The sequence below is a fragment of the Pistacia vera genome, unplaced genomic scaffold (genome assembly GCF_008641045.1).
Source record: "Pistacia vera cultivar Batoury unplaced genomic scaffold, PisVer_v2 Contig243, whole genome shotgun sequence".
Classification (NCBI taxonomy): domain Eukaryota; kingdom Viridiplantae; phylum Streptophyta; class Magnoliopsida; order Sapindales; family Anacardiaceae; genus Pistacia; species Pistacia vera.
The window spans coordinates 286,909-358,997 of NW_022196050.1; the positions used below are offsets into that span (position 1 = coordinate 286,909).

At 35.0% G+C, this 72,089-nt stretch overlaps 4 protein-coding genes, 1 long non-coding RNA gene and 1 pseudogene across 7 annotated transcripts; 1 reads left to right on the top strand and 5 right to left on the bottom strand.

Annotated features, from left to right (window-relative positions):
* Positions 1 to 1,468: 1,468 nt before the first annotated feature.
* On the bottom strand, positions 1,469 to 3,127 carry LOC116131821. The gene is made up of 3 exons (XR_004128306.1): positions 3,076 to 3,127; positions 1,616 to 1,725; positions 1,469 to 1,546 (listed from the first exon to the last, which is right to left on the bottom strand). It is a non-coding gene; the product is annotated as an uncharacterized LOC116131821 (long non-coding RNA).
* A 15,521-nt stretch (positions 3,128 to 18,648) lies between these two features.
* On the bottom strand, positions 18,649 to 21,412 carry LOC116131813. 3 transcript variants are annotated; one of them, XR_004128304.1, is made up of 5 exons: positions 21,330 to 21,402; positions 20,607 to 21,002; positions 19,368 to 20,503; positions 18,775 to 18,937; positions 18,649 to 18,670 (listed from the first exon to the last, which is right to left on the bottom strand). XR_004128304.1 is itself a non-coding variant. In XM_031417487.1 (4 exons), exons 2-4 carry the CDS (start codon positions 20,947 to 20,949, stop codon positions 18,854 to 18,856), a joined length of 1,563 nt encoding a protein of 520 aa, XP_031273347.1. In that variant the 5' UTR covers positions 20,950 to 20,964; positions 21,330 to 21,412; the 3' UTR covers positions 18,677 to 18,853. The 3 variants fall into 3 exon arrangements, 2 of the variants coding, with proteins under 2 accessions (XP_031273347.1, XP_031273346.1); XM_031417487.1 differs by lacking the exon at positions 18,649 to 18,670 and having other exon boundaries at positions 18,677 to 18,937; positions 20,607 to 20,964; positions 21,330 to 21,412; XM_031417486.1 differs by lacking the exon at positions 18,649 to 18,670 and having other exon boundaries at positions 18,677 to 18,937.
* A 4,250-nt stretch (positions 21,413 to 25,662) lies between these two features.
* LOC116131785 lies at positions 25,663 to 27,702 on the bottom strand (annotated as a pseudogene).
* Positions 27,703 to 32,712: 5,010 nt separating this feature from the next.
* LOC116131806 (60S ribosomal protein L5) lies at positions 32,713 to 36,339 on the bottom strand. Its single transcript, XM_031417480.1, has 9 exons — positions 36,212 to 36,339; positions 35,580 to 35,649; positions 35,397 to 35,488; positions 34,993 to 35,119; positions 34,826 to 34,905; positions 34,621 to 34,737; positions 33,551 to 33,685; positions 33,253 to 33,422; positions 32,713 to 33,086 (listed from the first exon to the last, which is right to left on the bottom strand). Exons 1-9 carry the CDS (start codon positions 36,212 to 36,214, stop codon positions 32,987 to 32,989), a joined length of 894 nt encoding a protein of 297 aa, XP_031273340.1. The 5' UTR covers positions 36,215 to 36,339; the 3' UTR covers positions 32,713 to 32,986.
* Positions 36,340 to 56,179: 19,840 nt separating this feature from the next.
* LOC116131816 (transcription factor MYB16-like) lies at positions 56,180 to 57,676 on the top strand. The gene is made up of 3 exons (XM_031417489.1): positions 56,180 to 56,312; positions 56,398 to 56,527; positions 56,793 to 57,676. The coding sequence occupies exons 1-3, from the start codon at positions 56,180 to 56,182 to the stop codon at positions 57,562 to 57,564; spliced, it is 1,035 nt and encodes a 344-aa protein (XP_031273349.1). The 3' UTR covers positions 57,565 to 57,676.
* Positions 57,677 to 65,256: 7,580 nt separating this feature from the next.
* Positions 65,257 to 66,182, bottom strand: LOC116131786. The gene is made up of 2 exons (XM_031417461.1): positions 65,411 to 66,182; positions 65,257 to 65,327 (listed from the first exon to the last, which is right to left on the bottom strand). The coding sequence occupies exons 1-2, from the start codon at positions 66,180 to 66,182 to the stop codon at positions 65,257 to 65,259; spliced, it is 843 nt and encodes a 280-aa protein (XP_031273321.1).
* Between the last annotated feature and the right edge of the window lie 5,907 nt (positions 66,183 to 72,089).

Genomic DNA, 72,089 nt, shown 5'->3' on the forward strand with positions numbered 1-72,089 from the left:
TATGCTGCGGAATGGTAGCTACTAGACAAACTGTGTCATGGCATTGTGTTGCAGCATAGTAATAACTCTTCTTCTTCTCACATCATTCCACTGTTCGGTTATTTTTGAGCTTGATAACGATGAAATTTGGAGAAGTGGTAAACATATGAAATGTAGCCCTTTGAATTAGCTTTCCAAACATCTTAATACGAGTTCTAAAGCTCAAGATATTGTCAAATGACGGAGGTATGCTCAAGCTGGAGCGTAATCTAGAATCTTCTCTTTACTTCAAACCTCCATAACGTCTTCAATTCAACTCTGATTCTTGATCCGTTTGTTTCTACTCGTCACTCCTTCCGTTGCCAACATGATTCTTCATCTGAGCATAACATTTAAGCACTAGTAGCCTAAAAAACAATCAAACACACCCATGATCCCGTAAAAGACAATTATGAAAATATTAAACAACTTTACCAAATTAAGCCTAATTTCCCACAACTAATCCCCATAAGCCACTAACTAAATGTGTATTTTCAAGCTCTTATCAAGACTCACGCGCTGCACCTCTGGTGACCAGACTTCAAGGAATGGTCGATCGGCAGGAGGCGCTTCTTCCTAGGCAGGAAGTGAGAAGAAGAAAAAAAGGCCACTCTCCAGGGTGACTCACAAATAATGTTGACTTGGGCAGAAAAAAAGAAAACAAAATTGAAAAACAACCTAGAATTGCTCTGATACCATGTGAAAAACTGAGAATTGATTGTTATTTTTTTGTTATATGTATTGATAAATTATACATCAATATATAGGAAAATAAAGAACTAATCTAGGAAACAAATAATCTAATCTAGGAAATGAATAATCTAACTTCCTGTTTTACACATTTGTTCTTAATATATATTGATTACAATCCTAATATCCTATTATAGATTTATACACTTAATCATGCAATATATGTGAGATTTTGCATGATTATCTACAACAGTTACCATACTTCTAGTAAAGAGTTCAAATGAAGAACCTAACTAGAAATATCTCTTGCCATCGAACTTTGAATCTTGCTCTCCTCCAACAGAAAAATCACAAAAAGATATACAACTATCTCTTGTCTACCTAGACTTTTGTTGTAATCTTAAAAACACCCATATGATTCTAAAATTATCTATGACTTTTTCTATAATTATTATTACTGACCTTTGCTAAGATTTGCTTAAATATCGCTAAACTCCTCCTAAAGAGTAAAACTGTTGGGAGTACAAAAATAATTTCAGAACCATAGGTGCGTATTTAGGATTACACCTTGGGTTAGGAAAGGTCAAAAGATAACATTACCAAGTAGAATAAATAGAATTTGCTACAAAGGAAGAAAAAAAGGCCTCAGAGAATGTGACAAACCTATACGTTGAGGCAAACGTCATCATCTTGAGTTTTCATCAAAGCCTCCAATGAAAGATGCAAGAGCTTAGGACAGTGAGCAAAAAGAACATCAGCTCCGTCACTATTCATGGATTCGCATTGGAGGATGGATACTTTATACAAAACAAAAAGGATATCTCCATTGATTTCCTCACTGTACTTGGAGAAACAAATAGGCCTTAGCTTACAATAGGGTAGATGCATTCAAGGTAAATCTTATTACCTTGGCAAATGAAGGCCTACAACAAGATTGGAGATGAGGGCATCTCTGTCTTTAATGAGGACATAGGAATTATTTGTTCGACTATTTAAGAGAACCCCAAAGTAGTGAAGCTGCACTTACAAAGACCACAAAATGAAAAGGATGAAAAAAACAAAATTGTGAAGTCTTCAAGAACATTACTAGAAGATGAAAACCTTGCTTTAAACAAATAAGCAACTGCTTTTTTTTTTAATTGTCATACAATTACTCTAAGCATTGCATCCTTGTATATTCCTAAGCTTAGACTTCATGTAAAGATAACTAAGGTCTAACTGATGTACTCATGTGTCTTTAAACTTCTGAAGTTTATTTTCCTAAGGCCATTCAAAATATTTAATCAGCATCAAAAATCTGTCATCATAAGTGCTTCCAGTATATAAGGCTTAAGAATTATGTTTATCTCAACTATACATATTCTGCCAAACAGAAGATATAGAACTCACGATAATTTAGAAAGTAGTTTTGGTGCTCTCTACGTTGATTGGGAAGAAGGTTGAGCTATGTATATGATTTAATTCATATCGTAAGGATTATATGACCAAATAAGCAACTAAAGCTTCTGCTCTCAAAGGAGAAAATCAAGTTTGACTTAATCAACTTATTCTACAACAAAACTAATTATGCTTTGCTAGCTAGCTGGAAAAATTCAGCAAAATAAGAATTAATATATAGTAAACTATAGTTTCTGAATTTTCTCAGCAACCAAACACAGATTCATACGATAATGAACCAGTCACACAATCTAAGCAAAAGTTGATGAAAATTACAAAAATGCAAATTACACAAATTAGTTACATAATCTAAAAACAAAATGAAGAATGTCATAAAAGAACACAAGACATTACCATATAAATCTGCCTTCGACTCCAGGCCAAGGCACCGGAAGAGAGTTTGTCAGCGATATGTAAGACCAACTCGGTGAAAATATCAGCATTGCTTGAGGTGCATAGAGTGGTAATTACATCGATAATTTGGCACGCAATAGGTATTTCTCAATTGTGTGAAAGCTAATTATTGTTTCAAGTAATGAGGAACAGAATTGAAATATACCTAGAATAAAAAAAACCTTTTAGATGTATTTTTCAAACACTAGTTCTTTTCTCTATAATTTTTAATTTAATGGAAATTGCATAAGTCTCAATACATGTGAACTGCATTAGCATGTTCCCATGACTATACAAATGATTTTAACAGTACTTCACTTTTTCAATATTTCATTTTTCTTATTATTTGATTTCTACATTTCTAGTACTATGAAGTTCTTTAAATTCTAGTCTCATCACCAGGATAACACACTTGGTCAAACTTGACATTTTTTATTCTATTAAACTATATAGCTATACAGATGCAATAAAAAAAAAGTGCATTAAACAGCACCAAGATGTAGATTCAAGTGACAGACACCAGAATCTAAAGATTACCTTATAAAGTACAGATGTTGAATCAAGTGAACTATAACGAAGACCCATGTTGCAAGATCGACAAGATTTATTCTACTTGTTTTAAACCTGCTTATACCATCTGCCTTGCTCTAAAAGACACAAGAGTTTAACTTAGAAAACATCGATCACAATGAAATGAAACAAAACTCATGAAAAAAACAAAGATATTCAAGTACTCTGTTGTTGTTGCATGTCAATAGATTCTACTCTTACGTCAAAGTTAATGAAGCAGATTTAATGAGCAAAACTACACAGAATATCAGATTGCTTAGCTGGTAAAGAGTATTCTAATAAATAGACATAGATTAATATGCCTTTAAGAGAAACACTTTATGCAATCTATAACTCATAATTTAAAGAAAAACTACTAATTTTTAAATTGCAGCAATTATTACCTTGCATCGTGATTCAACAACACAAGTGAAAACACTATGTGAGCGTGAGTTTTCTGCATTTATACTAACCACACCTGTCCTCCTGTTTGACAATCTCTGCATCATAAAAACACTAATCATAAATGTAATGCAAGAAAAATTAACAAATCAAACATATTAAAATCAGATATTGAGGGGAGACAGGAATGTTACGAGTGAATAAACCAATTTATTTTCCCCAAAATAACTACTAACTATGATCCAAAATCAGTAGATTAAAACAAAACAAAATGAATTTCATGGATGACAATTCTCTACATGAACCTCATCAATTAGCTAAACTTCCAGATCTAAGGTGAGAACTTAGGGTAAAGCCTTACACCATCAGCAATAATCCTTAAAATGCTTCAGTCCAGTAAGCAAATATACATCAATTTGAATCCCCTTAGAGAAGTAAAACTGGCATACCTCTGGTGAAAAAACAATTTCAGTAAAACATTTAATGTTTTGTCAATCTTTATTACAATTTATTTATTGATTATTTGAAAAAACTTAAGACTTCCATAGAAATCTTTCACTATTATATATCCCCCTTAAAGAAGTAAAACCGGCATACTTCTGGTAAAAAACAATTTCGGTAAAACATTTAATGTTTTGTCAATCTTTATTACAATTTATTTATTGATTATTCGGAAAAACTTAGACTTCCATATAAATCCTTCACTATTATATATAAACTAAAAGAAAAATAAAAAAATTCTCAAGTCACCTTAACTCTTTTGTCTGGTCAGTTCTCTATCTCCTTTTGAGTCATTTAGGAACTAGGATACAAGGAGAAGATTCAAACTCCTAGAAGAACATGAACGATTTCCTATGTACAAGAATCACCAATGTGTATATTTGATATGTATTCTTATATTTACTTCCTTCTTTATCATCCAAAAAGAAATTTATTTTTGTTACTGTCATATCCTGAACTTTCTATTTCCTAAACCATGGTACTGTATTCGCCAAAAACACCTCCTTCTTTTATGTTCAAACACTTAGTAAATTTCTAGTGTACTCTATTCACATGCCAGAAAAAGAAAAAGAAAAACAAATAGAGTTGCCAAGCATTACATGTAGTAAATCCTTAAAATAAATTCAAGCACTATGAAAAATTCCTATATGTTGGGTGTACCTATTAGGTCATAGTCAATGTAACATGGAATTAAATCTGTCAAGCAAAGAAACACTATAACGACAAGGAAAATGAATATATACATGTTCGTACTAGCCAAGGAATCGTACAACATTTCTTTTATAGGCATTCTCTAGAAAGTCTCAAATGCTAGGAACCCACCTTAAGCATCCTCACTATGCGGTCCAAGAAGAAAAAATGAAGCAAACCTTTATCAGTAGTTGTGTGACATCCTTCATTGTGCATATATACTCCTCTGTCAAATTTTCAACATAAACACCAGATTTGACATCTTCTCTTATCTAGAAGGAGAAGCAAAACAAGGTCAAGGAAAACTGAATTTATGTAGGTCTTTTACTGGATGTGAGTGCTTCTGTTACCTGAAGATTTCGCTTGGATCCAACAAATCTGTGATTTGTTCATTGTAAATCTGCAATAATATGTGGATATATTAGGACCTGCAACATTAAATTTCACAAGAGCAAAAGGGATAATGTCCAGTCACAAAACCTGAAGAAAAGAACAATGACATTTCTCTCTCTCTTCTAATACAAAACAAAAGAAAGAAACTCAACAATTTCTCGTTTTTCCACTCAGTAAAAAAACAGAAGCTTTAAAATTTACATTTTCTCAAGCTTGAGTCACTTTTTTCCCCAAATTCTGTCAAAATACAAAAAAGATAATATCAAATAACCATTGAAAAAAAGAAGACGGAAACAATTACTTGAACACCCGACAACCATTACGTTCTCAAAAAGTGTATAAGTGGCGAGCTTGCGCTTGAGTGAGGGAAGTGGACTCTTAATCTTGGAAGATGCCGGAGAAGTGAGTTCGTCCTTTTGCTTCTGCAATGACTTTAATTTTGAATTAGGGTTTGGAGATGGCGACTCACTTGAGTGGGTCTCTCTGAAGATTGTGTTTCTTGGCTGCATGAAGTGGTTGATTCCGATCAATAAACTACAGAGAGAGTAGGGTTTGGGCAAGATTGCTAAGATTGAGGGCATTGGTAAAGAGAAAGAAATGTAGCCGTTAGAGTAGAGAGGGGTAAACTTCCAAATTTTGTTGAATTATTCACATTATGTGGAATTTATACCCATAAAAAGAATAAGAAAGTGAAAGTTGTTTTGGGCTGGAAAAATTGTTTTGAAAGCGTGGTAGAGGGGATGTTCTTGCAGCGTCAACAATTGTATGCTTAATTTGCAATAGATAAAGCAAGCTTAATTTATTTAATTGGACTTGGGTGTAACGCCCCACTCGAGGTACGTAGCTAATGTCTCTTACTTTACTCTTGTTGACTTGGAATATTGTTAATATGGTTTGGTTGGCCCTTGATTGAATGGATGCTTTGGTTTGGTTGAGTGGTTGCCCTGAAATTGTAGAGACTTGGTGGAATTTTGGGGTTACTGTCTTCGCCGGGGCGAAGAAGAATCGTCGCCGAGGCGATGAGGCCCTGCAATCCATGGTGTAGGTTCTGTGAAGTTTTGCCAGCGGCGACGAGCCTAAGAAAAAGTTTAATGAAGATTCTAGAGAATTCTTCCTTTGGGGCACAATAACCATTCTACCCCTAGTTAGCAGGAAAAGTGGGGAGTGAAATGCAAGGGAATTACATGGAGAATAGTTTAATTAGGGGTGCATTTGTAAAGAATTAAAAGGGCAATAGTGGAATTCGTAAGAAAGAGTAAGGGTAAAATGGGAAGAATGGAGAAAATATGAGATGATAAGGGTTTAACTTTAGAAACCCATTCATTCATCTTCTTCTCCACCGTCATTCTCCTTTCCTACTTCCTCTCAATTCCTTTTTCATTAGTTCAAGGATTGTTAAAGGGCTTTTTGGAGTAGAAAATCAAGCTAAGTCATCCTAAGGTAAGGATTCCTGCTTTGGATGTGAGGTTTTGTGTATCTTTGTATATTAAAGTTGTATGTGTTATTATTTTAAGGTGTAGAGAAAAGTCTTCTACCAAAGAAAAAGAGAAGTGTTGGTGGAATCACATCATGACAAGGTAAGTAAATCCTAACCCAAGTTGAGATTTGAGAATTCTCTTGAGTAGAGATTTAGTAGAAATGATGTATGCATGTTATATGTATGTTATTGAGAAATTGAGTACAGATATATGTCTACTTGTTGAGAAAATAAGTTGAGAATGAGTATTCATATTGTGTTGTTGGGTATATTTTCTTTATAAGAAGTGTTGATGTGTGATGAGTTGAGATGAAGTTGGATGAGATTGAGTATATATTTTGGAGTGTTCCTCTATGATAGGGGTTATGCCCATGGAAGGGAGTTTATTCCCATTTTTGGATGGTTAAAAAGAGAAATAGAGTTGTAGTTAGAGAAGAGTTGTTAGATGCACATGAGTTGTTTGATGAAATGCTTAAGAGAAGCATGAGAATGAGTTATGAACCTTACTTATTGCAACATTGCATATTGGCATTTCCTAAGTGCATTAAAGAGCATGAACCATCCATATGCATTACTTGTGCATTGAGAAGTAGCTTGAGAAAGAATTGAGAAAGAGTAAGAATTACTCTAAGAGTTGAGCTACATTATGATGAGTAGCTAGAGAAAGAGTAGAGACCTTGTGCACAAGCTACTCTAAGAGCTAAAGAACATAATAGAGTAAGTTGTGCGATGGGGAACCCGTGAGTGATGAGTAGAGTCACGAGAGTGGGTGCTTTGTGATCCTCAGCCGTGCCTCGGGTAAGATGGGGCCGTGACCGTCACGTAGAGTGGAACATGGAATTCCAGCTGTGCCCTCCGTAAGAAAGGGCTATGACATTCAAGAGATATAGAGAAAGAATGTACACTCACATGCCCAAGGGTTCCGAATCCATGCATGACCAAATCCGATCGGTAGAGAAATGAGTAGAAGTCACGTAGAGTGATAGCGCCCAGCCGTGCCTCCGGTCAGATGAGGCTTTGACATTCCAATGAGTAAGAATGAGAAACAAAGGAATAGAAAGAACAGAAAGAGAAAAAGAGTAAAGTCACGAAGAGCGGGTTGAGTTCCTGGCCATGCCTCTGGTAAGATAAGGTCTTGACATACACCAGAGGGTGTATAGCAAAGAATATGAGAAACAGAAACAGAAAGAGAACAGAGATGAGAAAAGAATAATGTAAGGAAAGAATTAAGAGAAAGTGTTACGGGGATAGACAAGCAGAGGATTTACTTACTGAGCTTTAGTTGTGCTCACCCCGTTGTTTCCATGCTCTTGTAGGTTTTAGGTGAGTACACAGTCGGATGGACGTCAGTGGGCGAGGGAGAGTAGTTACACTGTCCACCACATTTTTGAGAACTTTTGTAAATAATACTGTAAAACCCCTCCCTAGCCGGGTATTTCCTAAGTATCCCTTGGCCATTGAGAACCTAGAAAACGCACACCTAGGAAAGAAGTTTATTTTAAAATCCTATTTAAAGAATAAACTTGTAGTTTAAAAACATATATATGTATATTTATGTTTATTAATTTAATTTCTAAACTAAAATAAGTTCATTGTATAAATATAGTTTCCTTTCTTGGAGTAAATTATGAAATCCATAGTAATACTTACTAGAACATACACACTTTTACAAAATTTACTAGCAATTTGATTTCCTTTATTAATACAACATATTTACTCCATTATAGAATATGGACATATTTACTACATTATGAAATAGGAACATAATTACTACACTACACTAAATATTAGCAAAACCATGCAATAGTCATCATTAAAACATCTCTTCATGCTCATAGCGTCCCCGGAATCCTCTCCCAGCTTCATGCCTTAATCCTTACCTGTAAAACATTTTAAAACATTTTGTGGGGTGAGCGCTAATCGCTCAGTAAGGAATATGGCCATTTATAAACTATTAAGGTTCATTATACTATTATATTATTTAGGACTTTATTTACCTACAAAACATGACCTTCATTCTTTGACATAGCAAGTTCATAAAACATATCATACACTTTGGACTTCTCTCATAAACATAAGTCATAACATAACCATACATACTATAACGTAGAACATATATGACTTATGAAATATTCATGTACATGGCATGCTTATTTCTTTTGTCTTTATACTTGATGGTTTCATTAGTCTTTGCTATCCGATCGGATTCATTTGAATCATTACCTTGTTCTTGGTCGTCACCTCAAAGGACTCATGGTTTCCATAAGAATTCCATTCCTCTGATCTTGGTTTATACCTCAAGAGACTCATGGAATTCATTCTTTAACATTTCATAAATTTTTCATAAGACAACTAAATAAGCTATATGCATTACCATTATGAATGCAAACATATGGACTAACATATTCCATGCTCAATCATACTATATTCTCCTACTAAACTTCTTAACTTAATTCATTCAATTTCTCATACAATACAAAGAATTTCAGTAGTAAGATTATTCAGGGGTTTATTAGAATTAGAAACAAATGGGAATTTCCATTAAGAAGGTGGATGCCATACAGTTCGTTACTTTTCAAGCAATTTTTACCTTATCTTCCAATTCGAACTGGTTCTTGCCTAAAACACAAAAGTTTTAGGTCTGTTTCTCAACTTTTTAACACTTCAAGAATCAACTCAATCGGACTTCTATAACTTCAGTTATGACTGATTCAGTGAAGCATGTACAGTATAAGTCTTAAAACAGCCAAATCCGAATTCTATTCATTTTAACCATGTCACCTTCATTTGCACATTCATATTATTTGCCATATCATTCTAAGTATAAAAGGCCATAAAAACCTCCCTTTTTACAGAACCAAAAAGTGCCAAAACATCGTCCAACTACAAATCTCTTAATTGGCATAATCATCCTCCATATGCACACATACACCAATCAACACACCCATTTAAACAATCCATAACCAAAACATAGCATCACACTCATATTAACATAAATAAATGTAAGTTCCATAAACCCTAGGTGTTATCAATTGTAGTCATAAGGGAGATTTTTTCCTTACCTTAGTATTCAAAGCACAAAGACACTCCTCCTTAGCTCCAAAGGTTCACCCTTTCTACCTTATACACATAACCACTTATGAATTTCTCTTTTAACTAAAAGATCAGAACAACTAGGGTTTTGAAACTCACCTTAAACTTTGAAATTGAAGTTCTTTAAGTGTGGATGGTGATCTCCTTTGAAAATCAACTTGAAATCCTATGAAAATTTGAGAATAAAAAGCTTGGATTAGTGGCTTTTATGGTGGGTTTGAGAGATGAAGAAGAAGATGATATGTTTGGGGTGTACAAGGCCGACTCCTCTCTCTTTAAACCTTGTAAATATTTATTCCATTGTTGCTCTAATGTGATTGGTCAATAAAAGTTAGATATAAGGGTCATTTGGCATAAATTTTTCATATAAGGGCGTTTTGGTCATTTCCACCACAACATAAAGATTAGCACTCATTTAATGCCATTTGACTTCTTTAAAACACTCAACAATTAAGAAATCCCATTAGGTAAATGACTAACTTACCCTTGGTGCACTTTTATGGATACTTATTACATATGGATTTGTATGAAAAGACCATTATACCCTTGGTTACCGTTTACGCCATTTAACCATATCAATCAACTTTATGACCATTCTACCCTTATTTCTCTTCAATGACATCACCCCTTACACTTTTCAATGGCCACATCTCGAAATACATGTAAATTGACCATTTTACCCTTCCATTCAAAAAAAAGAAAATTACTTGAAAGGTAAATTTCATACCTTAGGGCATCAGAATAATAATGCGGGGTTTACAAATACTAACTTTATGTAAAGACTATGTATATTAAATGAAAGAAAACTTTTGGGCCCAACTATTTTTATTAATGTACCTTTAGTTTATTGTATGTGTTTTGTGAATACAGTAGTATAAAGCAGGTATTACATTGGGCCTCTCTATGTCCAACCCATAATCATTCTGGGCTCACCATGACTCCATCTATTTTCACCAACGATTGGCCCTTCAAGAAATTGTAGCCCCACCTCTTCTATATTTTCTTCAAGAAAAGAGAAGCCCAATTCCTTTCCAGATTTTTCAAGCAAGCTAATTGGTTTACTAATATATAGAGTACAACAATGCTACAGACATTGGTGTTTTTACACCAAAATTTTGTACCGGCTTACGTGTCTGCTGACTCAGACCATTCAACAATGCTATAGATACCAGTGTTTTTACATCAAAATTTTGTACCGGCTTACGTGTCTGCTGACTCAGACCATTGAACGCGTTTTACGTTAATAAATTTTTTCTAATGAACGGTCGTCCATAACATATGGACGGGAGTCCATTTACTATGGACGGGCATCCTCATTTAAAGGATGCTTGTCCATTGGTAAATGAAATAAAAAAGATTAAAAATAATTAAGGACGGTCGTTCATAGGTTATGAACGGCTGTCTATACATATTGGGCGGGCATTCCCGTCTCTTAATTTTGGACGGGCGTCTGCAAATAAGGACGCCCGTCCTTTTTTTAAAATATAAAAATTTTTTAAAAAAATCAGGGATGCTTGTCCACAAATTGTGGACGGGCGTCTGTAATGTGTGGACGGACGTCCGTATAAATGGACGCCCGTCCATAATTTGGTTTAAAGATAAAAACAAAAAATATTTGGACGCCCGTCTATAAATTATGGACGGGCGTCCCTTAAGTATGGATGCCCATCCATTAAGTATGGACGACTGTCCATTCCTCATGGATGCCCGTCTATAATTTATGGACGGCCGTCCTTTAGTTTTGGACGGGCGTCCCTACTCTAATTAAAAACAAAAATTTGAATTAAAATAAGTTTAGGTTAAAAACTTTTGGGGAAAGTGTTTGAAAAAAAAAAATCGGCAGCGGTCTTCTTCTTCTTCTTCCATCTGCGCTCTGGTATGCTTGTCTTCTTCATCTCATCTGCTCGTCTTCTTCATCTCAAAAAACAAATCAGCCGCGGTAATTAGATACTTTCGTTTTTCAATTTTTTTTCATTTTTTTTTTATGTTGGATGAATGTGTTGGATTTACATTTGTGTTGAATGGAGTGGAGTTGATAAATAGAAATCCAGTCAATTTGGTGGGACTGGTTTGTGTGATTGACAAATAGAAGTGTTCTGTTTTGGTTGTTTTTGGCTTGGAAAAAGATAACATTTTTGTTGCTTGTGTTGTTCTCTGTTGATTATGTCTAAAATTTGTAGTCAACCATTGCATTGCTAGGCAAAAATTAGTGTGTCCAGTGGACAAGGTTAGATGATAGGGGTTGTGCAGTTCCTGCCTTATATAATTCAGTCTTCTTTGTTTGCCAAGATGTTGGCTATCAGATTTTACCATTTTGTTGGTTGTGTTGTTCTCATAAATGTATGCTAAAGCTTACTTTCAAGTTGGAACTCTTGCTCCATCTTCGTAAAGATTCTTGTTCTAGTATCAGTGTTAGCTTTCTTTGACTCAAAATGTGTAATAATTCAGTGTAACAATTTGTCTAAAAGGATTTAAAAGACAATTTTCAATGTTTGTGCAAAATTGTGCAATGCTTCTACAGATTCATTACCCGAAACCATCGAGTAAAAAATGAGGTCCCATAGTACAATCACAAAATCTTGAAAATGAGAAGTTTACTTGAAGCATATCCCCATTCTGGAATACCAAGAAAAAAAAAATGATGAAGACTTTATGCAACCTTCTATAACCAGCGAACCAACCTCCCAAATTCACTCTTAACTTTGGCATCCTCATGCAATTCCTTCGCTTCAATAAATATGTACACTTACAATATGTCTTTTCTATCTTTTTTTTTTCAAGAAAATACAATGAAACATACTAAAGGAAGGAATCAAGAGAAACAAATAAAAAGAAAATCAAATTACCCATTTGCTAGAACAGAGTTCCATGAAGAATGCAGGCTCTAGCATACAGAAAGCTAAAACAATATGGAATCAGTAAGAGTGTTTTTAATTTCCCGCATTTGCAAATTAACTGTCCCAGAGCCACCCAGATTCATTACCCCAACAATTACATCACACTAAAAGACCAGCATCACATGGCAAAAGTCAATCGATCACTCTTCCTAGCAGGCCTGATGCGACCATGCTTTTACAGCCAGAACAGATAAAAAAATAGTACATATTCTTCAACTTCACATTTAAATAAAAGCTATCCATGAAACAACATACTAAACAACTCTCATCGAAATATCACATGAAAAATAGCCATTCATTAATGCAAGTTCTTTAATTTCCTCGTACAGAAATGGAAGCCATTACACTAAAGTTTGTAACAGGCACATTTGTGCTGCTTATTGATGAGACATTCATACATCCGGATATTGTTTTACAATGAAGAAAACTATGTAAATATTTAACCATGTAGTAGTTGGGAATCCATTACGTTATCTAGTCCATAGTCTTCGGACTTGTGTAAATATCAGGCTGACCTAATCTTGGATGATAAACCCCTACTGAACAACCTCCACCTTGTCAACATCTGTGTAGTTAATTGGGGAACAGACTATGAATGTTAATTGTAATTATGTGTAGTTCAAATACTGAACTGTATGTACGGAAATATGTTAATTAATAAAGTTTGATTTCACAATATGTTCTCAATTAGCTGAACTTCTCCAATATCATATGATTGTTAATTCTTAGTATAAATGTTATGTACAAAGATTATATTTGCCACAGTATAATCTGAAATGAAATGTTGAATAATCTGAAATGAAATGTGACGATAATATACACTGAAAACATCCATAATAAGGATAATATATACATTTACATTATTATTATAAATTCAACACCATACAACCAATAGTGTACACTTACCCAACCAACAACAGAAATGAAAAAAACAAAACAAACATACCAAAAGACATATGAACACCCTGAATCCTAAACCCTGAAATGTACAATAATCTGAACTGAAATGTGATGATAATATATACTGAAAACATCCAAAATAAGGCTAATATATACATTTACATTATTATTATGAATTCAACACCCTACAACCAACAGGGTAGTCTTACCCAACCAGCAACAGAAATGAAAAAAACAAAACAAACATACCAAAAGATATATCAACACCCTAAATCCTAAACCCTGAAATGTACAATAATCTGAAATGAAATGTGACGATAATATATACATAAAACATCCATACATTTACGTTATTATTATGAATTCAACACCCTACAACCAATAGTATACTCTTACCCAACCAGCAACAAAAATAATAAAAACAAAACAACTGATTCAGCATATAGCTCAACTGCATTCATCAGAAATTAACCACAATGCGAATAATTTCTACCGAATACAAATGCAACAATGCTCCAATCGGTTAACGATATCAAATCTCTCCCAACGAAACATGTTCATCATTTACATCCTCCTGTCCAGTACATAAATTACTATTTGCTACGAGATTCTGAATCGAACCAGTGGACAACTGTCAATGTTTAATAACCACAATTTAGCACATGTTATAGAAAACTTAAGGTTTTTACAATTATACAACATACATAACACATACCTGAGTAGCAACAATATCATTTGACAACACTTGAGTTCCCGGTACACTTTCAGCAATGTTGTCTTGCTCTACTGATGATTCTTTCCCTATCAAGTAGCATAACACATTAATAATCAAGTAAATTTTATTAAAAACTTCAAATAAGTAAATAATGTTTAAAAAAAAAATACCATGTCAGAATGGGTGTATAACTCATACCAAGTTTTTGTTTTCGCAAATTTTTATTTTTAGCCCTACGTATAATTTCGTCAACCTTCGATTGCTTTCTTTTGCATGGAGGACGACTTTTGCTGTGAGCTACCCATGGACTATTAATTAGACTATTCCCCTCTTTCGGAGGATTGTCCCCCTCTTTACTACGAAGCCCTCTCTCACTTTCCTTCTGCTCCAACTTATTTTTCACTCCAGTCATCAATTCCATCAACATGTTACAGTCTTCATCATTGTTTAATGCCATATCAGCTACTGTCAGCATTAGATTAGACAACTTCTCAAAACGCTATCCTTCAACGTTTGTGCTCCACCTATTATAACTTCCCTTGATATTCGTATGACATCTCTTTATGTTTTTCCTCCAACGCCGTAGAATGTACTTATCTGGAATGTGTGAAACCCTTTTATGAATCAACAAAATAATGGCATGTCTACATAAAATTCCTTTGAACTCAAACAAATGACAATTGCAGTAAATATCACATGAAATTTCTTCAAAGTATACCAGAAAGGGAACACGCCGATTACTATCTCCAAACCAAACATCTTCTAAAACATGATACTCCACATACGAATCGGACTTTTTCAGAAAAGATAATTCACAATAAATCTTCCTCGCAATCTCTTCTTGAAACTCCTTAAATTTTGTAGTTGTGTATGCATTTTGAAACTGTTTCTCAATGGAGTAATTAGTTATGCACGGTATCCAAGACTTGAAAGATCTAAAATCAGCCTCCCTTTCCTTTTCCACTTTATCTCGCAATGCATTATCATATTGTTCTACAAATTGTTTTAACATTGTTTTGGAATTTATATATCCATCGAAAAATGCATGCATACTTTCACTACGTTGGGTAGTAGACATACCTACCCAGAAAGTATCTTTAAGAAATGCAAGCACCCAACATACTCTTTCTTTATACAATCCAGATAACCATTCATTCTCATGAAGGTTATACATATCAATGAATTTGTTCCACCGTTCTTCGAACTCTTCATGTGTCAATGAATCATACACAATATTTTGTAACGTAATCTTGATAGTTTCATATTCGTTATACTCTTTTAACTTCTCAGGCAACTTCTTCATTATATGCCACAAACACCACCTATGTCTTGTACCGGGGAAAACAATCTCAATTGCATTTTGTATGGCCTTATCTTGATCAGTGATAATTCCATTAGGAGCAACATCCATGCATTCAACCCAAGAATGAAATAGCCATACAAATGTCTTTGTGTCCTCATGTGAAATTAACCCACAACGTAACAATGTCGAATGTCCATGATGATCAACCCCCACAAAAGCTGCAAATGGTATATTATACTTGTTCGTCAAATACGTTATGTCGAAGGTCACAACATCACCGAAATCTTTATATGCGGCCCTACATCTCGCATCAACCCATAGCACATTCTTCAATCAACTCTCTTCATCTACATCAATCATGTACCAGAAATTTGAATTCTCCTTTTGCATTTTCATAAAATACTCTAGCACTGCCGAAGCATCTCCAACTCCAAGTAGTAGCCTTCTAACTTTTTCAATGTAATTTCTACAATCTTTTTGTAGAAATGTCAAATTCTCTACACCTCCTACCTCAACTGAACATGACTGAAAATTTTTACACGGTCTAATCCCAGCCTGATCATTAACTTCAAGCCTCCTTTTCACAAAAGTCTGTATCGTTCGGTTTACCTTGAAATATCTTCTTTTTGTCGGACTTGTAAGATCATAGTTATGTTCAAGCACAATTAATTTAATTTCCCATTTGTATTCACCATTCAAAGTTGCACTAATCCGACTCTTACAATCTGTTTTTGCAACAGGTTGTTTTTTCAAGGTATTTATGCATTTACTTCTCTCCTTCCCAGAACAAGAACACGCCACTGTCACGTATCTCATCTCCCCATTATCTCCTTTCTTTGACGTACGTATCATTGCTTCAAAACCCATTTTATTCCCATACCTTCTGTAATACTTCACCAAACTATCAACTGAATCAAACACCATTCCAATATGAGGCTCCACTTCTTCCTCTACACATCCTGTATCTTCTAATTCATCACATTCATTTTCTTGATTCAATGGTTTTATAATAAAGAAAATTATAGTGTGAACACATCATAATAAACAATACAATATACCATATTTAAAAAAGTTTCAAACACAATTTACCTCAATATCATTGAAACGAGGCAAACTGGATTTTTCCATATTCAGTTATTTCATGCACAACTAATACCAGTTTTCGCGTACACGAATCTAGTTCACAACTATTTATAAAATGAATATGAATGTTATCCATCAAACATATATTCAATCCAAAATAGAATGGAAACTAAATGAATATATAAAATAAGTCAAAAATTCTTTACCTTAACAAAAAATTCAAGCTTTAACAGGTTTGATATTTTGTTATTTTTGTTTCTTGGTTATCTCTGTAAAACAAGGTATTGCTGTTGGTGCTTAGCTGTTGAGGAAGCAACCAGCGTCGAAGCAAGGAATGACAACACACAACAAAGGAGAAGCGAAGAAAAATAAATGGCGTAGACGAAGAACATAAGAAAAACAAATGACAGAGACGAAGGAGAAGAGAAGAAAAAAATTCTGGCGCTTAAAAATGAAGCTTATTAGACAAGCCATTCATTAATATTAATTAACAAAAAAAAAAAATTCAACAAATATGGATGCCAGTCCATCTAGTTTGGATGGTAGTCCATGTAGTATGGACGGCCGTCCATACTACATGGACTGACGTCCCTATAGATGGACGACTGTCCAATGATAATGGATTGGCATCCATTTTAACTGGACGCCCATCCCACAAATTTGGATGGGCGTCCATCGTTTTTTTTTTTAAACTAAATTTTTTTTTTATGGACGGTCGTCCAAACTACATGGGCTGTCGTCCCTATAGGATGGACGACCATCCACAGATGATGGATTGGCGTCCATCTTTATGGACGGGCATCCATATAATATGGACGCTCATCCATTTTAACTGGATGCTTGTCCCTAAAATGTGGACGGGCGTCCATCGTTTTTTTTTTTTAAACTAAACTTCTTTTTTTGGACGGTCGTCCATTCCACTATGAATGATCGTCTGAGATGTATGGACGGCCGTCCTAAAATGTTGGACGGCCGTTCATTTATGTTAGTATTCAATCATCCAACGTGGCGGCCTCCACGTGTTTTGGTGCAATTCTTCGGTGGATATAGCATTTTTGATATAGAGTATGTTGTAATTTTGAGATTATATTGTTCCCTTTTCATGAGGGTAAAGCTAACTCAATTCCTCAAAAAAGCAAGATTGAAAGAGACAAAGGGAACAAAATATGTTATTACTTAAAAAGACGTTGACCCCTAAGGTTTATTGTTTTAGCCATTGTTTTGAAAACTGGACCAAACCGGCGCCCTATTTGGTCCGGGTTACCATGTTAAACTATTCACAAAACCTCTAATCTGAGGCTATCAAGTGTTAGGGTTAGAGGGTTTTTGTAGAGTGGAGGTCGGTGATTCAAGGGATGGTGTCGAATTGAATTTTGGACGCTAGAATCAATCAAAATTTGGCTAGAAAAATCAACCCAATACGTGAGTCATGGCTGGCAAATGGGGGCTACCAAGTGCTCGAGTAGAGTGGAGGCCAGTGATTCAGGTGGTGGTGTCAGATTGAATTTTGAACATCAAAATCACCTGAAATTTTGCCAAAAAAATCAACCTAAATATGACAATGTTTGCAAGTCACAGCCGACAACAGGGGCTACCAAATTTAGGAGTTAAAGGGGTTTTGTAAAGTGGAGGACGATGCTTCTGGTGGCAGTGTCGAATTGAATTTTGGCCATCAAAATTTGATCGGAAAAATCAATTTAGGGTCTGATCGTAGGGCTGTATTTGCTAGATTTCAAACATGTAGGGACTGCTGCATATTCTTCAGGGGTGTGCTTGTAACATTTCAAACTTTCTGGATCACCGGAAACCACCTGTTTAACCGGTCAGACCAGGCAAATCGAAACCTGGTCCCTTGGCCAAGTGACAGCTCGAGTTGGGTTTCAGAACCTTGGTTTTAACTAAAAACTCAGTTTTTGATATAACAAATATCTACCATTAATAAATCATTAATAAGCTATTGAAAGAGTGAATATATATTTAGTGAATTATTGTTTTGTTATTTATTTTAATAGCTAAAACATAATGACAAATTAATGTATTAACTATTGATCACTAGTGAGTGAAGTTTTTTAAATTCTCAAGAATTTTTTTGTTATTTAANGAGGTTGATGCCATGTTGTTGTATCAACCTGCGTATCAGATCAAATTTAAGTTGCATGTGTAGCCTTCTCGGCTGTCAAAATTTTATTGAGAGTTTGAGACGAAGCTGCAGTCTGATGATCTGTTTACACACCATCAAATAAGTCCAGTTCCATAAAAGTTCTTGAAGTTTATCAGTCAGTTGAAACTGGATAAAAGTAACCATCTGGAAATTAAGCCACATTGCTCCACTGGTTAACAAGCCACTTCATCCATGTAGCCAAGCAATGTTTTGACAGGTGTTCCGGTAAATCCGCCTACAAAACAATGCAATAATCAGATAAAATTTTATAGACTAAAAGAACTTATGTCACTATCTGCAGTAGAGTCAAACAGATGAACATCCATAATAAAAATCACAAATGAAAAGAAAATCACAAAAAAAAGGGTAATATGTCAAGATTACTGGTAAACATTTTACAGATTTGATAGATAAAAGATTGAAGTTTGTTACTAGCAAAAGGTTTAGGGGAAAAAAATAAACATTCTAGTCTTAGACTCTAATAAAGGATCAACATGGTTGGTTGACAAGATTTTCAGTACATCAACATGTATGAAAAACATGCTTCCTCTGCTCATAAGAACTAGTTTTGCAGCACAAAAAATTTCACGATTCAAGTACTAAAGAACTTTGCTTTTCAATGAAAGAAGCTTCAAAAGTTACATGATAAAGAGTAATAAACTCACACTAGTCCATGATGCAGAAAACCCATCAGTGGAGAGCACCCAGCTAATAGCCCTAGATTGCAAATTTCGCCCACTATCTGAGGTATCAAAATCCAGCAACTCGTTGTCATAACTTTCATCATCATCATAATTCCTTCTCCTTTTCTTTCTATTTTTTTTCTTCTTCTTGTGCCTACTTCTATTTGACGTTCTATTATCCAAGTCTGACCCACTTTCTTCTGACAATTCATCATGCTTTAGCAATACATATTTATCAGATTTGCGAGACTGTATTCCATTGCTCACAAATAACGATTCCCAAGACTCCAGAGTCCAGTCTTCCTCGGATAGCCTAGAATAAATGACCCAAGAATGAAGTCCCATTATTTTAATTGCTTCCGCGGTACTTAACTTTAAGCACTCCTTCAAAATCGAAGACAAACTGTTGACTTTGAGAGAAGCTGTGCTAATCTGTAGCACGATATCTTTAATTTTTGCTTGTTCTTCCTGGTATTCACCATCATGTAAGAACCCAAGAAGTTGGCGTCTTTGATTGATAACAGAATTTAACAAAAGTAGCCGATCAATAGATTTACAATCACTACACCTAGAAAGTATAATCTCAAGCCAGTAAGATGTGGTACCAAAATCTTTAGCTTCCATTCTTGTGTTAATATATTTACACAGCAACTCCAGGAAAATGCAGAATTCCTGCTCTTCAAGGATAATAAGAAGGCGGTGACATAAGGATGAGAAAGATTCCTCTACAAGAAACTCAGTTATAACTTCCCATACATCTCTTGCATCTTCTTTATACATCAAATTAATAAACAATTCTATAAAGAATTTTGTATCAATGTACAAGATCTCACCATCTTTTACCGACTCCGCAAACTCATTGGATGACCAAAATTCAGGCACATTTTCAAGGAAATTTTCTACTGTCCTTTGGACATCCAAATCTAGAAAGTAATGGGGCTTCGTAGCAACCATTGCAGGTGATTGCCCATGTTTTCCCTTCCACTCAAGCTCCTCCCAACAAATATCTCGATTAACAAAAGCAAATTGGGATAGTGCTTTTGCACCTTTTTGGTGTCCCAATCCTCCACCACCATCAGAAAAATTAGAAAACCATTGCAGTATGCGCGTGGGATTTCCTGCTTTGTTCAAACAGTGGCACAATTAGAAATCGTTAAAATCTCTCATCAAATAGGAATTAATATCCAATAAAACGCCATTGAAGTAAATAAACCACCATACCTTCAAAGAACTTCTCAAGCACGTAACCTTTCTTGGCCAAGACGCGGCCAGCTTTGTAAGGCTTCTTCTCAAATATCATTTGCAAAAGTTGAGAGGCTAAACCTCGACTCAGTCGCTTTGACCTCAGCAATTTCACAAATAGCTCACGTTGCTGGTCAGCACTGATTGAACTTATACCTGATATAGTGTTGCAAAGCCATAGTCGAGCCTCCGACCGCCCTCCAGAAGTTATCAGAGACCAGATAACAGATTCCAATTCATTCAAAAGAGATATTATCAGTTTGGCAGAGTCAATATCTCCATCATCTTCCCGATTAGGCTTCGACAAAAACAACTGAACCATTCTTTTATCCTCAAACTGTTCTCACACATAACAATTAGAATAAAAAACAAGTCCTGCATCACACCATTTGAATAACTTATAAATTCTAAAATTAAGATTACAATCACAACTAAAAAATATGTAAATTTCAAAAAAGAGTACTACATAAAAAATTGGGCAGGCACATAATGAGATGAACTGAATAAACTGAAATTCTCTTTTTAAATAATCACAAAAACTGCTGAAACTGGAACAAAAACATCATACATCAAAGTAGAAAAAGTATGCAAGTTTGACACCTAGAAACCTGAACAACCAACTACTAACCCATAAGCAAATGCACTAAATGAAACTAAAACTATCATTCATTCAATTGGGAGATGAAAAAAGAGACTACCCACCTTCTTTTGAAGCTCGAAGTCGATGGTTTGCGGGAGGAGAAGTCGTCAGCTCGCTAAAAGAAAAGAGGACCTGAAGAGCCTGGAATTGCTACCGTTCTTAGTTTGGGCTGCTTATGGGCCATGGTTTTATATTGTAAAATAACTAAAGCTCAGGCCTTTGAGCCCTGGCCCACTAACTCTTAGTTTTGCAGATAGTGCTACTCAGGCCTTATATATGTTTTCATTATCCGCTATTAAACGACACAATAGAAGGTAATTGTCGCATTACTTTATATATAATTTAGAGTCTGTATGTGTAGTGGTACTCTCTTACATGACCGTAATTCTACCGATTAAAATTAGATTAACATTATATAATGTATCAATTCAAAAATTTTAAAATTAAAATAAATTATTTATCCCAAAAGTTTTGATCGTAAGAGATTTTAATCTATTATTTTGATTTGTTAATAAATTTGATAGAGTGGGGATCTCCATATGAATTTTTTTTTTTAAAAAGACCATTTCTTCTCGCAAGCAAAAAAGGTTTTATTCACTTACCCAAAAAAAAAAAAAAAAAGGGTTTTATTTTATGTAATGGTTATTTCATACACTTTTCCCTTGCTTTAACCCAACTAAACTTTAAGAAGAAACTACAATTGAGTAAAGTATCCTAAAGAGAAAAAAAATATTGGTTTCTTCCTTTTGTTGTAAAAGCATTTATTCCTTAGTTCATTTTCCAAAATATTTCAATTGATATGCACAAGAAATAGATCAATTCCAAAGCCTTTCATTGAACCCTAAACTTGGTAGTTACCCTACCCCGTGTGTTCACTCAACCTTTTAACTTGGTTACGGATTGTGGATTGGTGGTTCAAAGGGACGACTACGATGGTGGAAGTTGGTGGTTTTAATAGAAATTTGAAATGTACAGTAAATGGGTATTCGCGAGTCAACCCATACTTACATACGACAGGGTTCGGATCTAATATTTTGGATCCATTTAGAACCGATCCGTTTTGGGTTCATACTTGTTGGGCCCGTACCCACTAGGCCTGACCTGTGCCTGGCCCACCCGCTTGTTTTGCTCATATACAAACTTCTTATATAAACTCATTCATATAAACCGATGTAGTATATTATTATAATATATCATTCATTCAAACTGGTATATTAATTATATTATTATTGAAACACTAGGAATGATTAGTTTGTATATATAATCTTATTCATAGTCTAATTTAGTGTTTTTAAACTTTTTAAAGGATTGAATTTAGTTATAGAAGTTCATATATAGTATAATTTCGTTAAGTGAGATTAACCTAACAAGCAATTATTGTTAAGATAAAATTAACAATTAGTTAATAGTTAGGTGGATAATATTTCTTCTTCACTAATCACTAATTACTCGGGTTTTTATCATCCACCCCTTGAGAGATGAGGAAGTTTCAAAGGTTTCCATAGTTTTAAAAAAGTATTATATAAGTAATGCTATAGTTACCGAAGGATGCGTACCGAATGACGTGACGCAATCCTGACATTTAATTCATTATAAGTTAATATTAATCAATGGTCAAGATTATATCACGTCATTCGGTGTATATTTTCGATAACTCTATCATTTTCCATATTATATATCTCCCTAGGTTCGTGGGGTTTAAATGAGAAAAACCCCTAATTATTCCCTACAACCACTAATGGCGCCGCGTTCCACCTAACCTCACTGTCCACGTGCCATATCGACCGGGCCTATCGGGCCTAGTGTTGGCCCACGATCCAACTCTCCTTTATTATTTTAAAAACAGAAAAACAACAACTACTCTTGATCGCTTTTCAACTGTGGTGGTCTTCTTCTTCTTCCTCCTCTTCAGTCTTCACCTTCACGCTTCAACTCTCTTTCATTTTTTCCAGAATATTATTTATTTATTTTCGTTTTGATATTGAGATTATTAACAGCTTTGTAATGTTGAATCAATGACTTCCTCTGATATCTTGAATCTCTTATTCGCCGTCGGCGTTTGGTGTAGCGCGTACATTACAGTCGCCATTCTCTCTTTGTTTCGTATCTTGCATTCGCTTTGTCTCTGAATATCACTGAACCATTTGCTTCAGTAGCTTCCGCTGCAAAAGGTTAGTTTGCCGTTTTTTTATTTTTATGAGAAAGTAAAATTTAGGGGTTTCTTGTAGTTAGATCAAACCTCAGGGGATGTGCATAAAATTTAATATATTTATAAGCAATTGGAGTTTTTTGTTTGTGGTGGTATCCAATTACCTTGCAAAATGTTACAGAAAATAGTTTAGAATTTTTTTTGGTTAAATTTGTTAGTATTATGGTGTGGCCAACCATTGTGCAGAGATTGTTCTTTGTTAAAGTGATGATTTAATTGTTTTAATGGGTTGATTTGATACTTGCTTGTATGTCCAGTGGACCACTGATGAAAGCAACAATGTGTTTCCGCGTTGTCATAGGCCTTCAAGAATTGCTTGTAATTATCATATGGTTGTTGTTGTGTTAGATGAATTTGTATAGCCGGGTGAATTTTGTACCATCATTTTCCTCCATACTNATAAACAATACAATATACCATATTTAAAAAAGTTTCGAACACAATTTACCTCAACATCATTGAAACGAGGCAAACTGGACTCTTCCATATTCGGTTATTTCATGCACAACTAATACCAGTTTTTGCGTTCACGAATCTAGTTCACAATTGTCACCAACAAATATTATCTATCAAACATATATTTAATCCAAAATAGAATAGGAAACTAAATGAATATATAAAATAAATAAAAAATTCTTTACCTTAACAAAAAATCCTAGCTTTAACAGGTTTGATATTTATTTTTGTTTCAAGGTTATCTCTATAAAACGAGATATTGCTGCTGGTGCTTGGCTGTTGAGGAAGCAAACAGCGTCGAAGCAAGGAATCACAACACGTAACAAAGGAGAAGCTAAGAAAACCAAATGGCGAAGATGAAGAACAGAAGAAAAGCAAATGACGGAGACGAAGGAGAAGAGAAGAAAAAGATTTTGGCGCTTAGAAATGAAGCGTATTAGACAAGCCATTCATTAATATTAATTAACAAAAAAAAAAATTTCAACAAATATGGACGCCAGTCCATGTATTTTGGACGGCCATCCATTTACGTTGGACGACCGTCCATTCTATATGGACGACGGACGGCCGTCCATACTAGATGGACTGCCGTCCCCAGTTTGTGAAAATTCTTAATTATTAAATTTTTTTTTTTAAATATAATGTAAATATGGACGACGGTCCATGTACTTTGGACGACCATCCCTAGTAGATGGATTGGCATCCATGTAGTTTGGACGGCCAATCCATCTACTAGAGACGGTTGTCCAAAGTACATGGACTGCCGTCCATATTTATATTATATTTAAAAAAAAAATTTAATAATTAAAATTTTTCACAAACTGGGGACGACAGTCCATCTAGTATGGACGGCCGTCCGTAAAATATGGACGGCCATCCACAACAACTGGACTGTCGTCTCGTTATATTTTAAAACAATTTTTATAAAAAAATTCACAAATATAGGGACAGGTGACGGGCGTTCCTATATGATGGACGACCGTCCAAATTTACGGACGGTCGTCCATTCTACTATGAACGACCGTCAGGGATGTATGGATGGCCGTCCGAAAACGTTGGACGACCGTCCGAAAACGTTGGACGACCGTCTATTTATGTCAGTATTTAATGGGTCCAACGTGACGGCCTCCACGTGTTTCGGTGCAACTTTCGGTGGATATAGCATTTTTGTCATGGGAAATATGATTTCTCTTAAACTCGTAAAACAACATAGCCAATTTAGTTTTCACTCTCATCTGAATAACAAAAGTTTAAGGATAATGTATATGACTATATTCCACAACTGAAAAAAATGTAAATATCAAATTACATAGCAACGCATCAAAGCTGAGCATATTGGAACCGGCTTGCCAGATGCTCTCATAATCTATTCCACAATTCTGTTGTCCTACACCCACCAAAAAAAAAAAAAGACATCAGTTTTAAATCCCTGCAGTAAACATGGAATTCGATAAATTTAAAGATAAAACACCTTAAGACAGTTCTCAGCGGATTGACGTAACCAATTTGGAAACTAAGAAGACGCGAGGTTGATGCCATGTTGTGTATCAACCTGCGTATCAGATCAAATTTAAGTTGCATGTGTAGCCTTCTCGGCTGTCAAAATTTTATTGAGAGTTTGAGACGAAGCTGCGTCTGAGATCTGTTTACACACATCAAATAAGTCCAGTTCCATAAAAGTTCTTGAAGTTATCGTCAGTTGAAACTGGATAAAAGTAACCATCTGGAAATTAAGCCACATTGCTCCACTGGTTAACAAGCCACTTCATCCATGTAGCCAAGCAATGTTTGACAGGTGTTCCGGTAAATCCGCCTACAAACAATGCAATAATCAGATAAATTTATAGACTAAAAGAAATATGTCACTATCTGCAGTAGAGTCAAACAGATGAACACCATAATAAAAATCACAAATGAAAAGAAAATCACAAAAAGGGTAATATGTCAAGATTATCGGTAAACATTTTACAGATTTGATAGATAAAAGATTGAAGTTTGTTACTAGCAAAAGGTTTAGGGGAAAAAAATAAACATTTAGTCTTAGACTCTAATAAAGGATCAACATGGTTGGTTGACAAATTTTCAGTACATCAACATGTATGAAAAACCTGCTTCCTCTGCTCATAAGAAACTAGTTTTGCAGCACAAAAAATTTCACGATTCAAGTAATAAAGACTTTGCTTTTCAATGAAAGAAGTTCAAAGTTACATGATAAAAGAGAATAAACTCACACTAGTCCATGATGCAGAAAACCCATCAGTGGAGAGCACCCAGCTAACAGCCTAGATTGCAAATTTCGCCCACTATCTGAGGTATCAAAATCCAGCAACTCGTTGTCATAACTTTCATCATCATCATAATTCCTTCTCCTTTTCTTTCTATTTTTTTCTTCTCTTGTGCCTACTTCTATTTGACGTTCATTATCCAAGTCTGACCCACTTCTTCTGACAATTCATCATGCTTTAGCATACATATTTATCAGATTTGCGAACTGTATTCCATTGCTCACAATAACGATTCCCAAGACTCCAGAGTCCAGTTCTTCTCGGTAGCCGAATAAATGACCCAAGAATGAAGTCCCATTATTTATTGCTTCCCGGTACTAACTTTAAGCACTCCTTCAAAATCGAAGACAAACTGTTGACTTTGAGAGAAGCTGTGCTATCTGTAGCACGATATCTTTAATTTTGCTTGTTTTCCTGGTATTCACATCATGTAAGAACCCAAGAAGTTGGGTCTTGATTGATAACAGAATTTAACAAAAGTAGCCGATCAATAGATTTACAATCACTACACCTAGAAAGTATAATCTCAAGCCAGTAAGATGTGGTACCAAAATTTTAGCTTCCATTCTTGTATTATATATTTACACAGCAACTCCAGGAAAATGCAGAATTCGCTCTTCAAGGATAATAAGAAGGCGGTGACAAAGGATGGAAAGATTCCTCTACAAGAAACTCAGTTATAACTTCATACATCTCTTGCATCTTCTTTAACATCAAATTAATAAACAATTCTATAAAGAATTTTGTATCAATGTACAAGATCTCACCATCTTTTACCGACTCCGCAAACTCATTGGAGACCAAAATTCAGGCACATTTTCAAGGAAATTTCTACTGTCCTTTGGACATCCAAATCTAGAAAGTAATGGGGCTTCGTAGCAACCATTGCAGGTGATTGCCCATGTTTCCCTCCACTCAAGCTCCTCCCAACAAAATATCCGATTAACAAAAGCAAATTGGGATAGTGCTTTTGCACCTTTTTGGTGTCCAACCTCCACCACCATCAGAAAAATTAGAAAACCATTGCAGTATGCGCGTGGGATTTCCTGCTTTGTTCAAACAGTGGCACAATTAGAAATCGTTAAAATCTCATCAAATGGAATTAATATCCAATAAAACGCCATTGAAGTAAATAAACCACCATACCTTCAAAGAACTTCTCAAGCACGTAACCTTTCTTGGCCAAGACCGGCCAGCTTTGTAAGGCTCTTCTCAAATATCATTTGCAAAAGTTGAGAGGCTAAACCTCGACTCAGTCGCTTGACCTCAGCAATTTCACAAATAGCTCACGTTGCTGGTCAGCACTGATTGAACTTATACCTGATATAGTGTTGCAAAGCCATAGTCGAGCCTCCGACCGCCCTCCAGAAGTTATCAGAGACCAGATAACAGATTCCAATTCATTCAAAAGAGATCTTATCAGTTTGGCAGAGTCAATATCTCATCATCTTCCCGATTAGGCTTCGACAAAAACAACTGAACCATTCTTTATCCTCAAACTGTTCTCACACTAACAATTAGAATAAAAAACAAGTCCGCATCACACCATTTGATAACTTATAAATTCTAAAATTAAGATTACAATCACAACTAAAAATATGTAAATTTCACAAAAGAGTACTACATAAAAAAATTGGGCGGGCACATAATGAGATGAACTGAATAAACTGAAATTCTCTTTTTAAATAATCACAAAACTGCGAAACTGGAACAAAACATCATACATCAAAGTAGAAAAAGTATGCAAGTTTGACACCTAGAAACCTGAACAACAACTACTAACCCATAGCAAATGCACTAAATGAAACAAACTATCATTCATTCAATTGGGAGATGAAAAAGAGACTACCCACCTTCTTTTGAAGCTCGAAGTCGATGGTTTGCGGGAGAGAAGTCGTCAGCTCGCTAAAAGAAAAGAGGACCTGAAGAGCCTGGAATTGCTACCGTTCTTAGTTTGGGCTGCTTTGGGCCATGGTTTATATTGTAAAATAACTAAAGCGTCAGGCCTTTGAGCCCTGGCCCACTAACTCTTAGTTTTGCAGATGTGCTATTCAGGCCTTATATATGTTTTCATTACCGCTATAAACGATACCATGGTGTTTTAGTATCATACGATACCCGTAACGTATCATACGATACGATTCGATACAGGTCACCACGATACGTATCAGAGAGTGTATCCTAAACCATTCGATACGTTGATATGTATCCTACATACGATACGTATCTATTCGTATCCTTAAAATATCGATAAAATCGATACGACTTTATTAATTTGGGCCAAAGGTCCAACAAAATTTCAGGTCAAACGGGTCACCCAACCCGATTCACTAAAACCTGTCAAATTTACCTATTTTGCATGAGAAAGTGAAGGGAATATGTATCCCATTTTACATGTAATATAATATAAGTGGAGATATAGATATTGACAGATCTTGAAATTTTGTGATTAATTTTGATTATAATACCGTATTTAAAGTCATAATACCACAAAATCTTTAATAATCTTGGGATGATTATTAATTTTAGAAAATTTTGATTTTTATTAATTTTTTGAAAAAGACGTATCTTACGATACACGATTCAAAAAATTAGGTTTCGATACAGATAAATACACGATTTGATAACCATGAACGATACAATACAAGGGTATTGTGATTACTTTATATATATAGAGTCTGTTGTGTAGTGTTGCTCTTACATGACCTAATTCCACTGATTAAAATTTTAACATTATATAACGTATCAATTCAAAAATTTTAAAATTAAAATAAATTATTTATCCAAAAGTTTTGATGTAAGAGATTTTAATCTATTATTTTGATTTGTTAATAAATTTGATAGAGTGGGGATCTCCTATGAAAATTAAAAAAAAAAGACCATTCTTCTCGCAAGCAAGAAAGGTTTTATTCACTTACCAAAAAAAAAAAAAAAAAAGGGTTTATTTTATGTAATGGTTATTTATACACTTTTCCCTTGCTTTAACCCAACTAAACTTAAGAAGAAACTACAATTGAGTAAAGTATCCTAAAGAGAAAAAAATATTGGTTTCTCTTTTGTTGAAAAGCATTATTCCTTAGTTCATTTTCCAAAATATTTCAATTGATATGCACAAGAAATAGATCAATTCCAAAGCCTTTCATTGAACCTAAACTTGCTAATTACCCTACCTGTGTTCACTCAACCTTTTAACTGGTTACGGATTGTGGATTGGTGGTTGAAAGGGACGATTACATGGTGGAAGCTGATGGTTTAATAGAAATTTGAAATGTACAGTAAATGGGTATTCGCGAGTCAACCCATACATTACATACGACAGGGTTCGGATCTAATATTTTGGATCCATTTAGAACGATCGTTTTGGGTTCATACTTGTTGGGCCCGTACCCACTAGGCCTGACCTGTGCCTGGCCCACCCGCGTGTTTGCTCATATACAAATTCTTATATAAATCATTCTATAAAACGATAGTATATTTATATAATATATCATTCATTCAAACTGGTATATTAATTATATTATTATTGAAACATAGGAATGATTAGTTTGATAATAATCTTATTCATAGTCTAATTTCGTGTTTTTAAACTTTTTAAAGGATTGAATTTAGTTATAGAAGTTCATATATGTATAATTTCGTTAAGTGAGATTAACCTAACAAGCAATTATTGTTAAGATAAAATTAACAATTAGTTAATAGTTAGGTGGATAATATTTCTTCTTCACTAATTACTCGGGTTTTTATCATCCACCCCTTGAGATAGGAAGTTTCAAGGTTTCCATAGTTTTAAAAAGTATTAATAAGTATGTATAGTACAAGGATGCGTACGAATGACGTGACGCAATCCGAATTTAATCATTATAAGTTATTAATCATGGTCAAGATTATATCACGTCATTCGGTGATATTTTCGATAATCTATCATTTTCCATATTATATCTCCCTAGGTTCGTGGGGTTAAATGAGAAAAACCCCAATTTTCCCTAAACCACTATGGCGCCGCCGTTCCACTAAACCTCACTGTCCACGTGCCATATCGACCGGGCCTATCGGGCCTAGTGTGGCCCCGATCCAACTCTCCTTATTATTTTAAAAACAGAAAAACAACAAATACTCTGATCGCTTTCAACTGTGGTGGTCTTCTTCTTCTTCCTCTTCAGTCTCACCTTCACGCTTCAATCTCTTTCATTTTTTCCGAATATTATTTATTATTTTCGTTTGATATTGAGATTATTAACAGCTTTGTAATGTTGAATCAATGACTTCCTCTGATATCTTGATTTTATTCGCGTCGGCGTGTTGGTGTAGCGCGTACATACAGTCGCATTCTCTCTTTGTTTCGTATCTTGCATTCGCTTGTCTCGAATATCACTGAAACATTGCTTCAGTAGCTTCCGCTGCAAAAGGTTAGTTTGCCGTTTTTTATTTTTATGAGAAAGTAAAATTTAGGGGTTTCTTGTAGTTAGATCAAACCTCAGGGGATGTGCATAAAATTTAATATATTATAAGCAATTGGAGTTTTTTGTTTGTGGTGGTATCCAATTACCTTGCAAAATGTACAGAAAATAGTTAGAATTTTTTTTTTTGTTAATTAGTTTATAGTATGGTGTGGCCAACCATTGGGCAGAGATTGTTCTTTGTAAAATGGATGATGGATATGCTTGTATGTCCAGTGGAACACTGATGAAAGCAACAATGTGTTTCCGCGTTGTCTAGGCCTCAAGAATTGCTTGTAATTATCATATGTGTGTTGGTGTTAGATGAATTTGTATAGCGGGTGAATTTTGTACCATCATTTTCCTCCATACTTCTCCATGTGTGTTATGCAAAGTGTGGCACTCTTTTAAACTTTGAGATAATTGGAATTAACGCCATATCCGGCAGCGAATTTGTTAGTTAATTGCAAAGTTTTAGAAAAGAGAAAGAGAGAGGGGTTTGAGATGGCCGTGATGGATTTTTTTGTATATCATTGGTCCTTCTTTGCAGTGGCGAAGATGATGGTGTGGTTCTTGGCGTCTGTGCTAGAGTTTCCAAAACGCTTGGTTTTTGCGTTTTTTTTTTTTTTTTTTTCCTCTGGTTCCCGCCCTAGGTTGTTATGCTTGTTTGTTTGATGTTTTAGAGTTGGAGAGGGTTCCGCAGCCTTTTTTTTTACACTAGTTTTGAGACAAGTTTGTGTTCCTTGGATTAAAGCCAAATGAATCAAAACTTGTGTTAAAAAAGAGGGGTTGCGGAACCCTCCCCTTTAGAGTTAGTCACAAGTGCTTGACTCATGATTTCCTGACACTTAAAGATTGAATCATAGTTGTTCTTTTAAATTACTCATGAACTTCTTGATGGTAAAAATGGATGATAGTTTTGGTAAACCTTTCAAGAATAAGAAAGCATAGCTGTAAATGAGCCCTGGAGTTTTGTGATTTGATAATTCTATTACAATGGATGACCAGAACAGAAAAAAGGTAGTGGATTTGATCTCTTTTGATTTCTTTCTGTTCGAGTAATGTTTCTAGTCGGAATACCATTGATCTCATGGAGAGAACAATAATTAACAGAAACTGCATTTCTTATTTTCTGTGACCACATTTCACATAATCAATGTGTAATATTTGATTGGCTTGCTCCTTTTGCAGTATACAGTATGTACTGGCTCAAATTGATGACTGCAGCAAATATGAAAGACGAAGAATTGAAGAGTAACGACTTTGATCTCGGCTGCAGAAGATGATGAGAAGGTTTGAGGACTTGTTACCATGTGCCAATCCAACTGAGTAGATTTTAGATGTACATATGTTATAGAAGATGGCAAGTTTTTATTTGAAACTTTTGGTGCATGCTACAATTTGATGACATGAATTTCAACAATGTCAAAACAAATTTTCTTAGGCTTTACAATATTATTGAGTTTGATGGGCTAGTATCTCCTCTAAATCTCCTCACCTGCAAATTAAAATAAACCATGATGTTCTCAGCTTCAATGGGATCTTGAAAGCAGCTTTCGTGGCTATATATTTGGTTTCTACCTAATAGTTTGATAAAAGGGGCACTTAATAAGTTTTTTTTTTCGGCTATTAGAAATCAACAGCTTCTTTAAAATTTGTTTTTTGGGCAAATTTACAAATTTTCCTTCCTCACAGAATGTTCTGTTACAATTTTGATTTAAATATTATACATTAGATTTTATTAATTTAACTTTGTAATTTAAAATCTTGTAATATATATATATACAATGAACTAATTATTGAATCACAATAAATTACTTAATTATGTAATCAAGTGCCAACGTTTTCCATATAAAAAGAAATTAAAACCTTGAACCAATAGCCCTCATTTGATCCGCATAAAGGATTTTCAGTAAGATAATGTTTATTTAATTAGGAGTGAAGTTACCGGTAAAATATTAACATCTTTTGAGGTATAAAATGTTTTACTTTAGTAGCCATTCATCTTTAATTCAATTAAACCAAATAATATTTATCCATATCCTTCATTATCACAGAATTGATCTAAATTCTGAGGGGTATTCTTGTCCATAAATCAATCAAAACTTTTACACATTTCTGGGAAATCTTTGACTTAATAACTTTTGCTCAAATGATTGATTTGAAGCTAAATCCTGGGAATTTTCAATAAAACCATGGTCTTATCGCACATCCAAAAAAAACTTCTCAACCTAATAAAATGCCATGTTTTTGGATTGTTAAGTAAAATCTGCAAGATATAGCAAAGATAAAAGATTCTAGTAAAATATGCTTCAAAATTTCTAGTATTGGATTCACTCATCATCTTCATCAGCCTCAGCTGCATTCAGTGCTTTCAACCTTTCGATTAACTTAGCCTTCCTTTCCTCGTAAGTCAGCTTCTTTAAGTTGTACCTGTTACGCAATGAAATTTCAATCATCAATGGCTCAATACTAGGATCACAGTTTACATCCAATGCAAGAAGATGTTATCCTTCAACATAACCAAAACGCACAGAAGAATACAAAGCTGGGGAGATTTAAAGGCTTAAAACAAATCAAGTGAATGCATTGATCATACCTCTTGTGCTCTTTAGGAGGCTGCTTGTCAGATTTCTTTGGTGTGGGGTCTGCACGAATGGCAGCATGAACCTTCTTATACAATGCTTCAAGGTTATCGGCCTCAATACCTCTCTTGATGTACTCACTGAAGTGAGACTGGTACTTTTCTGGCTCATCTTCCATCAAAGTCTGCATATAACACACAAATATGTTGTGAGAAGGAAGTGCATCTCTAAACAAAATAAGTTTTTTTTTTCTTGATTTGGCACCATGGTTTACAGAATAAATCTCATACTTAGCAAGAATCCAAAGCTTACCCTCATGTATGCAGCAACATGTCCACCGTAGATATACTTGCGGTGAACTTCAGCATCTAGTTGTTTACTGTCCTTGCTGAATCCAGCAAATCTCTTGTCACTGTGAGGGATATCAAGGCCACCATCCAGTGCACCCTAAAATTAGGAATAATGAAAGAAATAAAGGGATTATTTCGCCTTCACATTATCCTTTCCTTCTCCAAAATAATACATAGTAACAATTGTAACACAAGCATGGCTAAATAAGAGATTGATTCATTGCCCCATGTGAAATATAATTGCTTGAATGTCCAAATCTTCATGATGGAGTTTGTCAGCTAAATAGGGTATCCGGTAGTTCAGAGCAATATCAGAAACCCAGGCCCTGACAAATAGACAAGCACTACTTCACAGCATGAGACAAAGCTCATGGCGATATTAAAACTTCCTAAGAAAATCCACTATATATACTTCACAAAGCTTTAATTTCATGACATAATTTTATCTATACATTTAGGAATGGAATATCACAAGATTGAGCGAATTCGCCATCCATGAAGTAAGGCTTACGGAAATTGCAAACCATTCTAAACAGAACTATAGAAAGTCATCATCACCAAAACTTTCCACTGCAGAGTGCAACTGATCTGGTCTGCCCAGGAGCTTGGGCGGCTTTTGCAGAGGGATAATTAGGCTGAAATAATATCAAACTAGAATATGGATTAACTTTGCATGAAAAAAGCAGAATAGATATTTTTTTTGAAAGGGAGGATCTTCAACTTTTTGTTGGCAGTTACTGCTGAGAATCTCAGATCTTACTAATTCTAAATAATTGGCACTCTATTTGATTCGAAAACTTTATAATAGTTGCAGGTTCGTAAGTATCCACAAAAGTACCCAGTACGTCAACAGCAGAAAAGTAAATTAATATGGTAAACATCCAGCAGACAAAAATTCTTGTTAAAGAAAACCAAGATTAAATCAAAGATCATGTAATTGGACTGAGATATCCAATATGGTAAGAAGCCAGGCCAAAGCACTCGTATAAACATAATAGGCACCAAAGAATTAAGCAAGGGGATTCATAATACCTTGAGAGCACCGAAAACACAGTTTCCGGTAGTTGTCTTCACAAGACCAACATCAAGGAGAGCACGGAAAGGTCTCCTGGTATCTGTTGGCTCGACAGAGTAATCCTCCCCAGTTGCCTGTCAGCAATAGATTTGAAACTTAGCTTTCTATTCAAATAGGATAAAAATAATTTTTTGTCAATGAATACAAAATATACACCGGTACCTCAACATTTCCTTCATACTCTTCATCCATTTCAAGCTTTTTTAGGACTCGGCGAGCCAAGAGAAGTCCAGTGCAGTAAGCTAAGGATCATTGAATAAGCAATAAGGACCTTTCTGATTGCAAAGAAAAAGGACCACGTCTAGAATAACAAGTGAATCTTATTATACCTGCTGCATAATTTGTAAGGCCCACCTCAAGCCCATAATGAGGAAGCTCATGAGCATAAGCAGATGCAAGGATCATATCACCAGCAATGCTAGCAGATATGATTTGTGCAGTTATATCTTTATTGGTCTAACAATGGAGTTAAGGGTAAGATGTAAAGAATAAATATTAACAAAACAATTAAACATACTTGAGGAATAAAAAATGCTATAAGAAAACCTCAGTGACATGTAAGCCAAGTTTATATTAATTTCTCTTTAATGATTTCACACCAGGTTCAAATCACAAATTCCATGCAGGCACAACCAACATTTCCAAAGTAGCCACATGAATATAAAGTCTCATAGTACGCTATCACTTCAGAGAAAAGACAGCACAAAATAATTATAAGAAATAGTCAGGATACGAATCGCACAACAAAACGATATTTCGGAGTGTTGTACTTGTTCTTGTCCTGATTAATGAGGCGAATCCTGGCACGGTAGTCAGTCTTTCCCTCTACAAAAATTCAAGCAAAAATTAATTATAAAAAGTAAAATAATCAAAATAAAAGTACCATCAATTACCCCAAAAAATAAGAATAAAAAACCTCGTCTCCTCTTGTACTTCACTTGAAACCGCTTAAAGTAAGCTCTCGACTTTTGTGCTTTGACAAAAACCTGTAATTCATAAATTTCATTCAGAGAGAAATCACTACAAGGGAGGAATCCCATATAAAATTGCATCGACCTAAATCATGTTAGGCCCAAAAATTCCCAACCTAAAACCTCTAGAGGTTAGATTTGAAGTGCATACTATTGTAAATAAAAAATATCCATCTAAAGTAGACACACACAAACCCCTCTTTCTAATCCTCACAGCTGACGCAGAGAATCTCTCAGCACCTTAACTAACTGATAAAAGAAAAAACACAAGAAAAAACAACTAATTGAACTTACTAATAATAAGAACAGAACCCACTTTTTTTTTTTTTTTCTCAGCTGGGTTTTTTTTGCCCTTTTTACTTCCCACTTTGTAAAAAAATAATAATAAATCAAACTAACAACAGAACCCACTTCTCTTATCACCGAAACTCGAATGCATAACAAAGATCCTACACAAACGTGAACTACGAAGCCGTAAAATGTAAAACAAAACAAAACGAAACGAAATCAAAAGATCAAAAGTAATATCAGCGAAATTGAGTAGATATGCGAAATTCGAAACACAGAGGGTAATTACCATTGTTGAAGCTCAAGTGTTGCAGCAGCAAAAACTTGAAGACGTAAAAGAAACGAAGAGCCACGAGCTAAAATACTAAAACCCTAGCTGTATTTTACAAGATAAAACCAACGGCCACGATTCATTTTCTATTACATGGTAGGGTTTTTTAACTTTTTATCGTGAAGTTGGCGACTTGGCGGGTGTGCCTCTTCGTGTACAGTGTAACGGTACACCTTAGTCCTTTAAAGGACACGTGTTTTCTTGAAATCAATTTAATACAAAGTACAAATTTTGCCCTCCCAAACAGGTGTTTGGGTCACAACATCTTAGGAGTGATTTGTGTGCAACTGTGCATACATCTTCATGTTTCTATTATTTGAGTTATTTTTAATTGATAATTTAATTTAAAAATATAATATTTTAGACAAACATAAGCTTTTGTATTTTTAAAATCCTGAAATCATGTAACACATATTTTGATTTTCTGAATACACATAATATATATCAATTATTTTAATTTTTTTCACAAAACACAAAACAAATTTATAAAAGAACATTCTGGTTGGTATACTCTTTAAAATACTATTTTAGTTTTTCCAATAAAGCTAAACAGAAAATCAACCCAAAAATGCATTTGTTTCAATATTCTCAAAATCTTATTCTACTTTATTCATCTCACAAAACATTAATAATTACCTTTCTCGTAAAGATATCCCAATTTTTTTTTTTCAAAATACTATTATAAAAATCATCCAATAATAAACCAACGAAGCAATATATCTTTGATTGATTAGTTCACTAATATAAAAAATACATTTTTCAAATATTATGCTTTGTATTGTTTTAATCAAACAACATTTGCTTCCAAGATTTAAAGATAGATTCATGGATTTCTTTACTAATTACTTAAGTCAATATCAAACATTTCATTTTAATTTGTTTTTTAAAGAAAACAAGAAAGATATATTTTTGGATAAAAATGTAGAAATTAAGAATTCTAGGTTTGATACGTTTTACAAGTATCATTTTATTATTATTATTATTATTATTATTTTGATATTAGTTGACATCCGTCTCAATATTAATAGAAGAAAATACAAATTGGGTGCGTTTAATATTTTGAATAATATTTTTGAAATATTATATTTGGTTCACTATTTTGATACTTTTTAGAATAGTTTTTTTTGAAAAAAGTTGAGTTCAATTGTATTTAATAGAATAGAGTTTAAATTTGAACATGTGTTTGGTTCATTATTTGAATATTATATTTGAGTTAAATAAATTGATGAATAATTGTTTGATATATTTTTTCAAAAAGGATTTTAAGATAGAATATTTTGATGCATTTTATTAACATTTTTTATTATTTGATTATTGAACTTTCAATTTACATTTAAATAACATTAATTAGTTTTTTGGTAATTTTTTTTATCACTGAATTAAAAACAAATTCTCCATAATAATTTCAACTACTAATATATCATTTAAAAACACTNAGCCCATAACATTATAAAAATCATAAGTTGATTATTCGAAATCAAATTTCATACCTCATCTATCCAATATGTATCATTTAAGCAATTTGAAATTTGTAGACAATTTCAGCATACATAGATAAAAATTCTCAAGCAAACAACTTGTATGACCCAACTGCAAATAAATATCAAACACGAAATCTACTACTTAAGGCTCTATTTGGTTCACTATTTTGGCACTTTTTAGAATAGTCTTTTGAAAAAAGTTGTGTTGAGTTGTATTTAATGGAATAGGATTTGAATTTGAACATGTACTGGTACATTATTTGAATATTATATTAGGGTTAAATTAATTACTGAATAATTGTTTGGTATATTTTTTCAAAAAGGATTTTAAGATAGAATATTTTGATGCATTTTATTAAATTTTATTATTATTTGATTTATTGAACTTTTCAATTTACATTTAAATAATATTAATTAGTTGTTTGGTAATTTTTTTATCACTGAATTAAAAACAAATTCTCCATAATAATTTCAACTACTAATATATCATTTAAAAACACGACATTAATACATATCTAAATTAATAATACGAAGCTACTGATAATCATCCCTTAGAATCCTTCGTACACCTATATTCAGTTAATAATTACGAGATGGATTCATGTTCTGCCCACATAGCAGTAGTTATGCCTCAAAGTTCCCATGTCATATGTATTATGTTGAGTCGGTTGATTCGAACCCGCCCCATTCCCTTCCTCATAAACTCCATCGGCATTAAACTTTTGGAAGATAGGGTCGTTCATATCGAACCTTCTGATAAAATTATGAATTACACAATATGCCATAGCAATTTTAGCTTGCTTCTCCAACGGGTAATTGTTCATGCCATCAAGAATGTGCAACCTTTTTTTCAAAACACCAAAGGTCCTCTCCACAACATTTTGAAGTGATGCATGTCTGTAATTAAACAACTCCAAGGGTCTAGAAAGGTTACAACGTGCATCGGGAACATGTTAAGGAACCCACCTCTGTTTGCATAACTCGCATCTACTAAGTAATATTTTTCTATAATGAAATACTGAATGTTATTTGCAGAATCTTAAAAAAATGTTTACAGTTTAGCTAGAATACGTAAAGAAGTTAATTATACTTAGAGGAGAATGTGGGAAACCCGAATCAGGATTATCTAGAACTAAATTTAAAATCCTTGCATCATGGGCAGATCCTTCCTAGCTGGTGACGACGTATGTGAACAACATCTTGAAGTCACATACGGCCATCACATTCTGCGACAATGTCCCTTTACGATTTTGGTACGTATCGGCTACCTCAGTTGGTGCCCACGCATGTACATGTGTATTGTCAATCGCTCCAATGCAGTCCTGTCGACAAAATTGCATTTTAATAATATGTGAAGACTAACAACATTTAAAAAAAAAATGAACTTAACTACCAACTAATTAAAAATAATTAAGAAGTACCTTAAAGAAAGGGTAATAGTTTTGGTTGGTCAATATCTCTAATGGAACATCATTGAAGTGAGGTGGCTTGATAAAATCTAACTTCAACTCCAATATCGCATCACAAACTACATGGATATATCTAGAGACTGCCTCACCAGAATGTTGGTAATCCTCCTTACAATCACTATTTGATGCATTTTTCCCAACTGTTGTTATAAATATCATTACTTGCTCTTCAATACTCATGTGCCGAGTTACCTGCACTTTGCCTTGTTGTGCCAATATATAACATAAGGTCTAAAAACATCATTTGCCCATGCGACACTTATTGTATATTCTTGTAGGATGACCAGTTACTAGTTCCACCACATAATCGTGAACATTTAATACAGATGTATGTCTAGGTTGATGTCCTTGGATGCTGAACTCTGTTTCATACGCAATAGTCCCATACAATGCGGTAACAACATGTACATATAACTCTACTTTTTCACTTTCATTATCTCGGTTATGATTTGTATGGCTACACAATGCCATCTATACTTGTCCATTTGTAACAATTTGTTCATTAGTTCATATTTTTTGTAATACTAACCAAAGTATAATTAACATTCAATTTTAAAATCTGTTGACCATATCCAACATATATGAAACATTGCACAACACCACATTGTGTATCAGTTCTTATAACAAAGCAAGTTAAGTCTTAAATATGAAGGTAGTAAATATAAAATATCTCAAATATCAAAGGAATAAATAAAGACTAACAAGTAAAAAATACAAGTTCAACAAGGAAGTCAAACACCGTCACCTACATACTACGGAAGTCATTATAAATCCAAAATTCTCTTATCTCCAGTGACATGTTCACCATTATCTAATGCCACTTTGGGTTGGCTACTAAGTACTTCACAACATCTAAATATAGCTGTGGTGGAAATTGCATACTTTCCAAAATTTCCTGATAATTTCTCAGGAAATATCGATTCGTCCCAACACCTGTGTTCTCTTCGGTCCCATCATCGGCACAGTGATATGATGCCAAATCCCATAGTCCTATTAGAAATAGCTTTAACCAACTGACCAATCACACCCACTAGTTGGTTTCCTTGGACGTCTCTCCTCTTCCTCCTATTTACGGAATGGCTAGAGCTAGACCTGTTAGATCGTTTTTCCCCAGTTGATTTATCTGGATTAGATTCAAAGTCATCTAGATCCATGTCCGCCTCAAAAGGATCATGAAAACCCATGTTAGATACCGCAGGTTGAGATGTAGATATGTAAGCAAATCTGCCAGTTGCATTTTCCTTCTCGAATATGACCTCATATAACTCTCTATCAACAAGTCCCTTATGTAGGAATTGTTGTGCCCTTGGGTTTTGCTATTAATGAAAACATACATACATTAATTCATATTTTCCAAAAAAAAAATGCATACCAACTATTGTGTTATAAGAACTGAAAAAAAAAAAATGTTGTTTACCTTTACATATTCTTCCTAAATCTCTTTAAAACATGTTAGAGTTTGCAACTCACGATCCCAACCAAACCCTGTATGTTTAATTAGCACACGCCAAGAGTAGTATGTCAATCACAAGCGAAAGTACTTAGAAGACAACTGTTTGACTTCCAGTTTCATCTTAGCTACATTTTCTAACTGCTCACTAATCCTCGTGGTCAGAAGATTTTATTATAGTATCGTGGCCTGTTTTCGCCTGCTCAACCAATAGTGCTAAAAACTAATGGGTGAGTTCAGCGGTGCATTGAACAGACTCACACATCTAATAACAGTAGGGTGGGAACAACAACCAAGATTGAAACATTGTAACAATCAACAAACATATCAACATGAACATATGCAACTTACAACATTATAAACAAAGAGAAAATATTAACTCGTTTGACCCAACACTACTTTCAATGGTAAGTATGGGGGACATTACAATCAAAGTAGACCAACAAAGGTCTTTAATGTACCCCAATTGCAGAAAAAAGTCGAAACTTCTTCCTCTACCAAAAGTAATAATCAATTATGCGTTGGTGGGCTAAGTGACATGTACATTTGTTCATAGCATTGTAAGTAGTTATTACGATCAACTTGGAGTTGTCAACCTACAAAATGATTAATACATAAGTTAGGCAAATAATTTCAAGATAATTTCATAATCCCAAAATCATGTGACAACACTCCAATAGAAGCTTATTGGTAATTGTAATTCACCCAAATAAATTACAAATTAACTAGATGCATACAAATGTAATATGATGGTAAAATCGGATCCCCATTTTGGCGTTACAAAAATGCATAGAATCTATTTTTGCTTACTTAAGGCTTTAAACGGGAACCATGCTTCGACATTATTGTCATGGGTACAATCTGTTATAGATTTACACACAATGCTTATGTGGTGTGCACTATATAAAAATAATGATACAAGATTTAAAGAATCATCCCTACTCAAGAAACTACTAGAAAAATCCAAGTTGAATAAAGAGAAGTAAATTCTTGGCTATGTAACTTATGCTCTATTTTATGTTTAATTGTCAAACGAATCCACTTCAGACTTAGTTTTGCATGCAACAAGTTACAACACTCACCCTATAAGGCTAATTATGTTGATGGCATCCTATTATCGAATTAGATGAGCCCATTTTTATATTAATTATGCATATAGATATCATATAAAATACTAAATGTTAATGTTACTATATTATGGAAAATTTCAAGAACTGACTACAAATTGAAAACAAGTACTACTTGCGTGGGGCAGAGTGGGGAGTTGGTGATTGTTCAGCAGAGGGGATGTCAATGGAGGAAAGGAGAGAGAGAAATTCATTGAAATGGTGAAGCAAAGGGCTGCCGTTATATAGGTATATAATCTTTTATATAGAATCTCTTTGCCTTTGAATAGTATACGGGGCTATGAATGGTGTTTATGGAGATACAAAGGGTAAAGCATTTCTAAAAGACTATTATAGGTCTTTCGTGAGAAAGAGGTGCTAAGAACAACAGGTAATGCACTATGTCAACACATAGCCATTTCTCGTAATACAAACAGGAACGCCTTCTCAAAACAAAAGGGATGTTGGCAAGGACAGGTTCAATTGGTGCTCTAGCTAGGGGTCAACTACTGAGCTGAATCAACTACTTAGATTAGATTAGATGCAGGTGTATCTACATTTCACCACATTGGTAGATTTTATAGTCAACTACAATAATACTTAATGCAAAACAGATTCCCTAAACCTTCTCACTGTCTTCTCAATCTAGCCTAAATCATGCATACACATAATAGGAGAAGCTTGATACATTAAAGTGCTAGTCTCTTGGCAAACCAGGCATTGTTCAAGTAAATAGAAAAAATATCATCAATTGTTTACTAAGGAAAAATGAAAGAAAAAAAATAAAAAAACACAAACAGAGGGTTAATGGGCTTACGTATGTGCATCGGATCTAAGACGTTGATGATGAAATTGGAAAGATGTTAGCTGACTAAGCTCAGTTGTATCTGGATCTGATCCAAAAATGATTGCAAGAAGGGTTGTTGATGGAAGGAGAGAGAGCACATAAGAGAAAACCAAGGTAGCCTTCACGGGAGTGACGAAGTAGTGAGGAAGAGCCCAAAATCGGTGTAGATTACTTTGTTGCCAGAAGGAAGGAGAGAGAGATCGCAATGGAGAAAAAGATTCGCGGGTCTGAAACATTGAGTGGAGAATGACAAGAAGAAAGAATAATGGTGTCTGAAGGTGTAAGAGAAAAAAGTAATGCAAGGAGCCTTTTGAGTGAAGAAGAGAAGAAAATGGGTGCTTTGTGCTTGGTTGACAGACGGAGAGAGAGGACAGGATTCACGGGTGTATTCTGGTGAAGAGTAAGTGAAGAGTAAATAAGGAGAAGAAGAAGGAATAAATGTCAGTACGAAAATGTAGTCATAATAAGTTATGAAAAAGACTACTCACAACGGTAAAAAAGTTGAATGGAGTAGTATTTTTGAATTGTTTTGAATTGAATATGCAACCAAAGGCATAATTTACTGTTTAACCTGATTGGAAAAAATAGAATACTCTTTTAAAGAGTGAACCAAACAGAGCCTAAAATTTCAGATTTTTGAGAAATTAAATTAAATGACACTTTTTTCAAGCCCTAAGTTGAAAAGTATCACTTTTACAAATGTTTCTCGCGAAATAGCACAATTCCAACTTACACAAAATTTATAGACGAAATTGCCCTCATGTATAATCAAACCTTAACCCCCTCACCAGAACCCATTCGCTCTCCATAACTTGAATTAAAAAAACTAGCTAAGACCCTCAAACAAAAATCTATTAATTTTGTGCCATAAACGATTCTAAGAACATTTATTTGAGTAATTTGGAAGCCAGTATTTTGTTTTTGTTCCCTAAATGATTGGAGAAATAAGCATTTGAGTAATGAATTGAGGAAGGTATGTAATTGTTTCCTCTACTAATTTTTTCAAACGGAATTGAGAATTGGAGAGATTTGGGTTTTAAATGTATTTATGGTGAGTAGGTTTTTGCTGTTTATTTTTTTAATTACTAAGATTTTTAGGTTTGATTTATCGGGATTCGTTATTAGATTTAGGGTTTTAATGTATTTTGGTTGTATGGATGAGATAAATGGTTGAATATAGTGTGGAATGACATGAAAATGGGGTGGATCGAGGTGATATAAAGGGTTATGGACACTTAGGATTTTTGGTCGACAAGGGTGTTGGCCCGTTCAGAAAAAAATCACAGGTGTGTATTGGGAGAAGAAGAAGTGTTTTTTTTCGATACTTGGGGTGTCGATGGGTATCAGACGTTTTGATCAATATGGGTTCTACCCAATTATACAACACCCACTGATAGCTAGAGTATCAGACAGTTTTGGCCAATAATATTATAATGTTGTTCTTTGGTAGGTCGAAATCTTCTGATACCCTTGCTATTAGAGAATGTTAGACATTTGGGTCGAACACACATTGGCCATAACCGTCTAATATTGTCGACACTCTAGGTATCAAACAAAATATGATTTTTAAATTAAGTTAGAAACTTGCTAAAACTATTTAAATAGTGGTGTTGGGCGATATCGGCTTATGTTTATCCTAGATGCAATTTGAACTTTTTTCAATTCTTTTGTTGTGCAAAGCAATGGCTAGAGTGACACATCTTGAGGACTCCAGAGGCTTCGTATTTTTAGGCGGTTGTTACCAACCTTTTTCATTTGGATGTGTTTATGACATTAAGAGAAAAGCTTACCAAAACTTAGTTGCAAATGTTCAAGACCACATGTTTTGGTAAGTTCCCAGACATTAGGCCCAATAAATTCCTTGGTGAACTATGTCATTATGTGCTAATAAGGGAGGTGAAAACCAAAGGACTGGAAAATGAGATGTGGTTTAGTATGGGTGAGAGATTAGTTAGATTCTCCCTATATGAGTTTGCAACGGTAACGGGGTTGAGGTTTGGACAACCACCTCAATTGATAAAGGATGCAATAGGTACTAAGATAAAAGACAAGTTTTTCTCAAACAAGTCAAAGAGTATGGAAATCATGGACTTTGAGAAATTATTTTTCGGAAGAAATTCCAGCAGGGGTACTTCAACTGAAGATGCTATGAAGTTAGCCCTTATACAAGTGTTAAAAGACTTTTGTTTTGAGCCAAAAGAAAAATTAAAAAAAAAAACAAAAAAAAGATGAGGAAGCTTGGGTATGAGATTTCGTAGTGGGTAGATGACTTAGAGTACTTCAACTCTTATCCATGGGGAAAAATTGCATGGGAAGAGACCCTAAAGTCTTTTAGTAAGACGTGCGGAGTACATTAAGAAACACTACAATAACATAATACTGAGAACCCCAAAACTAAGAAGGTTCAATACGACTTGACTAGGTTTATTTACGCTTTTTAGGTACATATTTTATATTTCTCATGGTTTTGTCGTAATGTAAATATGTATCACTTTTTCAAACACCATTAATATGTTTGTTTTGTTCATGATTTGTGTAGGTGTGGATGTATGAGTGTTTGCCAACTATTGTACAGTACACCAAGAAGTTTACAGATAAACCTATCCCCCACCTCTTGAAATGGTTGGCAAAAAATGACAATATATTAATGCATGTAGTCCATAGAAATTGTGTAAGTGTACTTGCCTTACAATCACTTGACTCCAAATCCTTCGCCCGGATATTTATTTGTAATTCTTTTCATGTTGCACAAGGTTCTCCCAATGGTCTAACAAGTGTGAACAAAGCTTCTAGGAGTTGAAAATGAGACTTACAACAGCCCTTGTCCTTACCTTACCTTCGAGAGTGGAAGGATTTGAGATTTATAATGATGCATCCAAGCAAAGACTAAGTTGTGTGTTAATATAACACGGAAAAGTGATTCCATATGCTTTCAAGCAGTAAAAGAATCATGAGTAGAATTACCCAGTTCATGACCTAGAGTTAGCGATGGTGGTGTTTGCTTTAAAAATTTGGAGACACTATATGTATGGGGTAACCTGCCAGATCTACATGGATCACAAGAGTCTAAAATACATTTTCACCCAAAAAGAGCTGAATATGAAGCAAAGGAGATGGATTGAGTTAATTAAGGATTATGAATGCACAATAGATTACTACCTTGGAAAAGCTAACGTGGTAGCTGATGCCCTCAATAGAAAGTCGCAAAGTATGATTTCCCTATGAGATTAACCATACATGTGTTGCTACATGGGATGAGAAATTTAGGGGTAGAATTTTACATGGGTGAATCAAAAGGACTATTGGCGAATTTTCAAGTGAGGATGATCTTGGTGGATTAGGTATAAGAGATGTAGAAATTAAACCCCCGTTTGGAAAAGTTAAGGTACAAGGTTAGTTGTGGATCTTGGATAGATTTCTAGATAAGAGACGATGCGACTCTAATGACGACTAGTAGAATGTGTGTACCGGACCAAGTAGATTTAAAGCAAGAAATTTTAAAGGAAGTCCACTCCTCGGCTTATGTCCTACATCTCGAGAGTACTAAGATGTATTGTACTCACTGAGAACATTATTGGTGGCCTAGTATGAAACGAGAAATTGTGGAATTTGTCTCTAAATGTTCAGTATGCCAACAAGTTAAGGCCAAACATTAGAGGCCAGTAGAGCCATTACAATCCCTTCATGTTCTCGAGTGGAAGTGGGAACATATTACCATGGATTTCATAACTGGAGTTCCTTGTACTAAGGATGGTCGCAATGGTATTTGGGTAATAATAGATCGATTGACAAAGTTTGCTCATTTCTTGCCAATAAAGACAACATATTCTTTGGACAAGTTGGCAAGCCTTTATGTGTCGGAGATAAATAGGCTCCATGGTGCCCCAGTTTCTATAGTGTTAGATATGGATCCAAGTATCAAATCTCATTTTTGGCCTAGTTTGCAGAATGCTTTGGGGACAAAACTGAGGTTTAGTACATCCTTTCATCCTCAGATAGATGGGCAGTCAAAGAGGACAATTCTAACTTTGGTAGACATGTTGAGAGCAATGGTGATGCAGTACAAAAAGAGTTGCGACAAGTATTTGCCCTTGGTAGAGTTCGCTTACAATAACAGTTATTGTAAGCGAGCATTGAAATACCACCTTATGAAGCTTTGTATGGCAGAATGAGACATCCCACATTGCTTGGGAAGGAAGGGCATGAGCTAGTTAAATATCAAGGAATTTCGTCAAATGTCAAGATACGTTTTGGACTTAAGCAAGGGTTCTTGGGCCTAAAAACAAAACCATGAGGGGCTATGCTTCGGAGTTGGGCCACCCAAGCTGCCAAAGCAAACAATATCTTGACAGTATTGGGCTGGCTGTGGGCCGGGGTGTTACATGATGGGGGAGAATTAATTGAAAAGAGTGAGGTGAAATACTTAGTAAGTGGACGCTTTATAAATACTTTCAAACATTTAAGGCATGCCATGATTATTCCTGCTTTTCCGACAACATCACTACAATTATATTTCAAAATCTAAAGTCATTTCTCATGAACTAATATAAATCAATCATAATTGTTTCTCATATTTCCAAAAACTCATGCCAAACATATAGCTCATGGCTCATACTAGAAACACTCACCACCACTAGTACCCAAGGGTAGATCCGTCCAACTCGGCGAGATCTAACATCGTGCAAATTGAATCACTAAATCCATCTGGCTAGGCAGAATCTGATATCTCCCAAGCCTTTCACCTAGCAAAATCATACATCGCTTAGGCCAACACAATTATATCCTGATAGGCGGAATCAGACACTACTCAAACCTTCGACCCACTTTGGCCAATGAATTAATTCCTGCCTAACAAAATCACGCATCGCTCAGGCCTTCAACCCTTTCGGGCCGACACCACAAATCTTGCCTGACGGAATCACCCATCGCCCAAGCCTTTGACCCTCTTAGGCCAACAACACAAATCTTGCCTGGTGGAATCACCCATCGCTCATGCTTTCAACCCCGCAGAATCATATATTGCCAGGACCGAAAAATAACCAATCATACGCTGATGCAAAGTCATAACATAATAGGGGGGAAATGAGTAATACATTGGGTGGTTTGAAAGCAACCTCTTACTTTATGCTATCTTTCTCGTACAACATATACTCTTTCTTATAAACATAAGCTTCTCTCATTATATTATTCTTTTACACATGCTCATAATATCTCATCATAAAACAAGTCTCATCTCATTTGCAAAACATACACAATAAACCAAAATATCTCATATAAATAACGGGGTGCAAATGTAAGTTTCACATGTTTCAAAACTGACAATCTCAACCCAAATTTTCCATCTTTCATGCAATTGTTTGCCCAGCAACATCAAGATTTCATTTTTCTCATGTCAATCAACACAATTCAACAAACAACTTGTATTAAAGCTCATTTTCATGGAGAAATCAAAAGATTAAGTAAAATAAGACAATAATTATGCTTAATAAATATTTGAAATAACGTTATTTAAAAAATAAGAGTTAGGGTTTTAGATTTTTCTACTCACCACTTGTGAAGATCAACCTAAATAGCGAAACCTCTTTAGAAATTGTGTTTTCTTTCTCCTATTAGAGCCAATTTTGAAGGGATTAGCTAAAAACCTTTAAATAGTGGAAATAAGGGGTAAGGATGAGAAATTACCCAAATGAACACCTCACCCATGAAAATAAATGCCAATATTCACTTCTCTTACCATTTTTCGGCTGATCTAAACTTTTTCCTTCTTCCCTTTCTCTTTTCACTCTTTTTCTCCTCTTTTTTTCATCTAGCCGACTTCCAACAGATATTTAGTGAGCACCTGACAAATATTATGTTGCCCCTTGAGTTTTTGCACTATTTTAAAGAGTTCTTGACACATAAACACTTTCATTCAAAAGTTCCCTAATTTTTTGTTCAATTAGTACAGTCCCTAAAGATTGCATCTTTGCACTTACACCCCCAAAATAACTCTGAAAACTTGCAATGCAGTCCAAATTTAAGAGAGTTCATGCCACAGCAGCAAAAAAGTCTTCCACGCACGGCATAAGGGTTCTTGGCTAAAAATCATCAAACTTTAATATAGTCCAGAAGTATTAGTTCTTTTCCTCTAGAACCCTCAAAAACTTCTAAAAACTTGTACTTTACCCCCTTTTTCTAGAAATCTCACTACCCAAAAGCCTCCCTTTCTCCTTTATTCACTCCCTAACACCCATTCCAACCAACATATTAACTCTACTCATACTTCCATCATGGAAAATCATCATTTTCCAACTTCAACCACAATTATTCACACAAAACATCAAACATAAACTTCGTAACTCAAGTGATTGAATTTCTCTACACTTTCACAATAGCAAAACAATTCAAAAATTCACATCCCATACAATCATTTACATATAAATAACATACATAACACACTCAATTACCCTTTTTCACATACGAGAAATTTAAGGCATAACAACATACATTACACTCTCAAAATACCTTTTCAGTCACAGCCAAATGAAAACACAACTACATTAGATTTACAGCGCGGTGTAGTCTAATATTGTTGGTGAACAAGCCCACTATAGCAACATAAGAATTGCCTAACAATTCCCAAACATCGTTAGCTGGGTCATAGTTACCAAAATCTTGATGGAGATTTGGTACAAAGTTATTACGAAACCAGGTAATCATATGATGGTTTTTGTTGTCCCAGTCCTAAAGATGATCCTGAAATTTTTTATTAGTTTTATGCTCCCCTTATTCGGGTTCTTTGATATCACCAGTAATATAACACCACAATTTACGGCCTTTCAAGAAACTCCTCATGGTTTGATGCCATTCGACATAATTGGTTCCCTCAAAGATAACATTAATAAGTTTGGCAACCTCAAAAGGTGGTACATAAGAACCATTAACATAGGTGAATCAAACCAAGACCACCAGCAAATAATACCCAATAAACATAAATACTCCCAAAGTGTAGATAACTGCACTAGCCAAACAACAGCCAAACAGCAAATAACAACACCAACAAGCAACACAAATTTTTGAACAGCCTAGCAAGTTTATAATCCTACAAACACACCCCCAATAAAACCCTATAGGTTTGAAAAATTACAAACGAGCCCCTAGAATACGAATTGATTTAAGAAAATTAGTAAGATGAGATCGCCAGTAGAAGGTGACTGAAACTGGCGATCTGACTGCACAAGAGGAGGCTCTGATGCCAAGTTAATTTTTGGTGAAAAAAGTCTACTTTATTATCTTTGAAATAGTACAAATATATACTATTCAATATGAATGATGATCCCACTAATTTGGTAATGTGGGACACAAAAACAAGAAGGAAACCTTAGACTATACAGTGGGCTTATAATAATACAGTTAACACCCAAAACTCCTATTAATAAAAAAATGGATCTTGCCACAATTACTAAATTAATCTTGCCATTACGAGGGAGAGCATTGATCAAGATGAGTAGTGATTAGGGGGAGTTTTTAGAAAAGTTTGTTGTATTGGACATATGTGCATTGTACTCTTTTTTCGTTGATAAGGTTTTGTCCCACTGGGTTTTCCTGATAAGGTTTTTAATAAGGAAGTATGAAACACGTCCAACTTCACAGTTTCATTGTATAGTTGTATTTCTTTACTTAGGTTTGTTCCTGTTGGGTTTTCCTTGAGTAAGGATAAATACAATTATTTGTAAACGGTGGATGTCCAAGGGGGAGTGTTATAAAAATAGGTGGCCATCCACCGCCTTATATCTTTGAGGCGGTAAAAGGGGGAGCGGGTGATTGCTATAAATACCACACTCCCTTTCATTTTTACCTCACAATCAATGGAGAAGGCAAAGAAGAAATATTACAACCCTTTAATTATACTTTCTTAAATTTCAGTTCTTCTTAATCTATTATACTTACACCTCTTAAATTACAACAATATCTATATTATTAGTTCTTATCTCTTGAATTTTGTGAGTTATACAAATATTATAAAAGACTAGTTCAAAATAGCTTCACCCCTGTTCTTTTTGAGCTCTCGCAGACAAGACCATATTATAAGTTAAAGACGGCAACAGCTGAATTGAGTACGACGTTACTAAGTAAAGGCTATGAACATTTATCTACCATTTTAAGCATGAGTTTTAACAAAGACACATAGCATTTTATAGACACCAAAATCTACTTTATTTTTAATAAATAAATAACTAACCAATGAAATAATTAACTAACAAAAAAAAAAAAAAGTCGATATATATTTCATAATTTTTCTTGGCAGGGAAGAAGCGACGTTAATAGTTGAGTGCAGAATGAGTTATTTGTAGGTATATAATGAAGACATTTAAAACATTGTTGCTCTGATGGTAGTTAAAACTTTCAATTGCATGTGTATTTATGTTATACTCAACTCTTCTTATTAAAGACGCACAACCCTCTTTCACCGTGTCCCGTAAATGAAATAACTATCGGAACCTGGACCCTATCAAACCGCAATAATTATTAATATTTAATACTCTAATAATTATAATCTGCAGCTAATCAATTTCTCAACTTACCGAAGATCTGTACGGTCCTAAGTCCTAGCTAGGGGTCATTACTTAGTTAAGGGGGTGTTTGTCTAAGCTTATAAGCTAGTCAAACTTACTTATAAACTCTAAAATTATACTGACCTATTTGTTTATAATTTTTTTGAGCTTATAAGTTGAGCTTATAAACTAAAAAAAATAAATTAGGGGGGAGGTACTTTTTTTTTTTGCTTATAAGTACTTTGCTTATAAGCTGGTTTGACCAAGTATATTACCACATTATCTTTGTTTAATTTTAAAATTTCATAATATGTCCTTGCTTAATGTAATACATTTTTTAGTAATTTTATAATAAGTTAAAATTTTAGCTTATAAGCAATTGTTGTTTATAAGCTAATTTTCATAAGTTCAGACAAACACCCCTTAAGTTTTACATAATTTTAAGAAAGTATTATCTTTTATTATGTGAATATTTGGAAAAGAAAATAAATTGTGAAAGAGTTAAAAATCTTTAACTTAAAATACTTTATATATATAAAGTTGAACTTTAATTTATAGTTTTATAATCTTTTTAATAAATAGAGTTTAATATGTTGACAGAAGGAATTAAATAGTTAGATGGGTGTGGAAGAAATATGAGATGAGTAGCAACAAGCACAATAACACACACGTCCGGCATCAACAGTCAACATAAATATGGATAAATGATGGTGTTCAAAAGACATATTTAATTGATTAGGTTATCTAATTTAGCCCATTAAAATCACTGCTTCAAATATTATTATACCCATATGTACATGCTTTGCTACACCCAATTGACAAGACTATTTAATTTTGTTTACCCCACTTATCAATACGTGTTACAGCTTTTATGACTAGTACTATCCATAATCGATATAAATAAATACATATCTATTTAATTTTTTCAAAATATATTTTATACTCTTATAAAATACAATATTAATGTTATATGCATAGTGCTGAAAATATTTTTGGTTTGTTTGTTGTGGGCCTCGTGGCGGGGCATTTGGGTAATTAAGATGGCAAATAAATTGTATTTGTACACTACAGAATTTTTCCGGTTAACATTAGCATCGCTTTTTTTAATTATAAGGACGTCGAGAAAGCTACCGCTTGTTTAGTTATTCTCATCCTATACTATTTCATTTCATTACGCTATCCTGAAAAATGGAAAATATGTTTGTTATAATATTTTTTAAAATCCAATCATATTCTATTAACTCAAAATATTTAATAATTATTTTTCTCAATAAAAATTTTAAAATTAACAAAAACACCTCCACTTATTCAACTCTTTGTTGGTAGCCGGTCACTACCACTGGACGGTGGTCAAAAGTCGTCAAAATGGCACACAATCTGCTGGATTTGGCTGATCATGAACTAATCTTGCCTTTTTTTGCCAGATCTGACCGTTGATGACAGCCAGACCTTGGCTTCTGGCTGTCATTGAAGACCAATTTTTTGCCATAGATCTGGCATTTTCCGACTAGTTCCAAGGTGGATCTTGCAAGAAAAGGCAAGATCGGCACATGAACGACTAGATCCAACCGGTCATTTGGCCATTCCAACGATTGATGACCACCATCCAGTAGTGGTGGTTGGCTGTTTAACTAAATAAACAAATTTAATGAGTTAAAAAGTAATCTAAATATTTTCAGAAAATGTTTTTCAATAAAGTACCAAACACATTCTCAGAATCTTATCCTAAAATGTATTTAGAATAGGATTTTATAAATCCTATTAAAAAAAGTTTACCAAAGGCAGCTGGACAGTTATCATCCACTCCTAAAATTTTGAATAATTAATTTGATTTATTTAATAAATCTTCCTCCAAATTTCAAGAAATTAGTCATAAACAACTTCTACTAACAAAGTTAATCTGTTGGCAGTTTGAAAAAAAAAATGGTTAAAAAAATCAACATTTTTTTGCTTTATTATATTAATATAATCATCAAGTAAAATCAACAATTTAAAATGTTTAATAATTCAACTATTATTCCAGAAAGTATAATTTTTTGGAAAATATATATTCAGTTATATAATAATAATAAATAAATAAGAAAAATGTGTATAATAAAAAAAACAAGAAACAAATAGATTGAACAAATATTATAGTTGTATAGTAAACGATTCTCTATTAAATAAAACCTTGGATCAGCTGGATTATATATATATATATATATATATATTAAAATTATCTTTTGTTGATCTAATATTTTATGAGTAATGTAATGCATGCAAACCAATTGTAATTTGTATATATTATTTCTTTTAAAGTGATATCGTGATCCAATATGTTTGACATGTGATTTTTTATTTTGTTTAATTGATCCTAATTTAAAGTCATCCAATTATCTTAAAACACTTAAAAGTTATTGTTATAAAAAAACTATAATTGATTTCTCACTTGTCAACAATGATTTTCGATTACTTGATTCACATTTCAGATTGTTTCATTAATTTCAATTTGGTTCGTTATTAAAATTTCTGAATAGTATGATTTACTATCTTCACAAATTGCCCCATTTAATTTATCATGAATACTCATGGCTCTCATCCTTATAACCGTTTTGGTGGTTCAGGCAGTGACTTCTAAGCTAATCAAAATCATCTCAGTGTCGATAAACTTTTAGGTAGATATTATTATTACTATTGCTTTCTTGCAGCAATATGCAGTAATGTTAATTAATATCAGCAACTTTAGTACTCGCTTTTTATTTGTCCATGGTCTTGTAGCTTTCACATACTAAAACATATATTCATGTCTACATGTCAGAAATAGAAGATCCTATATATATATATATATATTCTTTTATATTCATCCCAAACTAGCAGCATTTATTGTTATATTTTCTTAAATATATATACAACTATTATGAAGAGCTTTGTATATCTAATATTAGTGTAATTTTTTTAATGATGAAATGGTCTCAATGGTGTGGGATTGTGTATGTTTGTTTACTGGAATTAATCAATAGGAGGTGACACCAGTGTAAATTCTAATAAATACAACCTCCGTGCTTCTTAAATCTTAAATTACCCAGAAGGCCCCATCAAATTTTAATGAAGGCAAAGAGTAATAATTTTCAACTTTTGCCTTTACTCAATGGGTCCTACTCATGTATTTATACATCAGGAAGCAGTTCGCTATCATACGATGGAAAGGGAAATGCCACGTATAATAATATCCATTCACATTTAAAACATTCGAAAATTATTAGGTGACTCTGTCGTAACACAATGTAAATGAGATCAACCAATTAATTTTTACTTGATTTCTAAGTACTCATAAATATACAGACTTTTTATTTTATTTTTTATTTTGGTATTTGGAGGTGTCCGAACCAGTTTACGCGTATCTGAACTAGTTTATCATGATCCTGAAGTTAACGGATAGACAAACCTCCAGTGGCTACCGTAGAGATTTGAATTTAAAACCTCTTAAGTAATACATCCAAGAGTCCAAAACAAACCGCCAAAATATATAGATTTTACATATGTCCTTTTGAAAATAGGATAAAGATTTATATACTCTAAAATTATAATTAAATTAAGGATTTAAAGGTAGCATGGGAGATTCTCTACTATTGGTTTTGATTAAAAAAAAAAAAAAAAAAAGTAGTAAAAAAGAAATGGAATGATAAAAATGATCATAAATTAAGGTCACATAATTAAGAAAACAAATAGTAAAATTTGAAATTCATACAGCATTTTTCTTATCACCCTACTGTAAACTCTAAATTCTGGACCAATTAAACTCCCAACCTTACCTTTGTACATTGGATAACTATAACGGGTATCTGATTAATTAAGAACCTACGATCTCATCATCTTGCAAGAATCAGCAAGCTAAAATATGCATATTTGTCGAATTTGTTTAAGAGTAAACGACACATTGCCACCCAAGGTTTGACGAAATCTAAAGTGAGTACCACAGGTTCCATTTATTCCAGATTCCCACTCTTAAAGTGACGGAAAAACATTTGATATAACGGTAAAAGGGTAAATTGGTCATTTTACATGGGCGGCGCACATTAGCTGACCACCGCCTGTAACAGTCCTCCGGCGCACGTTAGCAGACCACCGCCGGTAAACTTTTTCGCTCTTTTTCCGGCGATTTTTCCACCAAAAATCACCCTTGTCACCACCATTTGACTCCTCCAATCCTCCCCTACAAAACCCCTAACGTTTCCAGCCACGGCAGCTCACCGTTTGCTGTCCACCGCTTCATCGAAAAACGGCCGAAGAACACGAACTCTCGGCCGGCGAATGACGACGAGACGGCTGCTGGGGACATGGGGATTTTATAGATCTGGATACGGTGGTTTCATTGGTGGTGTCCAATTGGATTTTCACCGCCGGAATCGACCGGAATCCGGTGAAGAACATCAAAACCCTAAGTCTAACGGTGCCGGCGATTGGGGGGGCAAATGAGTCGGGAATGAGAGGGGTTTTGGACGATGGAATACGGGGAAGGTGATAGAGTGACCAGGACGTTCGACGTCGTCGGAAACAGCCCAGATCGGGCTGTTTCCGATAAGGGTGTGTAATGACCCGGGGTGTTTTTGATATAATTTGAAAATAAAATGGTAAGTTTTATAATTCTAATAAATTAGGGGTTAAAACATAATTTATTAATTTAGGGTTAGGGGCATTATGGTAATTATACGTCCTAAACCCTAAAAGTTCATAACACTGTTACTTTAAGGGTGGGAATCTGGAATAAATAGAACCTGTGGTACTCACCTAGGATTTCGTCAAACCTTGGGTGGGAATATGTCGTTTACTCTTTGTTTAATAATAAATGTTTTTCAACCACGGTAGGGTGAAGGGTATATTCGTCATAAAATTTTGGAACGACCTGATCATATTAGTCGACAAAGGCTCTATATATTGCTACCGACTTTCCATCATTAGGTCATATCTATCTCCACATCTTTCATATTTTACAGTCTCTCTCTTTCTCTCTCTCAATTTTTCTAGATAGCTGAGTATCATAATTGTTGATTTGGTCCAAAATGGGTAGGTCTCCGTGCTGCGACAAGACGGGTCTGAAGAAAGGGCCTTGGACTCCTGAAGAAGACCAAAAACTCTTGGCATACATTGAACAACATGGCCATGGAAGCTGGCGTGCCCTGCCTGCAAAAGCTGGTGATTTTCAAACACACTAACGGATACATAACTCAGTTTTATAGCACCGTTTATTCATTTGGTTTTTTCTTTTCGCTTGTTACAGGACTTCAAAGATGCGGGAAGAGCTGTAGATTGAGGTGGATTAATTACCTAAGACCTGATATCAAGAGAGGAAAGTTTAGTTTGCAAGAAGAACAAACCATCATTCAACTCCATGCCCTTCTTGGAAACAGGTAAACTTTCTATATTTTGTCCTTCTAAAATATGAGAACTTTTGAAACTTTTGAAATATAACTTTACGTGCCTCAAATATAATTACTGTAGTACGATGACGTATATCAATGCAGCAGAAGAAGCATCACAGCTTTAGCATCTTGATATCTTAGAATAAATAGAGAGATAGGTCTCTCATTACTATTGTTTCTGTTTTCTGGTGATGATAGATATATAGATAGGTATCTATATTTATCATTATTAAAAGTAATTATGTTTGTTCAGGTGGTCGGCCATTGCTACTCATTTGCCAAAAAGAACTGATAATGAAATCAAGAACTACTGGAACACACATCTTAAGAAGAGGCTAACCAAGATGGGAATCGACCCTGTGACCCATAAGCCCAAAACCAATGCACTCGGTTCCGCGATTGGCCACACCAAGGACGCCGCGAACCTTAGCCACATGGCGCAATGGGAGAGTGCAAGGCTGGAAGCCGAAGCTCGACTTGTGAGAGAGTCAAAACTAGTGTCAAACCCTTCCCAAGATCAAGTAGGGTCTGGTTCGGCTCCGCTTACAAACAAAAGCAGGGCTCCACAAGCTAGACCACGGTGCCTTGACGTCCTAAAAGCATGGCAAGGAGTGGTCTCTGGCATGTTTGGCATAGCCAGAGACAGCCTTGAGTCGCCAACCTCAACATTGAGCTTCCAAGAAAACATGCCAACAATTCCAACTGTTGGGTTGATTAGCAATGACTTTGCTGGTTCATGCTTTGAGAAACCGAACCAAATGCAAGGACTGAAAGAAAATTTGGATAACTCAATGGCATTGCATGAAATGATGACCTACACCACAGATGAACCATGGACAGCTGACAACATCATGGAAGGGTTATCAGACATGATGGGTTGTGAATCTGACGTACAGATTTTGTCTGTGGCCGGAGAGAAATCCAATGCAAACTACAGTACTGGAAGTTTTGAGGACAACAAAAATTACTGGAATGGCATACTCCATTTGGTTAATGCTTCTGCAACTTGGTCGCCAGTGTTTTGAAAGAGTAGGAAGTACTTACTTAAAAAGAGAACTGATTATTTTGCAATATCGCATCTAGTGTCATGATTAAGCTTCTGGTTTAAAACTGTTAGTGTTAATTCGAAAGCCATAAACTGACAGATGAAAAACTACCTGAACTACTTTTGTTTCTTCCGTTATACTTCTATAATAATCTCGTATGTGTCATGCTTGGATTTTGATTTCAGTATATATTATTAACTACTAAATTGTTTTCAAATTATAATATACGGATCTCGTCGTGTTACCCATTAACCCTTAAATCACAATATAGTATTGTATTGCCCTAAAAGGAAAAACATGATTCTAAATTAAACTGACATGACTTATGTTTCATTTTTATCGTGCATATCTGCAGGTAATGCTCTCCAACAAATCAATTAATCATCCTGACTAGATTTTTTTGACATAACTTTCACTTTAATTACAATGGATGTTGCATTTTGGAGTAAGCCGCAGCGTGCTTGAGCTTTAGTTCTACCCTAAAAATGAATTTTCAGCTAATATCAAATTCCTGTACAATTTCTCCAAGTAAAATGTGCCGAGAAAGTAGCAAGTTCGTTTATTGTCTCAATTTATGACGGCAGAGAAATTAAATATAGTAAGTCACTTGTCTCAATGTCTGGTTCTTGCCAATCAATGCTCCAGCCGGATAAAAAGACCCTAGGCTCTGGCGTAAGTACCATTATTTAAAGCAACAGAATTATAGGATTCGCTTACATCTAAATGGCATTCTCGCTAACCAAGCTAGTTATCTATCTATCACACATATGCACGGATCAAGAATGACCTCAACAGTTTGACATCTGACTTCAAGTTTTCAACTAAAATAGACTCTGCTAGTGCTACAAGATTAACCAAGATGAAGTCATGACGCATGTACGAATCTTGCTACAATCAAGAAAGGAGAGAAATAAGAAAAACAATTACCTAGTTTGGTTTGATTAATTTTTTATTACTGAAAAGATAGGATTACCATATAGATAGTTTATCTTGAAGATGAATGGAAAATGTTATATTAATATGTTTGGTAAAATTGATAAGTATAAATAATTAATATGTTTGGTTGTGATGATGAATAAAATATTATCAGAGGGATCTTTACTAAATTGCTCTTCTTTTTTAATATTATTATTATTTAGAGTATTATTTTTAACCCCCTGTATTTAATAATTTAGCTAAAATACCACAACAACAAAAGTTTAAAATGAAGACGACTGTCGGTCACCACCACCGGCAGTTGCCAGAATGGCATACGACCGGTTGGATCTGACCGACTGTGCGCCGATTTATCCATTTTGATCAGATCGAAGGCTGAATGGATCTGATTGGAAACGGCCAGATCCATTCTAGTCATTAACAGCTAAATCTATGGCTGTTAATGGTCGTGGATCTCGCAGGGAACGGCCAAATCCACGGTCATTTAGCTGTTTCTGACCTTCCGTTCCTACGTCGTTCTGGCAACTGCCTGCAATGGTCGATAGTGGTGATCAACAGACGGTAGTCTTCTTGGATAGCTAAGGTTATTTTGGGTATTATTCATGTAAATAGTGAGGGTATTTCTATCCAAAAAATAATTTATAGAGGTCTTTTGGCACATTTGGGCTAACTGTCATTTAGTAGATATATGAAGGCATTTTTCTCCAAAATGTTTATTAATTAAGGATAAAATTGGCATGAATAATAGAATACCCCGATAACCAAAAAAAAAAAAAAAAAAAAAACACTTTCAGACGATAATCGAATTACCTCCTATATTACCTACAGTAATCACTATTAGTATCGATCGATTACTGGAATATTTCATTATTTGACAATCAAACGTAATAATTATCAAATTAAAAAATAGATTATCGGTGTTATCTTTTATTACACGGCCTAAATACTACGTAACAAAGTGTAATTAAGACAAAGATGCTGACGCGTTGAGAGTGGATACGGAGATCTGATTGCACGTTACTTTTAATGTTATTAGGTTAGTTTTACTGTAGTAATAAATAGCAAAATATATCACGTTATCCAATCTAGTTGGCTCCTTTTAATGTTTGAGTGTGTCACATAATGTGAAACTAATGTCTTCATAAATATACTACTCAACTCCACCAAGTTAAAAGAATAAATTCACAAAGTCTTTTTTAACTATTTCTATCCATTACTATTAACATAAAAGGTTCAGTATAATAAATTCACAATATATGATACCGCTATTACACGTTTCCTGATTATACCTTGTCATTCTTGTCTCTATAAAACTATCTTACCTTTTCCTTCCTTCAAAACAACTCTCCATCTCACGCCCTTAGCGCACTAGTTTTAAGTGGTTAAAAAGAGGGTATGGTCCTATGGAGGTCTAAACTTCAAATTAAAACAATTTTTTGATGCAGGTTTAATTCATTTCCTCAACTTATTTATATGAATAATACAACACATATATTATTTTCATACAACATTTCCCATACAACGTTATGTGGCAAGATATGATTGGGTGAAAGTTTAATTTTAACTTTAAATTAACTAATCATATCTTACCACATAATGTTATATAGAAAATATTGTATGAAAATGATGTATGTGTAGTATTACTCTATTTATATAATCAAAATATTATAACTTATATTAATCCATACACACGTTACGAATGAAAAGTATAGGCTTTCAATCAATAATTCTCATAACTTTCTAAAATTAGTTAGAAACAACCTTTCTGAAAGGTTCAGTTAAATTAATACATGGCTCAAAATTTATTTTATCTATACTTTGTTACATTAAAAAAATAGTTTATGTGAAATAATAGCTAATGCACAAAGAAACAAATACTTACAAATAATTGTATATTACACTTTCAAGTGCAATTAAGTAAAACACGACATTTTAAAAATGTTTAACATATATACTAAATAATGTCAATACAGAAAAGAAAAAAATGATATTGAATATATTAAACTACAATAAATGTTTTCAAAATAATCCTATATAATTTTTCATTAAATAAAAATGTTGAATGATATTAAATCTTAAAAATCTAAACTATTATATAAAATCTCATATTTATAGTGTAGACAGTCCAATCTATGGTTGAGTCGAACGAGAATGATCTTGTGAGGATAAGACCATTGACTATCTTGTAGACCTTTAGGGACAAAAAAAAGTGAACGCTAAGGCTCAAGGGACATTGATGCGGTGTTGATCGTAGGCACTTTGACACTCAAATTAGCATAGTTGAAGAGAATTTAATAAGGCTGAGAGCGAGAAAGGGTTTATCATAATATGTTTTTTTTTTTTTTTTATACATGCATATGCTTTATGAATTGGTGATTTGGAAAATGAAATATCATTATGAAACTGATTTTAATTGGAAGTATTATTATGCTCTTGTTTACATATGCAAGTGTTTTGTGAAATTGTTTTATGATTTTTATGCATACATTGCCTGTTATTAAGAGTGCATTATGTTTGTGTAACTGACATTGCAAATGAATGAATTGTATAGAGGATAAAGATTATTTTTGAAAGTGATTTTAAAAGTGTGGTCATGTTAGTGTGTATAGATTTTTCCGTTCAATGTGCTTTTAATTCCAAGAGAAAAATTGAATATATCATCTTCTCTAAAATTTATTTAAATGTTATTTCGAGTTTTGTAAAGAGTTTTTCCTCACATTTACCTTTCAAAGAACTCTATTTACTAATTTTTATTATAAAGTTTTATAAACTGAATTTTTGTATTATTAATGTATTAATGAACCATAAGATTTTTTTACTGTCATCCCAAATGCTTCTTGAAAATATTTCTATGTTTAATGTATTCAATCAGTCTTGTTGGTTAATATTCCCAATGAGTAATTGTTTTAAAGTAATCTTTCTAAATTTATTAAATTCTCTTCCAAAGTTATAAGAGGTTTTCAAATGAAGTTCCCTTCACTAAATTTTCCATTATATACTCACTTCATTATGCTTTTAAAACATCATTTTAATAATAAATTGATTTCAATGAACCCATTAATTGAAAAGTCGTCTTTTCTAAGTTACTCCTCCATGCGTTGGTTTTAAGTTAAAATGCTCACTCGTTTTGATAAAACTTCTTGTGGAATCTTTCGAAAATGTTTCTAAATTAAGTTTTACTCCTAAATGTTTTCGAGTAAATGTATCGTGTTTTAAACACTCCCAAAATGTATTTGAACTAATAATTTTAAAAGCATTTCAAATTATTTAAGATCTCTAAATGTTTTTCAAAGAAGCTTTTGAAATTTTATCATCACATATTTGAAAATGAACGTTTTTAAGAAAAAGATTGAAAGAAAGAAAAGAAATATTTCGGCTCATGGTCAATAGTTTATGATATGACTAGTGTGTAGGTGACATTCTAATATGATATGATTGATCTAATTCTATTATGGTGTTCCTTTATGGTATGATCGTGTTACCCGAGTTAAGGGTAATAATATGAATGATTGACCATGTTACCCAGGTCAAAGGTAATAATATGATAAGAATAACCAAATTACTCGGGTTAAAGGTAACATATGATATGGTTGGCCAAATTACCAGGGGTACAGGTAACAACTATGTGACATGAGCTCTTCCAAGATTTTTTTGAAAAGAATTTATGAAATATANTTGTGCATATCAAATTTTCAATTTCTTTTTTTTTTTTTCCCGGATATCAGGTTCTTATTGATGGTAGGTTATTTTGTGAAATTGGTTGCGAATTGGTGATAATTGTAGGTTATATTAACATATTTGGGATACAATTCTTTCGCTGAAAATAGTGATATTGTTTTTCAAGAGTGATGAATATGTGATTTGTACATACCAATTTTTCCTTTTTGCTTGATATCATGTTCTTATGACTGTCATTTTTACCTTCTATTGTAAGAATTAGTTTGTGGGTTACTATGTGATGGGTTTCTGTTGTAGTAATGTGATGGTTTTTTTAATGTTTTTTTTGTATATGATTTGTGGTTAATCTGCTTTGATTTTTTTGTTGTAGGAATGAGGGGAAGCTATTCAAATTTGAAGTGATTATGTTTGGGAACCATGGTAGATTGAAAATATAGATCCGGAAAAAGATACAGTAGAGTGAATTTAACCGAAGACTCCAAGTTAATCAGTGCTGGGTTGCCTCTAGTTTTAGATTAAACGTACAAGATGAAGTTTAAGTTGCCATGGTCATCCAAGACCATTTTGGTGCATTATGACATAAAGTTATTTGATTGCCATGGTCAGCATAATGGTTCTATGATTGCCATGCTTGGGCAGTTTCAGGATTACCATGCAAGCATGCAATGTCAACCATTAATTATAGGAGCCAGATTTCAAGAATAGATGCACCCTAGAATGAAGAAGGGTGCATATATTAAGACCTATGAGGGCATAATACACCCATTGCCTGATCAACCACATTTGCTTGAGCACCCAGATGATAATGAAAGGAGGTTTGGCAGGCCAAAAGGAACAGAAGGAGGGAGTCTGGTGAGCTATGAAAGATGAAAAGATCTTACATTCGTAAAGTGTCACTTCTATGGTGTAGATAGCAACCTTTTTTTTATTTCCATGGATCTTTAGGGTGCTCTTAGGGCCAAAAAATGCCCTCGGCCCAAATAGGCCCAAAAGACGAAGACACCTTTAACAAAGCTCAGAGTCATGACCCAATTCCAATTAGGCCTGCAACAGAGTTTGCATATCAGGTCCGCTTAGTACACCTACCTTGTTGCTCACTACTTGGGCCCAATCAGCAAAGACCCGATTCGCTTAGGCCTCATCACCAGCTTGTCTAGGTCCAGGTCCTTTGATCCTAGACCACCTACTGGACTTAGGATCTACTTGGAGTCCAGGGTTGCCTACTTACTCTAGGACTATCCGAACTCTATCGAAAAGGTCTATTACGATCCTAATTCGTCTAAGATCTGTGCCTTAGACCCGTTGGGACTCATTTTTCCATTAAGGTAAAGAGTCAAAGGTTCTATTTTTTCACAAAACCTCGACTCCAAGGACTCACAGTCCTACTAGGACTCGAAGATCCTACAATCGCTATTTAAACAGAGACCAACCCTTTCATAGGGGGACACAAATTATACCTTTGAACCTATTAGTTCTCACCCCTGGTAATCTTCTCTTTCCCTAACCCTCACTAAATTATCCTCATTTAGCCTTGCTGACTTGAGCGTCGGAATGCCTATGGCAAACACCACCCCGATGTTTTCCGTCCACTTCACGCTTGTTTCCTCGCGTGTGCAAGTGCAGCAGATTGCTGGTGGCCTCAACCTCATGGGATCATACCCTATTTTCGTAAAGGTAGATTTTTTGCATCTACAGTTTGGCGCCCACCATGGGGCCTCTGGCAATCATTCGTCTTTCCAACCCTACTTAGCAAGAAAACTCTCTATGGTTGAAAATTCAGATAACACCAATCTTGGTCTCGAGGCTAGACTCGAAGCTCTGACTACCCTTTTGCAATAGCACTCAGACAAGATGGCAGCACTGGAAGTTGAGAATGCTGCCATCCGGATCCAAAACACCTCCATTCGGGCCGAAAACCAGTCTCTGAAAGAAAAGGTAAGTGAATTCTATGACCTTGAGCTTCAGCCTTGTCAGGTACAACCTAATCATTTTTGCGCATCAGTTCCGTCCATGCAACCTCTCCAGACTCCAGATCACAGACTAACCATCTTGGATACAAGATCGCGACAACTCTATTCATCGCTAGTGGTCGATTCAGCTCAGAATCTAATTGAGCGAGGATTGCCAATAGAGCCACTCTCGGTCGACCCACTTTAGACATGAGATCAAGACATCCAAGTAACAGAAAGCCCACCACAACAAGAGCCACCCATCCTTGCCATCTCGTCTCATCTCTAATCAACCATTCTTACCCAAACCCCACTCGGCTCAACTCATCCTCGTGGGTCAAGCAGGCTCCCTCACCTTCAATCCACCCCGCTCAAGTCCATCTATCCCCACGGACCGAGCGACTCCCAAATAACCCCTCTCACCATCCATGTAGGCCGAAATACCCGATCAGTCACAGTGGGAATCACCCAACCTGAGGGAATGAATGGAGATCCGAATTACCAAGCGGCACACGATAGAATGGTTTGCCAAACTACCCTACGTGATTTGACCTAATGAAACGTACCGAGTGTGAGTCATATGACAAACCAAGCCGACTAGGCTGACTTGGTGGTCTCCACCCCTAGTTAGTAAATACGGGTACGACAAAAAATGGGTACGAAAATTTTACGGGTATGATACAGCAAAGCGTGAAAAATATGTTTGTAAAAATTCGGCCATAAAATTCGGATATAGGAAAAATATGATACAGGTATATACGGGTTTAATACGGCGCATTGTCAATAATAAGTTTTGAAAAAATATGGCAATATCAATCCTAGTTTTAACACTTTTCATGGAGCACCTGGTTAAAATCAATATAGCATTTCAAATGCAAAATATTCAATTAACCAATAACAATTAGACCTAATAATATAACACAAATATTCAAGATCTATAGGTTCTAAGTCGCGACTCATCGTGGAAGTGATCTTATCCATCATCATCGTGTTCATCCTCACATACACAAGCGTGTCTAGCATTTCATGTGACAATCTATTCTTTTTTTTTTGTTTGAGCAACTTCAAAAGCACTCCAATTTCTCTCACATGATGAAGCGCTACGAGGTTAATTCAAAATTCGAATGGCATACTTCTTGAGCATAGGAAGATCATCCCCACTGTAATCCCACCATATTCCTGCAAATGACATAAAAAAATTTCTTAAGTACAAAAGAGAAGCAATGTATAAAAAAAATATACAAATTTTTTAAAAAACTTACGAGGATGACTTGTTTGTAACATCATTTTTGGTGTTGCAATAAATAAAGTAGATGGCCTACTACAATACAATTGAACCTCTCTCATAAATTGATGCTTCTCTTCTATTAGAAGCAAGTTTTCATGAATGAAATTGATGCCATCTTTTATCTCCCTATCCTCTCTAAAATTTTGTGAGAAAAAGTAAGATGGATTGAGAAAGGCAGCCACAACATGTATCGGATGAATGATGTTGTTGATCCGGTGGTTCTCAAACAATTCCCAAATTCTCTCATACTTGCTTGCCTCACTATTACATCTTTCCTTGATTGCAACTTTTGCTCTCATCATTGCTTCATATAAGTAACCAGCAGTAGATCCATCACCATCAACCAAATGAAGAACTCGAACCAATAGCTCAATAGTTTTTATAACCTCTCTTCCTCTAGCCCAAAAATCACTCTGAATAATTTCAGTGACTCTTGTACCTGATTCGATCGTACAATAATCAAAACGCCTCCATTCAGATGAAGCAACAAAGAGTCGAAGTTCATTATCCAAATCCAACACAAATTGAAGCATTAAAAAATTTGAAGCGAATCTTGTGGCACAAGATTGTCTCAATTGTCTATATTTGGTGTACTCTTTCATTACTACATGAAGAACTGTGTACCGTGTCATGAACATAACTATTATTCTTGCTTCATCTGTGGCAACTTTTACCCAATTAATTTCTTCATATATGTCTTTCAAAAGAAGCTGAATTCCATGAGCAACACACCTCGTCTTATGCATTCAAGGATACAATCTAATGAGCATGTCACCAATAGATGTGAAATTGCTACCATTATTAGTTATGAATTGCACAACATGTTCTTGTCCAATTGATTCAATCATAGAAACAACAATTTCTTTCAAATAAATCCCAGTTTTTCTTTCCCAGGAAACATCCAATGATTTAAAAAAAACTGCACCACCAGGTGAATGTGCCACAAGATTAATGAAAGATCGGTGCCTAATATTAGTCCATATATCAGACATTATAGTGCAACCAGATCTAGATATATCCCAAGAACTCTTCACCATAGAAACATACTCATCAACATCTTTTCTAGATTCTGGAATTAACTTAGCTCGAAGAGTTGAGTAAGATGGAAGCTTGTATGCTGCATCATATTCAGCCACTGCCTTAACTAATTCTCCAAAAGCATCGGTTTGAACAATATTAAAAGCGATATTGTTCACCACAAAACACTTAGCAAACATTTTATCAACAAACTCCTTGTCTTTTTTCTTATTCATTTCTAGTAAAGATGCTTGACTTTGACGTCTTTGGCTACCTTTAGAAAGTGGTGAAAATGGTGAATCTGTTTCCTCCTCATGATCATTAGAATTTAAAGCAGTAGAAGAACTAGCATAACTTTTTAATTTTTTGTTACTTCCACTTCCCGACATAGCCAAAAATGCACTTACTTGTGTCTCATGATTGCCTTTATTACAAATCTCAACATCATGGCAAGTAATTCCTGGCAAGTGTGCTTTAATTCTATAAGCCCCACCATTAAATACTTTTTGACAAAATTTACATTTCCATTTATTCCCTTAGAGCTCTTCAACATGCTCCCAAATTTTATCTTTTTTTCGTACCATATTGATTTGAGTTTGCATTTACAAGAACATAAAAGAGAACCACAAGTAAATAAAAGGGTAGTGATATGAATCAATTTATTTAAAATAAGAGTAGCATTTGCATCAATCAATTTGTTTAAATTTAATGTAAGTAGTATATATTTAGCTAATAAGTTAAAATGAAGTTATTGTAAATTAAGGTGGTTTGAACTTTTAATTAAGATCTCTTACAACATATATAACCGACACTGCTACATAGAAGCTAGAAAGCAAGAGATCAAGTCATGGCTGCTTTAGGAATCACTAGTGGTTCTTATCAAGATTTGACCTTAACCACATTTTGACATTCAATCACTTAAGTTTTTGTTGTAAATCTTCAGATCATTGTAAGTCACTTTCTGCAACTACCGATATTAAACCATCAAGATTATTATTACTGAATGAGAAATCAATGAAATGGAAGCAAACCCCAAAGTTTTCCTTAAAATCAGTTCAGTGCCGAGCACTTGAAATTGAGAATAAACTTTCATTTACCATAGGAAAGAAGTTTCAACTGGGTGATGTGATTGAAGCTCAACAGTTTGATAGGGATACTCTTAGTGCTATATTTGACGTTGCATGCGAAATGGAGAAGATTGAGAAGAATTCACCTGGAAGCCAAATACTTAAGGGTTACTTAATGGCTACTCTGTTTTATGAGCCCTCTACTAGAACTAGGCTTTCATTTGAGTCTGCTATAAACTGGTTAGACGAAAAACTCAAGATATTGAACAAGCCCTATGTTAAAAGTATCAAGGTATTTAGTCACTTCTACTATAGCTAGATATTCACATAATTCCAATTCCTACAATTGAATTCCTTATTACGAGATTAAAGTTTTATAAAATTAGTTTGATCTAAGATTCAGACTAATTTTTATCATTTACTAGACTGAAGTTGCGTCAACATCAATAAACAACTAGCTTTTGATCATCCTTTGCTAAAAAATCATAAAATCCAGGTTAGAGCATTTCATGTTAATTACTTAATTTGAAATCTCTCTCTCTCTTTTTTTTTTTTTTTTTTTTTTGGGTTTCTTTTTCACTCTTTGCAATGTTTTGTAGTAATTTCACTCTCACAAGCATTTCATCAAACAGGTTTCAAACAAATCCATCAATCCACCAATATAACAAATCCATCAATCCATCAGCCCTCCTACTACTACTCACACACCAACACAAATACAAGCAATCAACCAACATAAGAGATTCAAAGAAAAGAGAAAAAGTGTGTGCCTTGAAGTCTTACTCTTGGGCTTAAAGCTTGGAAAAGAGAGTTAAAAAGAAAGATAAAGAGAAGAGAAGAAGAGATCAAGATTTAAGAGATGAAGAAAGCTAGAAAAGAAGATTTGAAGAAGAGCTGAACTGCCAAAGACTTCAAAGAGAAGAGAGCTGCCAAAGACGTCAAAGAACCAAGGATGAAGATGAGAAAGAGAGTTTGAGTAATTTGAGTCAAACCCACCCCAAAATGACGTCATTTTGGGGTGTTCAATTATTATTTTTTTTTTCAAAAATTCGCGAATTATACGGCTGGTCCAATTTTATGCGAATAATTCAGCGACCCCTTATAAAATATGTTTATATGCATTTTATACGCGAATTTACTAACTAGGCCTCCTCCTCGCCCATGGAGCAAATATTACCCAAAAGATTGGCCGACACAGAGGTAATGATGAGGCGTATACCTGGAGTGTCAATCCCAACCAAAAAGAGCCAACCTCACGGCTATGTCGATTCACCCTTTGTGGATGCAATTGCGCTAGCCGAGATGCGACACAAATTCACCATCCATAACATGAAGCTTTACGATGGCACAACTGACCTGGATGACCATATAGCCTCATACAAGCAGCGGATGTTTGCCGCCTCGATACTTCAAACATTGAGGGAAGCCTGTATGTGTAAGAGTTTCGGCTCCAGCCTCTCCGGACCAACCCTCCAATCGTACACTAACCTTCCAAACAACTCAATCAACTCATTCGCCCAACTCACTGACACCTTCGTCGAACAATTCACCAGTAGCAAGAAACTCGAGAAACTATCAGTCGACCTATACAGAGTCTACCAGAAGAGGCGGGAGCCACTGTGAGAGTACGTCAGTAAATTCAATAAAGAAAAAATCTCCATCCCATATTGTAATCCTGAGACAACGGTAGATGCTTTCAGAAAAGGCCTCCTCCCAGATGGAGAACTATACAAAAACCTGACAAAGCTTGGCTGCGCCACAATGGAAGACGCCTTAGCTAGAGTAGTGATCCAAATCAGATAGGAGGAAAACGAGGTAAACCGGATGAGGCATGCCAGATATGATGACCATCCCCAAAGGCAGAATGAAAGAAAGCAGAATCCAGAACATTTGAGCCCTGTTATCAACCCCCTCCCCACAATTCGAGTAGAATAAAAAAACCATATGATCGCCAGCCGACTAGAACCGAAAATAGATCACCCAGATCAAACCAATTCAAGATTCCAGAGTACAACCTCAACGTCAAACCAACTCAGGTCGTGGCAATCATGAAAGGAATGAGGCCTACCGTGAAGTGGCCAGCCAAGCTTAATCTCGATGCGAAGAGGGACACGACCAAGTGGTGCAAATTCCATGGCAACCATGGTCATAACACCGCCGATTGCATCGCCCTAAGATTGGAAGTTGTAGCACTATTGAAGATGGGGCATCTCTGAGATCTGTTGACAGATAAAGGGAAGAATACTATTGGCCAGAGAAGCTTGAAAGAAACATCTCCCCTTCAATAGGAACCAACACCAAAGGGGTTCTGTTCCATTATCTCTGGAGGGTCGAAAATCAGTGGGGTGAGTTATTCCTTAGCCAAGCGTTACACTCGAGCCAACCATCACCTAGAAGTCTGGTCCATTCACCCATCCTCTCGGGCGCATACCAACCAAATTATTTAATTTGAAGATGACAAGCGAATCACCTTAGCCGCCCCTCATCACGATGCTCTGGTCATCTCCCTCTAGATTGCCAACATTCTTGTCAAGAGAGTATTCGTTGACGAGGGATCATCGACAAACATCCTCTTCATTGAAGCAGTGAAGGCCATGAGACCGCTACAAAAATGCCTTGATAGACAAAGGTCATGGTTCATAGCAACTACAGTCCCATCCAACCCTTTCGACCAAGCCAGATCAACCATCCATGGAAGAGTTGGATGAAGTGTAGATACATCTGGACCACCCAGACTGAAAGACCTAGATAGGCTCTCACCTCAGCCCCGAGATAAGAGAACGACTTATAGGCTTCCTTAAACAAAATCAGGACTGCTTCACCTAGTCCCACACGGACATGACAAGAGTCAACCCCGAGGTAATCGTCCACCACCTTCACATAGATCCGGATCACCCTCCAGTGAAGCAGAGGTGAAGGAAGTTTGCGCTAGAATGAAGCGTGTCATTAATGAAGAGATTGACAAACTGTTGAGTAATAGACTGATCAGAGAAGTCCATTACCTCGACTGGCTAGCAAACATAGTGGTCGTGAAGAAAAAGAATGGAAAGTGAGGGGTCTGCATAGACTTCACAAATTTGAACAAAGCATGCCCCAAGAACTCCTACCCACTCCCACATATTGACATGATGGTTGATGTGATAGCAGGTCACAAACTCCTAAGTTTTATGGATGCCTTTTCAAAGTACAACTAGATTTTGATGCACCCGGACGACCAGGAGAAGACAATTTTCATCACAGAGAGGGGAACCTACTGCTACAAAGTAATGCCTTTAGGTCTTAAGAACGCTAGCGCCATCTATTAGTGGTTAGTCAACAGAATGTTAGCTGAACACCTCGGAGACACCATGGAAGTATACATTGACGACATGCTCGTCAAGTCCCTTATGGTCGAGTAGCACCTTGACCACCTTAACCAAGCATTCGCCGTCCTAAGGAAATACAATATGAAGCTAAACCCAACTAAGTGTTCGTTCAAGGTCTCATTAAGAAAATTCTTGGGATACATGGTGACTCAGCGTGGGATAGAAGCCAACCCTGACCAAATCCAAGCGATCCTTAACATACCATCACTAACTTGCATCAAAGACGTCCAACGCCTTATAGGGCGAGTAGCTGCCTTGAGCCGATTCATTTCCATATCCGTTGACAAGTGCCACCTCTTCTTCGCCACACTCAAGAAATCCAAGAAATTTGAGTGGACCCCTACCTGTAAGGAGGCCTTGTTGCAGCTAAAGAGGTAGCTAACCTCTCCCCCACTTCTTTCCAAGCCCGTGGTTAGGGAAAAGCTCTACACCTACCTGGCGGTCTCGGAGACATCCATCTCAACAGTATTAGTTTGGGAAGACAATGCGAAGCAGCTACCAGTTTACTATGCCTCCTTGATGCCAAGACACAATACAACCAACTGGAGAAATTGGCACTCGCCCTCGTCCATGTATCCAAAAAGGTCAGACCATATTTTCAATGCCACTCCATAGTCCTCTTGACCTCCTTCCCACTCAAGAAGATACTTCATAAGCCAGAGTTATCAGGCCGACTCACACAATGGACAATAGAGCTTAGTGAGTTTGATATATCCTTCCAACCACGCACTGCCATCAAATCCCAAGCGTTGGCAGACTTCATTGCTGATTTCACTCCTAACATTACCGTTTAGGCAGAAAAAGAGTTATTGTGCATGAATAGTGGGTCGTCTTTGAAGTGGACCCTCTCAGTTGATGGCTCAAGCAATGTGAATGGAAGCGGGCTCGACATTGTACTTATTACACCAGAAAGGGATATCATCCAGCGGGCCATATGGTATGGGTTCAAGTGCACAAACAACGAAGCCGAATACAAAGCCCTTATCACTGGACTCTCTATGACCAAAGAGTTTAGAGTAAGGAAGTTGGAGGTAAAGTCTAATTCTCAACTTATAGTCAACCAGCTATAAGGCACTTACGAAACCTGAGACTCGAAGATGACAACCTACTTGAACTTGGTCAAAGAGATGCAGTCCGCCTTCGAAGAATTCTCTATCACCCATGTCCCAAGAACAGAGAACACCCATGCTGATGCCCTTGCCAA

Coding starts and splice junctions, on each gene's coding strand:
- LOC116131813 (XM_031417487.1), bottom strand. CDS start 20,949: ATGGTTCAGTTGTTTTTGTCGAAGCCTAATCGGGAAGATGATGGAGAT. Junction 20,504..20,606: donor GCTTGAGAAGTTCTTTGAAG/GTATGGTGGTTT, acceptor TGAACAAAGCAG/GAAATCCCACGCGCATACTG. Junction 18,938..19,367: donor TTTCTGCATCATGGACTAGT/GTGAGTTTATTA, acceptor ATTGTTTTGTAG/GCGGATTTACCGGAACACCT.
- LOC116131806 (XM_031417480.1), bottom strand. Junction 34,738..34,825: donor AGTATGAAGGAAATGTTGAG/GTACCGGTGTAT, acceptor TATTGCTGACAG/GCAACTGGGGAGGATTACTC. Junction 33,087..33,252: donor CCTCCTAAAGAGCACAAGAG/GTATGATCAATG, acceptor ATTGCGTAACAG/GTACAACTTAAAGAAGCTGA.
- LOC116131816 (XM_031417489.1), top strand. CDS start 56,180: ATGGGTAGGTCTCCGTGCTGCGACAAGACGGGTCTGAAGAAAGGGCCT. Junction 56,313..56,397: donor TGCCCTGCCTGCAAAAGCTG/GTGATTTTCAAA, acceptor CGCTTGTTACAG/GACTTCAAAGATGCGGGAAG. Junction 56,528..56,792: donor CATGCCCTTCTTGGAAACAG/GTAAACTTTCTA, acceptor ATGTTTGTTCAG/GTGGTCGGCCATTGCTACTC.
- LOC116131786 (XM_031417461.1), bottom strand. CDS start 66,182: ATGCATAAGACGAGGTGTGTTGCTCATGGAATTCAGCTTCTTTTGAAA. Junction 65,328..65,410: donor GTTACAAACAAGTCATCCTC/GTAAGTTTTTTA, acceptor TGTCATTTGCAG/GAATATGGTGGGATTACAGT.